This window comes from Podarcis muralis, chromosome W (assembly GCF_964188315.1).
Source record: "Podarcis muralis chromosome W, rPodMur119.hap1.1, whole genome shotgun sequence".
In the NCBI taxonomy this organism is placed as follows: Eukaryota; Metazoa; Chordata; class Lepidosauria; order Squamata; family Lacertidae; genus Podarcis; species Podarcis muralis.
In genome coordinates, this window is record NC_135674.1 from 16114637 (window position 1) to 16186725 (window position 72089).

The following is a 72089-nucleotide window of genomic DNA, read 5'->3' on the forward strand; positions in this document are numbered from 1 at the left end:
TTTACATTTTCACCATCTTGTTCTATAATTTCACAATATTTAGGCCAATTAGAACCCATATTCAATTTTTTCACCTCTTTTGCTTCCATTGGTGACAACCACCTGGGGGTTTTACTTTCAAACAGGTCTTTATACTTAATCCAAACATTATACAGAGCTTTCCTCACCATATGGTTCTTAAAACCTTTATGCAATTTTACCTTGTCATACCATATATATGCATGCCAACCAAATCTGTTGTCAAATCCTTCAAGGTCCAAAATGTCTGTATTCTCGAGGAGCAGCCAATCTTTCAACCAGCAAAACGCTGCTGATTCATAGTAGAGTCTTAAGTCCGGCAGGGCAAAACCCCCTCTATCTTTCGCATCTGTTAATGTCTTAAATTTTATTCTTGGCTTTTTGCCCTGCCAAACAAATTTCGATATGTCTTTCTGCCACCTCTTGAAACAGTCCATCTTGTCTATTATTTGTAATGTCTGAAACAGAAATAACATTCTAGGCAATACATTCATTTTGATAACAGCAATTCTGCCTAACAAGGAAAGTTTCAGCCTTGACCATATGTCTAAATCTTTCTTAACTTCTGTCCAACATTTATCATAATTGTCTTTAAAAAGATTCACATTTTTCGATGTCAAATTCACTCCCAGGTACTTCACTTTTTTTGCTATCTCCAAACCTGTTTCATTCTGGAATGTCTCTTTTTCTTCATTTGTTAGGTTTTTTCCCAAAACTTTAGTTTTTTGTTTGTTCAGCTTAAATCCTGCAACTTGACCAAATATCTCGATCAGTTCTAAAACTCTTTTTGTGCTAGTGATTGGCTGTTGCAAAGTCAAAACTAGGTCATCTGCAAATGCCCTTAATTTATACTCTTTCACTCCGACCTGAATTCCTTTAACCAACTGGTCCTTTCTAATCATATTTAACAAAACCTCCAGAACCAGTATAAAAAGTAGGGGGGAAATAGGACATCCCTGTCGTGTTCCTTTCTCTATGGCTATCTCTTCCGTTACCACATTGTTCACAATTAGCTTTGCCTTCTGCTCAGAATAAATTGCACCTATACCATTTTCAAAACCTTGGCCTACCCCCATCCCTTGGAGATTCTTTTTCATAAAACTCCAACAAATATTGTCAAAGGCTTTCTCCGCGTCCACAAAAATCAAAGCCGCTTTTCTGTTAATGTTCATTTCCAACAGTTCCACAATGTCTATTATGTTCCTCACATTGTCAGACATGTGTCTACCCGGGAGAAAGCCAGATTGATCCTTATGAATCTCACCTGTCAATACTTTCTTCAGTCTTTTTGCTAAAATGTCTGCAAAAATTTTGTAATCCACATTTAATAATGATATCGGGCGGTAGTTCTTAACCTGGTTCTTTTCAGTCTCGGTCTTTGGTATAAGTGAGATAAAAGCCTCTTTCCACGTTTCAGGTGCCTTTTTCCCCTCCAATATTTCATTGCAAACTTCTTTTAGTGGTTGCACTAAACCTTCTCTCAAAGCTTTATAATATCTAGCCGTCAGTCCGTCTGGTCCTGGAGACTTTCCCAGTTGTGCCTTTTGAATGGCCTCCTCTATTTCCTGTTCTGTTATTTTCTCATTCAAAATCAACTTGCCCTGTTCTGGAATTTTCGGTAGTCCATAATTTTTAAGAAATTCTTCTATTTCTTGTTCATTTACTGGCCCTTGTGTGTATAATTTCCTAAAAAAACTTTGGAAACAGTTACTTATCTCATTTGGCTTATGAACATTCTTTCCCTCTATCTCCAAACAAGTAACTGTGTTCAATTTTTGTCTCTTTTTCAATTGCCATGCAAGGAGCTTCCCACACTTATCTGCAGACTCAAAAGTCCTTTGTCTCATTTGTTTAATTTTCCATTCTATCTCTTGATTTGTCAGTTCCATATATTGCGTCTGATAATATTTTATTTCTCTCAAAATTTCTTGAGACTTTGGTTTTGACCTCAGTTTCTTTTCTCCTTCCTTCATTTTTTCTAAAATTCTTTCTTTCCTTTCATTTTGCTTTTTCCTCTTGATTGAATTCTGTTGTATCAGGAAGCCTCTCATCACGGCTTTACTTGCGTCCCAAATTGTTCTTTTTTCCACATCTGTTCTCAAATTTATCTCGAAGTAATCTTTCAATGTCTTTAGGGCCTTTATACAGAATTGTTCATCTCTAAATAGGGAGTCATTCATTCTCCATCTAAAGGATCCAGTTGTTGTCATTTTCATTTCCATCTTTACGGCATTATGGTCGGAGCAGGTTTTTGGGCAGATTTCTACTTTTTTAATCTTTGTAGCCATCACACTAGATACCCAGATTTGGTCGATTCTCGTCCATGTCATTTTAGATTCCGAGAAAAAAGTTCCCTCTCTCTCGAGAGGATTCTTTGTTCTCCAGATATCAATCAAGTCCATATTTTCCGTCATCTCGAAGAAAGTCTTTGGTAATCTTCCTTCTTTAGATATTGTCTGTCTTTGTGCCTTGTCCATATTTGTAGAAACCACTCCATTCATGTCCCCCATCATTATTATTTTGCAGTCGAGATAATCTAGTAAGGTCTCATGCAACTTCTTAAAAAATTCTGCCTTCCCATCATTTGGTGCATATACTCCAATTATCAAATATTTTTCCCCCTGGATCTGTACTTCAATTGCCAGGTATCTTCCTTCTTCATCCTTAAATTTTAGCTTTGGGTCCAATTTTTCCTTTGCATAAATCACTACTCCTCTCTTTTTTACTTTATCGGAAGATATAAATTCTTGTCCCAGTCTTTTGTTCACCAACAATTTCCTGTGTGCTCTAGTTATGTGAGTTTCCTGTAGACATATCAGATCCAGTTGTTCCCTTTTCAAAATGTGGAAAACCTGTCGTTTTTTTCTGGGATGGTTCAAACCGTTGCAATTCCAGCTTAGAAGTTGCAGAGACATTTTGTTTGTTAGATGTTTGATCCTCCGACTGCTCCAAGTTTTTCTTCCTCTTCAGTTGGCAGTTGTGGTAGTCCAAATGATAGATTTGCAATGTCCGTTAGCCCTCCTCCTTCTGGTGTTAATCCTTGTCCTTCTCTTGCCGGATCCACCGTACCTTTCTGTAGGTCCTCTAGGTTTCTCTCCAAAAAGTACTCTTTCTCCTGTACTGTTCTTATTCTTACTTTCTTCCCTTTGTAGTTAAAGGACAACCCCTGTGGGAATTCCCACCTGAAGGGTATGAAGTTCTTCCTCAGCAAATTGGCAAGATCTCTATAAAAAGTCCTCACTTCCAAGATGTATTTAGGGATGTCCTTAAAGATTTGGACTTGAATGTTTCCAATCACCAAAGCTTTTTGATAATGAAGGTTCAGTATCTTGTCTCTTTCCTCTTTGGTTCTAAAGGTGATCAGACAATCCCTTGACTTCTTGCTTTGCTTTCTACCAAGTCTGAAAGCAGTTGTTATCCCCACTTCATCTTCCTCCAGATCTCCTTGCCAATTTTCCAGAATTGCCTCTGTGAGAAATTCCGCCAGATTGTCCTCTTCTTTCTCTGGAACCTGTCTAAATTTCAGATTTCGTTCTTTCCGTTGTAATTCCAGTAAGGAGAGGGCCGCTTCATGCTCATTCACCTTTTTCTCAATCGGCACAAGTCTTTCCTGTGTCTCACCTGCGACAGATTTTGCACTCTCTGCAATTTTCCTTGTTTCTGAAGATTCCTGAATCAGTCTATTTATAGATTCTGTATTTGTTGCCACTGATGTGGTATTCAAATCCAATCTTGCTTTAAGTTCTGTCAATTTCTTTGAATTTTCTGCTGATTGCTTTGTTAAGGCCTCAAGAGATTGATTTATTTTAAGCAGTGCCTGTGTCATAGGTTCCATTGATGCTGCTGTCACACTGTCTGGTGCAGGCACTGTGTTGCCAGAGATTGAGCCTCTTTTCTTTTGTGTTAGTTTAGCTTTAGATCTGGTTCTTATCTCCTCTGCCGTGCCACTCATATCCCAAGGCCGTTCTCACAGGAAAAACTTGCAATGGAAAATCCCAGTATTAGTCAGTTACTTTACAATTTTTCCCTCTTAGCCCTCAAGAGGGAGCAGTTAAAAGTTTCCAAGTTAGAAACAACAAAGAGACAGAAAGCCGGATGTAGAAAATCTCAAGTCCGCCATTAAAGTTGTAAAACTTTTTCTCCAATTTAAATTTGGTTAGTCCAATATCAGTAACAAAGTCCCATTTAAATCTTAAATGTCTTAAAATTTTTCCACCATTTAAGGTATAGTCTATATCCACTTCAAAGTTGTTTTAAAGAACAGTTTTCCCGGTGTTAAGTCCTGGCAGGTCGTCCCGGGGATCAGAGCAGTGAAAAACTTTGTTTCCCTTTAAATTAAAAGTATCTTCACAAGACTGTCTTTTTTCCCCCTTCTCCTGCCAATCTGGAGGGGAGAGATACTTTTGACAGCTCAGGTTTGACAGTTCGCAACTAAGTTTCTAATAACTGCAGCGAGGTCTTTCGTTGCTTTAAATTCCTGCAGTCCGGGGGGGGCAGACTTCCTTATTTTTTGCCCTCCCGTTTTCAGCCAAATTTTCAATTTTTAAAGGTTCCTAATTTTTTTCCCTTCTTACTCACGGGAATCCAGTCCAGATTTTCTTTTCAGGAAGGAATCGGCGCTCTCCGCTAATGGCGACGCGGCTTCACTCCGCAGGCTGGGTAGCGACTCTCAGCACCGCGCTCACTCCCGATGCCGCTCCGGAGCCTTTAAAAAGGCTCTTTCACAGTACCGGGGGGCGCAAAGGTGCCCACCGAGTCTCCTTGCTCTCAGGCTTCCGCGCCTGAGATTTTAGGGGTCCCCCACTCGCCGTAGCGGGTAAGACCCGAACTTGCGGAGCAGTCCTTCTCCGGAGCTCGGAGGTAGGACCGCCATTAAGCGCTGGCACCGACCGGAAGTCGAAACAACAGGCACTTCTTATGAAACTTACAAGCAAGAAAATAAAAACGTTGCATAGTCTAACTAACTTTACATACTCACAAAGACACACAGTTAGGATAGTCAAAGTCCTTTCAAGCATCCGCGTATTGAAGGTGTTTGAAGATTTCCATTTCAAAAGACGAAACGACGGCTATTAGGTGGAGCATCATAGCCGGGCATCTTTGCTGGATGCAGAACGATGGCAAAGAGCAAAAAGCTAACAATTCCTTGATCTTTTATTCACAATTCTTACTTGGCGTCGTAACTTTCTAGCCAATCATAAGTCCTAATTAACCAATTTACTCTTTTGCAGCTGGGTCAATTTTAGGTTCGAACCCCAATCAAAGGATAGTCCTCCCTTTCGTGGAAATTAACCAGATCTCCATTCCCAAGCACTTCAAGGACAGATAACATCACTGAGGGGGGGAAGGTTCACACCCTGAATGCCAGGTGTCAGGCATTTCATTAAATCAAGAATTCCTATATTCCCATAAACCTCTCACACCAGGGAGCCAGAATGTCTAGAGTTTTTAAAGCAACACAACTCCCTTTCCCATGGTCTTTGTGGCTGATGAAATACCCACAAGGCCACAGTCTTTTACTTGACCAAGGAATGATTTCTAAATATTGTCTACTTTACTACATCCGTGTTTTCCAATGTTAACCATTCCTTCAACCTGACTAACCAAGGAGCCTCATAATATAAATTCAAGTCAGGCAGGGCGAAACCCCCTTTCTTTTTTGTCTACTAATATCTTCATCTTTATTCTTGGTTTCTTCCCATGCCAGACAAATTTTGATAAGATTTTCTGCCAGTCTCTCAATTGTGCTGTCCCTTTGATTACCGGTATAGTTTGAAATAAAAATAACATTCTTGGTAAAATATTCATTTTTATCACAGATATTCTACCCAGAAATGACAATTTCAGTCTAGACCATGTGTCTAAGTCCTTCTTGATTTCTTTCCATACATTCTCATAATTGTCTTTAAACAGCTTCATATTCTTCGATGTCAGCCAAATTCCCAGGTATTTCACCTTTTTAGCTACCATAATTGCTGATGTGGCTTGTAATTCTTCTATGTCTTCTTTACTCATATTTTTTACTAACATTTTTTGTTTGTCTTTATTTAACTTAAATCCTGACATCTTTCCAAAATCCTCTATTTTTTGAGGGCTTCTTTTACACTATGTTTTGGGTCTTCCAGGGTTAAAGCTAAGTCATCTACAAAGGCTCTTATTTTAAACTCCTTTACCTCCACTTTCACCCCTTTGATTTCTGGGGATTCTCTCAGATCCTTATTTAATACCTCCAGGACAGTCATAAATAATAATGGAGACAGAGGGCACCTCTGTCTGGTACCTTTGGATATCTCAAAATTATCTGATAAGTTGTTGTTAATAATGAGTTTTGCTTTTTGATTTGAGTATATTGTGTTGATCCCTCTCAAAAACATCTCTCCCATTCCTAATGCCTTTAAATTCTCTTTCATAAAATGCCAAGATACATTATCAAACGGTTTCTCAGCGTCTACGAACATTAACACTTCCTTTTTCTCATTCTTTACTTCCAGATATTCAATTATATCTACAATATTTCTTACATTGTCCTTCAATTGTCTTTTCGGTAAAAAACCGACCTGATCTTTATGGATTATTCTACTTAATACCTTTTTTACCCTGTCAGCCAAAATGTCTGCAAACAATTTATAATCATTGTTAAGTAAAGAAATTGGTCTAAAATTCTTTATATCCAAAATTTCTGCTTCTTTCTTCGGGATCAATGTAATATATGCCTCTTTCCAGGTATTTGGGATTTTACCTTCTCTCAAAACTACATTCATAACTTCACTTAAAACTGGTGCTATATATTCTGCCAATGCTTTATAGTACTTTGCTGAGATACCATCTGGGCCTGGAGCTTTTCCTAATTTCATTCTATTTATCGCCCTCTCAACTTCTTGTTCTGTTATTTTCCGATTTAACATTTATTTCTCTTCTTCTGTGATTCGTTGCATTTGGTGATCCTGTATATAGTTTTCTATTCTCTTTTCATCCTCCTTTTCCTTTCCTGTAAAGGTCCTTGTAGAATCTCTGGAAAGCTCTCCTAATTTCCTTCGGGTCCTCTATTATATTATCCCCGTTCTTTATTTTGCAAATTATATTTTGCTTTTGTCTTGCTTTTATTTTCCACGTCAGGAATCTCCCAATTTTATTGGCTGACTCGAAGTTTTTTTTGTCTCATTGCTTTTATTTTCCATTCCATCTTCTGGCCCACCACCATGGAGAACTGAGTCTGCAGTATTTTAATATTTTGTTTTATTGTTTCATCCTTTGGTTTTGTTGTTAGCAGTCTCTCATTCTCCATGAGTTGAGCCAGAATTTCTTCTTTTTTCTTCTCTCTTCCTCTTTTCTTGAATCAGAAAGCCCCTCATCACGGCTTTGCTGGCATCCCATACTATTTCCAAAGGCTTTCCTTTATCTAAATTCAACTTAAAGTATTCTGTTATGGTCTCCTTTGCTTTTTCCACTATTTTTTGATCATTAAATAAGCTCTCGTTCATTCTCCACCTAAATGCCGGGGGTCCTTTCCTTTTAATTCCAAAAACAGCGCATTATGGTCTGACAGGGTTCTTGGGAAAATATCAATTCTAGAAATTCTTGGAACCAAATCTTTGGAAGTCCAGATGTAATCTATCCTTCCTGAAGTTTGATTTGGTTCTGAATGGAATGTAAATTGTTTTGTTGTTGGGTTTTTAAGTCTCCAAACATCCGTTAGACCCCATGTATGAATCAAATCAAAGAAAACTCTGGGCAGTTTACCTTCCGCATTATCTCGTCTCTTTTTCGATCTATCTAAATCTGGTACAACCACACCATTGAAATCTCCCATTAATAACACTTTCTGATCTAAGTGTTCTAACATTATTTCATTTAGTTTGCCATAAAAAATACCACACCTCTCCTTTTACTTTGATCAGATGCCACAAATTCTTTCCCCAATTTTTTATTACTTAGAATTCTTTTGTTTCTTTGCTATGTGTGTTTCTTGGAAACAGATTATGTCTAAATTTCGTTTAATCAAGACATGATTAATTTTATCTCTTTTATTTTTATTGTTAATCCCATTCACATTTCAAGAAAGGACTTTCAGAGTCATTATTTCTTTTACCTAAAAGCTCTCAGCAACCTTCTTTTAAACTTGTGAGTTCTTGTTATTACTTTCTTCTTCTGATTCCTCTCCTTTTTCTTCTCCTTCTTCCTCTTCTTGCTCTTCCTGGTTCTCTGGTTCCTTTCTCTCCTCTGCCTCCTGGTCTTTCTTTGGTCTCACCTTTTCTGTCTTTCCTAGTTCCTTCTCGTATCTTCTGGTGAATTTTTCTAGATCCTGTAAATTTCCTAGTTTAAAACTTTTATCTTTGTAATAAAAGGAAATTCCTTCCAGAAAATCCCATCTGTGTTGGACCCCATTTTTCTTCAAGAGGCCCACCAGTTGTTTATAAATGTCCCTCCTTCGCAAAAATCTTGCAGGGACCTCTTTAAACACAATAATTATTTTACCATCAATACAAAGGTTTTTGCTGTAATTCAGTCTCAGTATTTCATTTCTTACATCCATTGAATTGAACATTACTAGAACGTCCCCTGGGAGTTTCCTCCCTTTTGCTTTCACCGATCTGACTTATATTCTAAACACATTCACAATAGTTGGTTCAATATTGCTGCTGCTGCACTGTGAGTTGGAGAAGGCCGCTCCCTCCTCAGGCTGATTCCATCTGGCCCAGGGGGTGGGGCCCAGACTGACTCACCGCTGCCACAGCTTAAGAGGCCTCATGAGGCACCGGGACACCATTGCTGCTGCTGCACTGTGAGTTGGAGAAGGCCGCTCCCTCCTCAGGCTGATTCCATCTGGCCCAGGGGGCGGGGCCCAGACTGACTCACCGCTGCCACAGCTTAAGAGGCCTCATGAGGCACCGGGACACCATTGCTGCTGCTGCACTGTGAGTTGGAGAAGGCCGCTCCCTCCTCAGGCTGATTCCATCTGGCCCAGGGGGCGGGGCCCAGACTGACTCACCGCTGCCACAGCTTAAGAGGCCTCATGAGGCACCGGGACACCATTGCTGCTGCTGCACTGTGAGTTGGAGAAGGCCGCTCCCTCCTCAGGCTGATTCCATCTGGCCCAGGGGGCGGGGCCCAGACTGACTCACCGCTGCCACAGCTTAAGAGGCCTCATGAGGCACTGGGACACCATTGCTGCTGCTGCACTGTGAGTTGGAGAAGGCCGCTCCCTCCTCAGGCTGATTCCATCTGGCCCAGGGGGCGGGGCCTAGACTGACTCACCACTGCCACAGCTTAAGAGGCCTCATGGGGCACCGGGACACCACTGCTGCGGCTGCACCGTGGGGGTTGAGGAAGGCCGCTCCCTCCTGTAGGCCCTCTCCACCAGGCCCAGAGGGCGGGGCCCACACTCGCCACCGCTACTGGTTTAAGGACACTGGTGTTGCCGCAGCAAATGTTTAAAATGTTTTTATATATTTTAAAATGTTTATAGGGGTTTTTACTTTGTACTTTGTTGTACCACCGTGAACGGTGGTTTTTATTGATGTATTTTTATTTTGTTCCGTTTTATTTTGGTTTGGGGTTCGATATTGAATGGGTTGGGGATCTGTTTTGTTGGCACAATTGTCTTTGGTTTGATTTGTTTTTCATTTTGTAAATGGAGGTTGGTTTGAGACTTGGGATTGCTACCGTAGTGGGGCGAGGGAGGTATGGCGGTGGGGGCAGATGTCATAGGCGAAGGGGACCGAGATATGGATATGCTCGTACCCCTTCCAATCTGCGCCCCATCCCGAGGGACGAAGGTAGGGTGAGCAAGGATTACTCACCTCCGTCACTGGTGTTGTGCAATGCCAGGTCTATAGGCAACAAAACCGCCACCCTGCGAGACTTCTTCACCTCGCATGGGGTTGACCTGGCTTGTGTGACGGAGACCTGGGTGCGCGAAGGGGTAACTGTTACCTTACGAGAGATGGCGCCCCCGGGTTTCTCCGTCCTCCACCAGTAGTGGACTGTGGGCCGGGGGGGAGGGGTGGCATTATTAATCCGAGAAGACTGTTCTTTCAGGGCTCTACCATCGCCATCGATCCCCGGCATTGAATGTGTTGGCCTAGTGTGGGGCTCCGAGGTGAGCTTGGCTGTCTGGCTGGTGTACCGGCCACCTAGCGCACCAGCAGCCACCCTGTCAGGCCTGCTGGAGGCGGTGGCCGGCTGGGCCTTGGAGTTCCCTAACCTATTGGTATTGGGGGACTTCAACATCCATGCTGATGCCATTCCCTCCTCACAGGCTCTGGACCTAGTGTCTTCCATGGCGACACTAGGGCTCTCCCAGTTTGTTTCGGGCCCCACACATCAAGCAGGCCACACGCTGGATTTGATCTTTGGCGCTGGTATAGATGTGATCATGTTTCCTTCGATGAAGGTGCCATGGTCTGATCACTACGCACTGAAAGCCAGGATTGATTTTCCACCCCCACCCTGCTTAGGTGGCGAGCCAATTTGGGCTCGCCCGCAGAGGCTGATGGACCCTGATAGATTCCGTCAGGCCTTGCGGGACCTTGCTCCCCCTGGCGACTCATTGACTGAGCTTGTTGAGGGTTGGAATATCCAGCTCCTAGCAGCCATCGATGAGATCGCACCTAGGCGCCCTCTGCGTCCCCGCAGAAACCGGGCCCCCTGGTTTACCGAGGAGCTTCAGAAAATGAAGCGGGACCTCAGACGGCTAGAGCGAGTATGGCGGGGTGCCCGTGACGGAGCCTCAAGAACATCTTATAGGGTTTTTATGAAAACCTACGAGATGGCAGTGAAGGCCGCTAAGAAGTCCTACTTCTCGGCCTCCATTGCCTCCGCTAGCTCTCGCCCGGCGCAATTATTTAGTATAATTAGGTCTTTAACGTCCCTCGAAGGACAGCCAAATTTAAATAACAATTCGACACACAGCTGTGAGGCATTTGCGAGCTTTTTTGCGGAGAAGGTCCTGTTGCTCCGCCATGACCTCCCTGCCAATTTGGATACAATAAAGGAACTGGAGGCCCCTCGACTGTCCTCGGGTCCAGTATTGGACCACTTTGACCGGATATCTCCAGCCGATGTGGACAGACTCCTCCAAGCTGGAAAGCCCACCACCTGTCCTCTTGACCCATGCCCGTCTTGGCTGATTAGAGCGTGTCCAGACGAGGTGCGGGCCCCCCTGGGTGATATCATCAATTTGTCCCTTGGCACCGGGACATTCCCAGGGGAACTGAAGGAGGCAGTGGTGCGTCCGCTCTTAAAGAAAACATCATTAGATCCTTTAGATCTATCCAATTACCGCCCGGTTTCGAATCTTCCATTCCTGGGTAAGGTGATTGAGAGAGCGGTTGCTGAACAGCTTGGTAGGTTTCTGGATGAAACATCGGCTCTCGGTCCATTCCAGTCTGGCTTCCGCGCTGGTCGCCCTAACAGATGATCTCCGCAGGCAGCTGGATCGAGGCGGGTTGGGGCTGCTGATTCTTCTAGACCTGTCAGCAGCCTTCGACATGGTCGATCACGAACTCCTGGACCACCGCCTTGCCGACGTGGGGATCCAGGGCACAGTCCTTCAGTGGCTGCGCTCGTTTCTCTCTGGTCGGGGACAGAGGGTGGCGCTTGGGGGGGAATTGTCATCGCGCCACTCCTTGGTGTGTGGAGTGCCTCAGGGTGCGATTCTCTCCCCGATGCTTTTTAACATCTTTATGCGCCCCCTCGCCCAGCTTGTCCGGAGTTTTGGGCTGGGCTGCCATCAGTATGCCGATGACACCCAACTCTATCTGTTGATGGACGGCCATCCTGACTTGGCCCCAGATACACTGACCAGATGTCTGGAAGCTGTGGTTGGATGGTTACGTGGGAGCCGGTTGAAGTTAAATTCGTCGAAGACAGAGGTCCTCTGGCTGGGACGGAGCGATACGGGATTGAGGGGGCAACTCCCATCTCTTGCGGGGGTGCAATTAGTGCCAGCATCATCCGTTAAGAGTTTGGGTGTAATCTTCGATACCTCCCTCTCTATGGAGGCGCAGATTACAGCTATAACAAAGGCGGCATTTTTTCATCTCCGCCAAGCTAAGCAGTTGGCTCCTTATCTCTCTTGCCCTGACCTAGCCACTGTGATCCACGCGACGGTCACCTCCAGACTGGATTATTGTAACTCGCTCTACGTGGGGCTGCCCTTGAGACTGACCCAGAAACTCCAGCGGGTGCAGAATGCCGCGGCGAGACTCCTTATGGGGTCTTCGCTGCGAGATCATATCCATCCGGTATTATACCAGCTACACTGGCTCCCGGTGGAGTACAGGATCAGGTTTAAGGTGCTGGTTTTAACCTTTAAAGCCCTATACGGCCTAGGACCCTCGTACCTACGGGACCGCCTCTCCTGGTATGTCCCACAGAGAAATTTACGGTCTGCAAATAAAAACATCCTAAAGATCCCAGGCCACAGAGAGGTCAGGCTGGCCTCAACGAGAGCCAGGGCTTTCTCGGCCGCGGCTCCAATCTGGTGGAACGCTCTGTCACAAGAGACTAGGGCCCTGCAGGACCTGACATCCTTCCGCAGGGCCTGCAAGACAGAGCTGTTCCACCAGGCCTTTGGTTAGGGCGCAGCCTGACCCCCTCCTCTGGCAATCTGCACAGAATTTTGCTTGATGGTTGCCATCAATTTGATTTTAATTTGATCTAATCAATTTTATAATGAATGCTTTTAGAATGTTGGACTATTTTGTTTGTTGTTAGCCGCCCTGAGCCCAGCTTCGGCTGGGGAGGGCGGGATATAAATAAAATTTATTATTATTATTATTATTATTATTATTATTATTATTATTATTATTATTATTATTAATATCTTCTTCTTTTAAATCAATCCAATTCGCTAATTCTCTTATGATTTCAGCTCTTATATTTTCATTCATCTGTTCAGGGATCCCCCTAAATTTCAAATTCAATTGTTTTTGCCTCATCTCTAAAAGGGCCATATTGTCCAACATCTCTTCCTGCTGTCTATTCATTTCTAACATCTCTCCTCTGATCTGCTCTGTCTCTCTCTTTGTCTCCCTTAGATCTTTCTGAGTACGCTTCACTGCATCCTTGACTGCTTTCGATCTTCCCTCCAAGTCCTTTACTTTACTTGACAGTTCACCTATCACACCCTCTAATTTCCTGTCTAGTGATTCTTGAACCTCCAGTAATTTTTTCTCTATGTATTGTTCATTCATTTTAAATTCTTTCCTTATCTCTCCCAATAAACTCTCATAATCTTTAATTTCCTTCCCCTCCTTACCATTCTCCTGCCTTGATGGGCGTCTTTCTGCTGGAGTACCAATTCCTTTTTTCCCATTCCTCCCCGCCATCATGAACATATATTATTGAAATTACACCTTTGTAATGTCCACACAGGCCTCCAGGGGTCACAATTTCCAATGTTCTGTTTTTGGACTGCAATTTTATTTTCGTCCACACGGTGGCAGTCTAAGCCCAAATATACCTCACTCCAGTTCCTTTCCATTTCTTTGTCTTCTCTTCTAACACTCTTCCCGTAAGTCCGTGAGGAGAGGGGGATGCAGGAGTCGAAGTTATTAGAGAGAAAAAGGAAAATGGGAAAGGACAAAATAAAGGTCAGTTTGTAATCCACTTATATATATTTCTCTTCTGCCTCTTGTCAGCTCAATCCAGTGTTTTTACTTTGGGAAGGCTCCATAACCCCAGCGACAATGTTGCATGTAGTTTCCGGCTTCTTCTCCCTTCCAAAATCCGGGGGGGGGGGGGAGCGAATTCCGCTCTCTCCTCCTTCAACACTGTTCTTAACCCCCACAAGATTCTGTCGTAAATCCTTTTACCAGCTTTCCACCCGATAATCTTATGTTTCCAGGAAAAACCTTAAGTCCATCATCCAAGTCTTTTGTGCCAAGCCGAAACCGGCAGCAAATAACTTCTTTGAAATGGAGGAGTATGATGAATCAGCATTTATGCCTCAGACAGTTAGAGTCCCTGACCAGTACAGACGAGAGAAACTATCAGTTCCTAGTTATTTTCGCTGATAACTTCGCCTCGACACTTTGTACGCTTTATTGACACTTTGTAGCTTTTAGTCTGTGGTCGAGGTCTTGAAAGGAAAGTACTCACTCAGCAGATACTTTCTTGCAGCTCTCATTCCTCCAGCCTTTCACCATATGCCATCTTCTCCCAGCCGCTGGGACGGACTCCCTCTTTGTGCCCCACAGCTCGTCGAATTTTAATCCATTCAAGTTTAAATCAGTGGTCAGATCCCCTCTGCCAACCTTAACTCCGAATTCAATTTAATTTTTGGAAGTGCACTGCTTTCATGAGAAGCTTGAGACTGCACAGTGTGGGTTAAGAATGCTCCCCTTCATGCCCGCAGCTCTATCCCGTCTCCGGATCTTTTTGTAAAAACCCGAAGAGTGGGAGAGCACCTCAGGGCACCGCCGGGTACCAGGACCCTCAAGATAGCCTCTTGAGGTTAAGAGGACCGCGTAGCCTTCGCGGAACCTCTCAAAATAGCCCCACGCTGCTCGAGACACCCCAGAGGGTTTTCTTGCACTTCATTTCATGTCCGCAGTTCCGTCGGAAGCTGGCAATACATTCATCTTGACCACCGATATTCGGCCCATTAATCACAATTTTAAATTTGACCAAATCTCAAGATCTCTTTTAATTTCATTCCATAATTTCTCATAGTTATCTTTAAATAAGTTCAAATTTTTCACCGACAAATTTACACCCAGATTTTTCATTTTTTTCACAAAAACTAGGCACTTTTTTCTTGAAGAGTTTTCCTCTCTTCATTATCCAACCCCCCCCCCCCAATACTTTGGTTTTGCTCTTATTTAACTTAAATCCTGCTACCTGTCCAAACTCCTGTATCAACTCCAGTGCTTTTACTGCACTGGAGTCTGGGTCTTGCAGTATTAACACCAAATCATCAGCAAAGGCTTTTAATTTATATTGTTTGGATCCTACTGTTGGTATCATCAGTATTATCAATCTGAAAACCTGTAACCATAGGTGTATCAACAGAATTAGCATAAATCAAATTGAGTTTAGTTAGTACATCATTGATTTTCTTTGTCTGGTGTACCAGAATATCACCTTCTTGGTTTCTCTCTATCTCGAGAGAGAAATAATTGGTTACTTCACCAAGATTCTTTATGTCAAAGTGCTCCTATAATTCAGCTAAGGTGGCCTTGTACATGGCTTCATCCTTCCAAAGTAAAAGGATATCATCAACGTTACAGATACAAAAGAGCCTGTGTTGCTTTCCCTCTTTGACAAATACACATGGATCAGCTTTACCTTGGTGAAAACCCAAAGAAAATAATGCTTCTGTCAATTTTGAGTGCCAACAATGGGCACTCTGCTTGAGTCCATACAGGGATTTCTTAAGTTTACACACCATTCCCTGTTTCACTTTCATACCATCAAGTGGCAGCATGTAAATATTTTCAGCCAGTTCACTGTACAGAAAAGCTGTGTTTACATTGTGATGAGAAATAGTCATTTTTTCTTCAGCAGCAATTTTAAGCATGAACCTTATGGTTTCAAACTTCACAGTTGGTGAATATATCTCATGGTAATCTTGATCTGGGATCTGTGAAAATCCATGAGCGACTAGTCTCTCCTTCTGCCGAATTACCTTTCCATGTTGGTCAGTCTTGGCCTTAAAGAACCAACGACTATCAATTAATTTCATGGAAGGTTGAATTGGAACTAATTCCCAGGTATTGTTCTTACTCAATGAATCAAGTTCAGCCTTCATGGCATTAAGCCAAGGCTTGGCATCCTCTGAGGACAAACCTTGAACCTCGGAAATTTGCAGGTTCAAAAACCTGTGTTGAATTGCTAGCGACAGCCGTGCTAGCATACTCATCAGCATACCTTTTAGGAAGTTTACCTTTAGTGGCTCTCTGAGTCCTGAGTATAATATGCAGATCCTCAGGATCAGGTCTTTCACTCTTTGGAGAGGACCGCCCCATAGTGAAGAGGGGTACCTCTAATTCAGTATCAGACTCATCAGATGTTTGTTTTTTTTTAATAAATATTTATTAAGGTTTAGAATACAAATATATATAGTACACAATGTAACATATGTCGTAACATAGTTTCACATCTTCTTTGGACTCCCTCACGTCTCCCGCTCCCACTTTCATCGTTATAAACTTTTACCAGCAATTTATCATCTTGTTTACATTCTTATGTCCCATTTATTTATTTATAACTTAATAATTCTCCGAAAAAAATTATGTTTTCTCGATCTTACTTATCATCCTAAATCATCTAGTTTAGTGGTGCTCAATTGTTTATGATCTAGCATCCTGCTTAACATTCAATCAAATTACAGTATTTTTGAAGGTATATCTTGAATTTCTTCCAATCCTCTTCCATCCTCTCCTCTCCCAGGTCACGGATTCTGCCAGTCATCTCGGCCGGTTCCATATAGTCTATCAGTTGCATCTGCCATTCTTCCAGTGTGGGTAAATCTTGAGTTTTCCAGTGCTTCGCAAGAAGTATCCTTGCTGCTGTTGTTGCGTACATAAAAAATGTTCGGTCCTTCTTTGCCACCCCTTGGCCGACAATACCCAAAAGGAAGGCCTCTGGTTTCTTGGTAAAGGTATACTTAAATACCTTTTTCAGTTCATTATAGATCATTTCCCAGAAAGCCTTCACTTTAGGGCAGGTCCACCAGAGGTGAAAGAATGTTCCTTCACTCTCTTTACATTTCCAGCACTTATTGTCAGACAGGTGGTACATTTTTGCTAGTTTGACTGGGGTCATATACCATCTATATATCATTTTCATTACATTTTCTTTCAAAGCATTACATGCAGTAAAGTTCATCCCAATACTCCACAACCTTTCCCAGTCCTCAAACATGATATTGTACCCAATGTCCTGCGCCCACCTTATCATGGCCGATTTAACCATTTCATCTTGTGTATTCCATTTTAACAGCAAGTTATACATTCTAGAAAGTACCTTAGTCTTTGGTTCTAACAGTTCTGTTTCTAGTTTCGATTTCTCCACCTGGAACCCCAGTTTCTTGTCATTTTTAAAGACTTCCTTAATCTGAGCGTAGTGTAACCAGTCTCGCACTTTATCCTTCATTTTCTCCAAACTCTGCAATTTCCAATTGTCTCCATCTTTTTCTAGTATTTCCCAATATTTTGGCCATTTGGCCTCCATATTGGGTCTTTTTCGGGCCTTAGCTTCCAAAGGTGAGAGCCACCTTGGAGTTTTATTTTCCAGCAAGTCTTTATATTTTGTCCAGACGTTAAACACTGATTTTCTGACAATATGGTTCTTAAAGGCCTTATTGATTTTAACCTTGTCATACCATAAGTATGCATGCCATCCAAAAGTATTGTTAAACCCTTCCAAATCCAACACATCGGTGTCTTCAAGAAGTAGCCAGTCTTTTAGCCAGCAGAAAGCTGCGGCCTCATAGTACAACTTTAAGTCCGGCAGGGCAAAGCCCCCTCTTTCTTTCGCATCAGTTAATATCTTAAACTTAATTCAGACTCATCAGATGTTTTGAGAGATATTTTGGTGCTTTTGTAATCGGCTGTGTCTGTATCACTATCAGAACCTGCAGCAGCACCATCATCGCCATCAGAATCTGAACCTCCATCATCAACATCAGATTCACCACTTGTATCCTTAGAAGTGGGGTGACACTGAAAAATCCCCACATTGTTCCATTTTGCATTGCATTCAACACTCCTAGTCAACCTTATTGTGTTGGTATCAGACATTAATACACGATAAGCCCCTTTCTCATAACCAAGAAATTTATCATGCAAACATCTCTTGCTCAATTTGTTGTCTTGAGGTGTATTAACCCAGACATCTGAACCAAAAATTCTGAGGTGCTTGATGAAAGGCTTTTTCTGGAACAGTTTTTCATGGAGGGTGCAGCCTTATGGCTCATGAGAACCTGTGATTGTAACAATAAACAAAACAGTTTAAAGCCTCTCCCCAAAATGGGTCTGGCAAGTAGGCATCATGAAGCAAAGTCTTCATTCCTTGTTGAAGTGTTTGATTTACTGTCTCACAGAGACCATTTTGCCATGGGGATCTGGAACATGCAACTTGATGCTCAGTGCCAAGTTCAGCCAGATATTGCTCAAATTCAGCTGAACAAAATTCACCACCCTTATCTGTGAACAAGCATTTCACTTGGGTATCATGCACATTCTTCAACCATGCACAGAAATTTTTAAACCTAGAAAATACATCACTTTTATGTTCCAGCATGTAAACATAAACATATCTGGAAAACTGATCAATTAACACACACACACAAATCGTGAATTACCTCTGGAGGGAGCTAGTGGTCCCACAAGGTCAGCATGTAAGAACTGATAAGGCTTTGAGGCCTGCCTCCCTGACATTTCCCCCTTGGGAGCCATTTTGACCTTGTTTACAGCATAAGAAATGTACTTCATGTGGTATTTGCAATCCTTCAAGAACATACCCTGCACCAAATTGGGCATTTTAGCAATGGCCTGAAAATGCAATTGCCCTAGCTTGTGATGGTAGTCATGTATACAATTATCATGCAGTTTCTCATTTTTGCTCAGTCATAATGCAACATTGCTCATCTTTTACAGCAGTAGAAAGCACATTAGTAACATCAGCACTGGTATAATAAGACAATAGAAATAATCCTTTTTCAAATTTACCAGACAGAATGACCTCATTGCCTTTGGTAATTTCACATTTAGTCTTGGTAAAGCACACTTTGAAGCCTTGTGAAGTGAGCTGTGATGCACCCAGAAGGTTATCTGCCAGGTGTGGGACATATAGTACATTCCTGATGGATGTGTTAAGGCTTTTAAGAAACACAGTCCCTTCTTTGTTGCTCTGCAACAGTCCTCCATCAGCTTGGTGGATCGTTCCCTCCTGCATTGCAAGCTGGGTGAACAGGCTTTTATCCTTACAAAGGTGACGTGTGGCACCAGAGTCTATAACAAAAGAACTCTGCAGAAGCTGAATGGAACAGCGTATGGCCAAAGCTTTGGGTTGGGAAGGTCCCTGAGGCTTTCTGCCCCCACCTTTCCCTCTGGAGCAACATTTAAAGTGGTTGGGCTTTTTACAAAATTTTTGAAAATGTCCCAATTCTCCACAATAAAAGCATCGCTGCGCTTTCAGTGCTGTGGCCACATAAATGAGCATTTCTTTCATTCGTTTTTGTTCCTTTTCTTCTCTTTTCTTCCTAAAATATGCATTCCCTTGTATGAAGAATCCCCTTACCACTGCTTTACTCACATCCCACACTACATTTTTTTTTTTTGGTCAGTCCCGTTGTTTAGGTTAAACTGGAAATATTCTCTTAATAATTGTGTACCGTTCCTGATTACCTCTTCATTTCTTAAAATATTTTCAGTTAGCCTTCATCTAGTTAGTATCTTCCATCTATCTCTTAATATCATTTTTATTGGGTTATGGTCCGATAGAGTCCTGGGGTGGATCTCTAGATTTCTTATTCTTGTTGTATGTTCTTTAGATAGCCAGACCATGTCTATTTTGGAGTTGGCTCCCGTCGAGTGTGAATAGTATATGAATTCATGTTTTGTGGAGTTTTTAAATCTCCACCCATCTGTTAGTTCCATTGAATTGACCATTTCAAAAAAAAAGTCTGGTAATTTTCCTTCTCTAGCTGGTCCCTGTTTGCCCCCTTTGTCATATTCTAGTGAAATTCTTCCACTAAAGTCTCCCATTATTATTATTTTGCCATTATATATTTCAAAAAGCTTTTCCTCTAACCTTCTAAAGAATTCCATTTTGTTTTCATTTGGTGCATAGATTCCCATTATAAGTATTTTCTCCCCTTCTGCATTAATCTCAACTACCAATATTCTGCCTTCATTGTCTTTGGAAATTAATTTAGGATTTACATAGATCACTACTCCTCTTTTCTTAACTTTATCCAATGCAATAAATTCCGTTCCCAGCACTTTGTTTTTTAATAATTGTCTATCTCTCATTTTGATGTGTGTTTCTTGCAGAAAAATAGCATGTGATTTCTGTTTTAAAAGGTAATCTGTTGCTTTATTCCTTTTAATTTTTGCATTCAAACCATTTACATTCCACGACAGGAACTTCATTTCATTTCTTATCTCTATGCTTTGCCTGTTCCTGTTCCTGTTCCTGTACATCCTCTACCTCTCCCAATGCTTTCTTATACCTCCTCCATAATTCTTGTGCCTTTATCACCACATAAAAGTTGTCATCCTTCTCTTTACACTTCCAACATAATTTATTACTCATCCTATACATTTTTGCCAATTTCACAGGTGTTAAGTACCATCGGTACATCATTTTCATTATGTTTTCCTTTAAGGTGGCGCATGCTGTAAATTTTATTTTTTATTTTTTTAAAATATTTTTTATTGCTTTGTTTTCCAGGGTCAAAATACAACATTGATACATCATCAATAACACAACAAAAGCTTTTTTTTTTTTTTTTTTTACAAAGTAAAGAGCACTTTTTCAGATCCTTTTTCAACATCAACTGGACTTCCCCACATCCTCCATCCCTGCTTTCTTTACAATAAAAATCAACAGCAAATTAAAACCTTGTTTCATGTGTATTTGTATTTTCATCTAATTATTTACTCTAAAAGTTAAACTTTTCTCAAACATAACTTAGTTTCAATCATTTCCGAATCTCAATACTGAAGCTTGTTTTTCTCAAAACTTAGCAAATTCTCAACATTCATATAACTTAAAATGTTTTTGTAAATAGTCCTTAAATTTTTTCCAGTCCTCTTCCACTGCTTCTTCTCCCTGGTCTCGGATTCTGCCGGTCATTTCAGCCAATTCCATGTAGTCCATCAGTTGCGTGTGCCATTCTTCCAGTGTGGGTAACTCCTGTTAAGTACCATCGGTACATCATTTTCATTATGCTTTCCTTTAAGGTGGCGCATGCTGTAAATTTTAGATTCTCGTTCCACAATCTCACCCACGCATCATACTCAATATTGTACCCAAAATCTATCGCCCATTTTATCATCACCTCCTTTGTCTGTTCATCTTTTGCATACTATTCTAATAAGAAATTATACATTTTAGATAATAATTTAGTTCTGCCTTCCAGCACTTCAATTTGAAATCTAGATTTTTTTTATCATTAAATCCTACTTTCTTGTCACACCTAAACACATCATCCACTTGGTGGTATTGTAGCCATCCTGTTAAGGCATCCTCAATACAATTATAGGGCTTTAGTTTCCAACCTCTATCTGTTTTCATTAAGATCTCTTCATAGGTAGCTCACCTCCCTTCCATGTTTAATTTCTTTACAGTTAGCACCTCCACCGGTGATATCCACCACGGTGTTTTCCTTTCCAGCAAATTTTTGTTTCTGTTCCAAACCTCATATAAATACCTTTTTGGTAGTGGGCTTGGAGAACTCTGTCTTTAACTATTCTTGAATTGAATAGCATCATGTAATCCCCTGGGATTTTTTTGTTTCCATATAAAATGACTTTATTCTATATATTCATCAGCGGGTCATTAGAACGACGCTAGATCAGCTGTGGGGCGGGCTTCCAGACTTTCGCGCCAATGCTTCGACTTGAAAGCAGCTGCCGTCGTTGCTAGGTTACTGGTTGTGGCGGCCGCCATCTTAGCTGACCACGTGGCCGAGTACAGCGGCCATCTTAGGAGAGGCAACACCCCCTGTGGGAAGGGTTTTTAGTGGCAGCTTTTAATCGTGAAGCGGCTGTGTTTGCAAGGGTCTTAATCATCGCTCATTGGTCAAGGGCTTATAGAATTTTTTTACGTGGGCAGTGGCCGGGTCTCCCGTGTCCTAGTACACCAATAGACCCCTCGCTTTAGTCCACAGTGCAATAAGTTCATCCTTTGATTAATTGCCACTTATTTGGGTCGGCTTCCATTGTGGTTGTTTTATGATTGAGTTTAAAGTGCATTGTGCTGCGTCAAGGCTTTGGCTCAGGCAATTCTGCTGTTAGCGGCTCTACGTGGTACCCCTGCGCTGGGGCACCATTGCTGCAGTGTGACTGCCTTTGAATCCTAGCTAATTAATTTCAGTGTCAAGGATGCATATCTCTTGATTTGTACAGTCTTGGAAGTCGGGATACCTACCTCTTTATTACCTACCTCTTATTAAGTTACCTCTTAGTTAATACCTACTTCTTTATAAATAGCTACTTCTTAATTTATTCACCTCTTAATTAATTCTATTTGAGGGCATTTAATTTAAAGGGGCTTTCAACTGGAAGTGCCTTCGGGGTTCTCTACCTATTAATCAATGCAGATTTGGGGTTTCTAAAAGAAACTGTGATTATCCTTGTTTTAGTTAAAGTTTATTCACGGGGGTAGGCAGCCTTCTGGGTTTGCTGTGCCTATCTTCGCCTGATTGGTGGCTGGCATTGGCAGTTATAAATTAAGCGTATTATATCTCAGGCTTGGAATTAGGCGCAGCTTATTGCATTTAATAAGTTTCTTACTGCTGGCACTCAATCTTATACCTTATACAGTATACCTTCTACAGTATATACCTTTACATTATACCTTATATCTTATACTGGTGGCATTCAATCTGACACCTTATCGGTGTAGCATTGTGTTGTTGTGTTACCTCTCTGCTGTACTACATTCACCAATTACCGCTTGGCAGGACTGCATTAGCCATTTGCCTCTTGGCAGTGCGCCATTAGCAACTTACCTCTGACATTACGCAATAGCCATTTGTGGTAGTGGGCCTTGGGCTGCCTATAACTTTCCTCTGTCATATCATACTTGTGTAGTCTTTAGTGCAGCCTTGGTGGAGGCTGTGCTGATCGTAGGTGCATAACTGTGTTGTGTGATTTCCCGATTAACCCGCCAGTGTAGACAATTCTGAACTAGTGGGTGCAACTCAATACACTTAACCCAGTCAGGGTAGATTTTACTAAGCTAGGCCATTAGGTTATAGCCTTTTATGCAACTAGGATATTTAGGCTTAGGGCAAGGCCTGTGTAACTCATTCAGGGTAGACTGTACTGAACTTGGTCTTCAGGTTTATTGAGCTTTGCTATGGCGGCTAGGGGAAATCAGCAGGGTCCTTCTGGAGCTGGGGGTGCACCAGGGAGTCAGGGCGGCTCCCAGGCTTTGGTCATGCCATGTAACCTGCAGGCGTTTGCCCAGTTCTTTTCTGCTTTTGAGACCTTTTATAGGCAATGCAGGCCTGCAGGCCAAGGGGCTGTGGTACCATTAGCGGCCTCCCAAGACTGCATCCCAGACACCCCCCCCCCTTGCGATCAGGATTGCCCCAGCACATCTGCTGCTAGTTCGGCTGCATTGAATTCGGAGAGCAATTCGGCAAACCGCCCCCTTACGCGATCTCAGTCTTCCTGCGCTGGCAAGTCAAAATTGGGTCCTAAGGGTGGCAGGGTAGGGGCTGGTGGATCTAATAGTTCTAACTCTCAGCAGGATGCAGGTCTCCCTAGTATTGTTCAGGACCCCCCGTCGCAACCCGCGGCAGCTGAGGGCGCCTCAGGTTCCTCTTCTGAGGAGGAAGCCCAGGAGCACCAGGGCGCATACTCGGCCAGTGTTCCAGCATCAACCTTGAGTGATGGCCACGGGGGAAAGAGGAAAGAAAAAAGGAAGCATACGTCGAAGAAGAACAAGAGAAGTAGGCGGTTGGACTCGGAAGATGAATCAGGTACCTCTTCATCAGACTCAGATAGTGATGCCCCTATGGAAGAATACTGGGGCTTGGGTGAGGATAGCTCTGGGCTTCCTTTGTGGGTGCATGAAAGAAGGGCTAATTCGTACCGCAAATCCTTTAACAGTTCCTTAGAATGGAAGGACGGTGCATTAGTTGAGGGTGTAAAGTCGTCCACTAATTTGTCCACTGACTTTATCCTCGGTAATCACTTATCTCAAAGAAAGAGGACAAAGATACTTAACGGTGATTTCGTTGACATTTTTACCTTGTTACCACCAGCTAAGATGACTGGGAAAGGGGAAAAGAAGCGTACCTATGGCAAGCAGAGGTTTAGGACACCCCGAGCCGATCGTACTTTCGAGAATTGGTTGGACGGGTTCCATGTTTTCATGAGGGTGGTCAGCCGAAGGGTGGTTTTTATGTCAGGCAAGTTCCCCCTTCTCCTATTTGATTTATGAAAGTAGGTCAACTCGTTGCTGTCCCATTCCTTTCTTATCTCTCCACTCTGAACTGCTCCACTTCCCCTCTCCCCTCTGACTTTCCCTCATTTGCTTCTTTTGTCCTTCTGTTCCTTCCTTGTTAAATTGGGTTCTATATAAGTTGATGTTTTCCACAAGGGAGAGCCCAGCTTTTCCCTTGCTAAGTATAGTGGGTTAAAATAATGGTTTTAAAGCTTTTTGGTTCCAGTATTCTGTTGCTCTTCATCCTTATCTGTTATTGTTGGGTCTAGTAAAGTAGGCCATTCTATTCAGTTTCCCTCCCTCCCCCTCCCTTGATGCTTCCCCCACCATTTCCCCTTCTTAGTTCTCTATTTTCTATGCAGTTCTCTATGCACTTTTACAATAGCTATGCAAGCACAAGTTCAAATAGAAATTAACTGAAAGAAGAAATATTAGGGAGAATGCTAAAATGAAAACCAAAGTCTCGTCCAGTTAGAGCCACTGTCCAGTCTTTCTCTTTTTCTTCTTTCTTTTTTCTTCTACCTTCCTTCTCTGGAGTCTGGCATCTCTTTCCTCAACCTCCTTCTAGTTCCCTCCTGGTTCCCCCCAATCATCTTCACATTCACTCTTGTTAGTCTCCCCCAAGATCCAGTCAGGTTGTCACCCAGATTCCGTTCTCCAATTGTCCTTTCTCCGTCATTTTTCCTCTCTTTTCCACTCCCATTCCCCCCCTTCACTCTTTTGTTGATTTTGATTTTTCTTTCCTGTGTGTCTTCCCCGCTTCTTGGTTAGAAGTTTTTGAAAGTCAGCAGTGTACCATATATTAGCGAGTGGTGCTTGTCAGAACGGGGATAGAAAGCCAGCTGGCTTGGCCCCAGCCGGAGCGTCTCCCTTCTCAGCCTTGCTGCTGCAGAGATCCATTAGTCATCCTCCTCCGACGTGCATCTGTGACTCAAGCTGCTGTGCATGCAAGAGCACACATTTCTCAGCAGAGTAAACACACAACATATCAGACTCGAGGCGTGGATACTGTACTAAACTACACATTTATTCTACATAAATCAGGACAAAGAAAAACATGGCCTCTCTCCTTGTAGTTCTTCTTGGAGAGAGAAAACAAAAGCAATACAGAGCGGATGTTCCACTCAAGGGACTCCAGCAATCTGTGCTGGAATATAAACAGACATGTGACATGTAACAATCCCACATATGTGAAGCAAAGGGTGGAATGGAATTCCCAACATCCTCCCCCATTACATGTAATCCATGGCTGCAGTATTTCAGCCTAACTGCAACCACTGTACATAAATCTGAAGTTGTTCCCTGTTAACAACTTTTGACAACAGATCTGCAGGAATTTTGTTTCCTGGCATGTAGGACACTCAAATGAGTCCTTTCTGGATACATTCCCTTGCACGATGTAATTTTATCTGCAAGTACTTGGTTCTTTGCTTGCAACCCTCTGAAGCTAGCAAGGCCAAACATGACCTGTTGTCTTGATAAATCTGTATAGGACATTTCACATTAACCCTCACGTCCTCAAACAGTTGCACCAACCATTCACCATCCAAATGTGAATATGACAGTGCATTGAGTTCAGCTTCACAAGAACTTAGGCTCACTGTTGTCTGCTTCTTGCACAACCAGTCAAACAGACAATGGTTGTACGTGTAGCACACTCCAGAAGTGCTTTTGCTATCTGTGATGTCACTTCCAAAACTTGCATCTGCAAATATCTCAAGACCTACAGACTTCTGATTAGTGAATCTCAGCCTGTAGTGCATAGCACATTTCAGGTAGCGTGCTATGTGCTTCAGAGCTTTCCAATTCTGAACAGTAGGATTGTTAGCGTGTCTGGTAAGTAGATTAGTGATGACAGCTATATCAGGTCTTGAACATCTGGCAATGAAATTTAGCTTGCCTATAATACATCTGTACAGTGTAACATCAAAAAATGCTTCATCAGTATCATCTGATACTGCAGAGGCTTGACAACCATATGTCAGGAGTGCTCTGATGGTGTTTCCTGCTTGGCAGGGGGTTGGACTCGATGGCCCTTGTGGTCTCTTCCAACTCTATGATTCTATGATCTAACTGGAAACCTGTTACCATTGGTGTATCCACAGGCTTTGCATCAACCAAGTTCAGTCTGGTTAATATATCAGCAATTTTCTGAGATTGATGTACCAAAATATCACCTGCCTGGTTTCTTTCTACCTCCAGAGAAAGATAGTTGGTTACCTCATCAAGATCCTTCATGTCAAAGTGCTCCTTCAGTTGAGCTAGGGTGCTTTGATATAAGGCCTGATGCTTCCAAAAGAAAAATCATCAACAAAGCATACACAATACAGTTTGTTTTGCCCCTCCTCTTTGACAAACACACATGGATCTGCTTTGTCTTGGAGAGAAAACAATGCCTCTGTTAGTTTTGTATTCCAACACCCGGCACTCTGTTTGAGACCATATAGGGATTTCTGTAGCTTACAGACCATTCCCTTCTGTACCTGCACTCCATCAGACTCCCCCAGTTCCCCGAACAAAAATGCTGTGTTCACATCATAATGAGAAATGTGCAGTTTCTCCTCTGAAGCAATCTTGAGCATAAGCCTAATGATCTCATACTTGATGGTGGATGAGTAGGTCTCGTGGTAGTCTTGACCTGAAAAACCTCTTGTGACCAATCTGGCTTTGTGTCTCACTACCTTGCCATTCTGGTCTGTCTTGGCCTTAAAGACCCATTTGCTGTCAACCACCTTCATTCCTGGTACTATTGGAACTAACTCCAAGGTCTTGTTCCTTTCTAAGGAATCAAGTTCAGCCTTCATGGCTTTTAACCATGGCTTTGCATCCTTTGAGGTTAAATCTTGGACCTCTTGGAAGCTTGAAGGTTCCCAAACCTTCTCTGAGTTACTAACAACAGATGTTTTAGCAAACTCATCAGCATACCTCTTTGGAGGTTTGGACTTTGTGGCTCTATATTATCTGCATACTATACGCCAGTCTTCAGGACTCATCTCCTCTTTCTTAGGAGAATGGTGGCCGATAGTGAACAGTGGTTCTTCCAATTCAGTGTCAGGCCCTTCAGATGGTCTGAGTGGGGCTTTTGCACTCTTGTAGTCTGCCATGTCATCACTGTCACTGTCAACAGCACTGCCACCTCCTGCTGAACTGGAAACCGAACTCTGATCATCCTCATCAGATTCCTCAGCATCATCAGCATCAGGGTGACATTGGAAGATCCCCACATTGTGTTAGTTTCTGTTTTGCAACTGAGCAGCTGCTTGGAGTCACAGGACTCTGTTTACATTCCTGGGATTCCATACTATTGGAAGTCTCTTTTTTATAAAAAAAATAATTTTTATTAACAGGCCAATCACATCACATTATCCAAATCACATTAGTTCCAAATTATACAGCCAAATTTTAAATTTTGTTGAGGGTACCCATACATCAAGCTCCGCACGAGTCCAAAACTCCGGAAAAGTCCAGGCATCACTTATATCACTGCTTTAATTAGACAGTTCTATCCAGTTCGATCCGGATAGTCCTTTGTTACTTTCTTTCTCTTCTTGATGTTATCGTATATTCCTTTTTTTGCAATCTCTGATGATTTTCACAAGCAGATTGAAAACTGGCGTCTCTGTGTGGGTTTTATACTCTATCGCTCAGGGACAGCCTCTGTTCAACGCTTCCATAAACAAAATTAATCTTCGGTCTGTCCTTTATTTTTCTCAGGCTTACCAAATAAATCAAATGAATCAGGGGGCTCTGTCAGGTCAAACTTGCGTTCCAACATTCCTTCTCATTCGAACGATCCTGCTTCTCCTCCCCCTGTCCTTCTTTCTCCGGCAAGCCTGTCTTGGCGAGACGCCATTTTTTAACTGCGTCATAAAACTTTTCCTCTTTCTCACCGTTCACCAGTTTTCTCTCCTGCTGTAATCCATCCCACACAGTTCTTAAAATCCTGCTTATGATTAATAAAAACGCGATGATCTTGTTTCTATCTGGGGTGAAGGGTTATTAATATCACATCATGCAAAGAAAAAAAGAGTTTTTTCCTCCACCCCCCCCCCTTCGTTCCAAACATACAGTCTCCTAGTGGTGATTCATCAGAAGATTTACTTATCCATCCGTCACTCCTGGTCACAGAGATCCATTAATCAGCAGTCTTATCTGTCGAGCCTTACTTGATGTATGTCCTTCAGCTTCATTTCCAATCATGTGTTTCCAATTATAATTCCGAGCTGAAGCAACCAGCGCGCGCTAATTGGAATCGGCGTCAGGAAGATCTGACTTCACCGAGGGCTTGTGCCAAGTGTTCGACACCCCCATCTCTCGGATCAGGGGGTGCATTGTGAACACCGCTGGCAGGGCAGTGCCCCCCCATATCCAGGGGGGTGGGAAGGCTGCATACTTCCCATAGCAGCCCCTTAATTACCTCGTATGGGTCAGAGAGATGTTATTGTCGGCCATCTTCCAACGCGCCACCTGGTGGCCCCCCATACTATTGGAAGTCTCACGGGAGAGGAGACGGGATGTGACGTTAGTGGTCTCCTGTTTCCTTTGTTCCTTTGTTCGGTTGCTCTCTGCTCTCATAGAGGGAGGATGTCTATTTCTCAGCTGTCTGCGTAGCTTAGAAATAAAACTCTTTACAATGTAGCCCAAACCTCTCATCTCTTTCCTGTGCTGGAAACTCTGCTGAAGAACGTGCCTTGAAGCCTTATCAAAGGCTCAGGTCGTTAAACACGTCGGGAGGCGATTCCAAAGGCTCGGCTCAGAGGAAGATGAGGCTTTATCAGCTTGGTCGAGTGGAGATTCCGACATTTTTGCTTATGGGCCCAGACGAACAGCAGAAGAACGGAATGCAGCTTATCTTCTCTGCGTGTCAAGAAGATTGATGAGAGGTATGTGCTTTTGCGCCGGGAAGCCTGCCAGTACCTAATTAATGGCAATAAGGGGTGGACTTTGAACTTCTAGCCAAAGCACTTACCGGCAGCGGCAGGAGAAAGTGAAAGGCCTCAAGTAGTGTGCTTTTGGAATGCAGCTGGTAAATAGGCGCAGCTTGCTTTAAAAGACACATAGATGGCCAGTCCAAGAGTAACAGAGGCTCTTGAAAACGCATTTGGATTTGCAAAGCTCCCAAAAAATAATTATGAAAACTGGGTGCAGTGTGCAGAAGCTCTACTACGAATAGAGGGTCTGTTCAATGTGATATCAGATGCCCCCCCCCAGCTCCAGTAACTGAAGAATGGAAGGCCAAGGATTCCAAAGCAAGGGGAACTCTGATGCTGATTGTGTCCCCTGAAGAGTTATGTCTTTTGCGTGACAAGGCCTCAGTCAGACAGATGTGTGACAGTCTCCAAGAGTCACATTTGAGAACAGAGACGGGTTCTCTGCATAGTTTGGTAATAAAGCATAGCAATGTAGCCCATACTATATCTCATCCTTCCATTGTGGACTTTGTTGTTTTAATGCTCTGCTGGGCTCAAAGGAAGATGAGCCATATCAGCTCGGACGACCGGAGCTGAAATTCTAATATTTTTGGTGATGGGCCCAGAAGGACGGAATCCAGAATGACGGACGGCAGAGGAACACAGCTTATCTTCTCTGCGTGTCAAGAAGATTGATGAGAGATATGTGCTCTTGCCCCGGGAAGGCTGCCAGTCCCTAATTAATGGCATTAAGGCTGGACTTTGAACTCTTTGCCAAAGCACTAACCGGCAGCAGCAGGAGAAAGTGAAAGTGTGTCTTTGGAATGCAGCTGGTGGTTGAGAGACGCAGCTTGCTTTAAATGACACAGAAGGCTAATGCCAGAATAATGGAGGCCCTTCAAAATGCCATGAGTTTTCCAAAACTTGGAAAAGGGAATTATTTGGAATGGGTGCAATATGCAGAGGCTCTGCTAAGAAAAGAAGGTCTGTTTAATGTGATAACAGACACCCCCCCAGCTCCAGTAACTGATGAATGGAAAGCCAAGGATTTGAAAGCAAGGGGAACTCTGACGCTTATTGTGTCCCCTGAAGAGCTATGTCTTTTGCGTGACAAGGCCTCAGCCAAAGAAATGTGGGACAGTTTGCAACAGTCACATTTGAGAACAGAGGCAGGCGCTTCTTTGTTCTTTTATGCCAAGTTGCATGATATGGCACTTATTGAAGGAGCAGATGTATGTGCTCACTTAATGGAAATGCAGAATCTCAGGCATGAGTTGCAAGAGTGGGGAATCACCTTTCCAGAGGCTGTGTATTCCTTCATGATTCTACATTCTTTGGGTTCAAGTTGGGAAGCAATTGCCAGCCAGCTTGCTGTTTTGCCTACTGCTCAGCTAACGTTAGCACATATTACTGCTGTGGTATTGAATGAAGCGGATCGCTGTAGTGCTAGCTGCATCACTAAGGGGGAGTCCTCACAGACGTCATCCCAGAATGCAGTGGAACCACTAGATGGCGCTAAAGCTTTGAAGACAGTGAAATGCTACTCGTGTGGACGTCTAGGCCACGTGAAAAGGGAGTGTAAATATCCCAAGGCCAAGGCAAGAGAGCAGCACAGCGAAAGCTCAAAGCATGGAAAAGGGAAAGGCAAAGGTCCGAAGTCTAGGACAACGCAACACAGGGCAATGGTCTCACGCTTCGCTCCAAAGGTCCAGAAGACGTCTAGATCTTTCTTCGTTGTCGACTCGGGAGCGACCAGACACATTTGTCGGGACAAACATCTCTTCGTGTCCTTTACTCCGCAGGAAGGTGCGATTCACCAAGCGGATGACCACACGATCTCCAGTCAAGGCTATGGCACGGTTGTTCTTCACAGCTTGGGTACATCGATACGCAATGTTTTCAGCAAGGTAAAGCTGATCCATGTGTATTTGTCAAAGAGGAAGGGCAAAAGAAGCTGTATTGCTTGTTTTATGTTGATGATATACTTTTCTTTTGGAAGGATGTCAAGATGTACAACAGCACCCTAGCTCAGCTGAAGGAGCACTTTGACATGAAAGATCTTGGTGAGCTAACCTATCTCTGGAAATAGAGAGAGACCAAGATGGTAATATTCTAGTACACCAGTCACAGAAAATTGCTGATGTGTTAAGCAAACTAAACATGATGGATGCTAACCCTGTAGACACAAATGACAACAGGTTATCAGGTAGATGGTACTGAAGAAGCATTTTCTGACACTACACTGTACAGAAGTGTGCTAGGCAAACTAAACTTCATTGCCAGATGTTCAAGACCGGACATTGCAGTTAGCTGTAAATTGCTAAGCAGACAAGTCAACAATCCTACTGTTAAGGATTGGAAAGCTCTGAAACGCATAACACGCTATTTGAAAGGCACTATGCATTACAGACTAAGATTTAACAATCAGAAGTCTGAAGGTCTTGAGGTATTTGCTGGTGCGAGTTTTGGAAGTGACACTACAGACAGGAAAAGCATGTCTGGTTAATTCCAGAACAGCGCGTTCAGCGTCGGGTCAGAGTTTGAGCTCTGAGCTGCTCGAGACAGACTTGGCACCTGGAGAGGTGAAGCAGGAGCAACAGGAGGCGTAAGTTGCCCCTACTCGGGTGGATTTCCCGGGAGCAGAGGCTCAGCAGCGCAAAAAAAGGGGTTTCCCCACACTAGAACTGGACTTTAAGATACTTTTAAAAAGAAGAAATTTAGGGGAGAACCTCTGCGCAAAGGAGCGACACCGCCCTCCAGTGCCTTCGCCTCCAGACCCCATGAGCTAGCGCTGGACTCTCCAGTAAGATATTGACACAAATTCAAGGAGCACCCCCCCCTAATTTATACAGTGAGAAAAGGGTTATCTAAGCCCCAACAATACAAAAAACAAAAAAGGGGGGAACTAACAAACAGATAAAATTAAGAAGTTGCAAGTGGAATGCTAAAAAGGGGTCATCCCTCACAACAGAAATTAACGCTGCAGAACCGGCAGTGCGGTAGAGATCTTGAGGGGCTTCTCTGCGCTCCCAAAACAACACAGTTAACCCAAGAAGTGTCACTGGAGTTTGGCGTGGGGGAACAGTTTAGACCAGCTAAACAGACAACAGAAATAAGGAGAGCTCTTTACCAGAGACTTGCGGAGATCTGGAGAGGCGGGGAGAAGGCTGGAGGAGTGAGTCAGCAGATTGAGTGAAGTGGGTGGCGGCCATTACTGAAAGACTACACTGGAAAAGACTTTAAAGAGCCGCTTTAACACCAGAGAAAGATAGAGTGAGGAACGGCAGGAAGAGTGACATAGCGGCCACTAGTGGAAGTAAAAGACATAACAGCTAAGAGACATAATAGTCAAGAACCATAGGAAGAGCTACACAGCGGCCACTAGTGGAAGAAGAGGACATAACAGCCAAGAGGCATAATAATTAAAAATAGCAGGAAGAGCGACACAGCGGCCACTAGTGCAAGGAAAAGATACAACAGCCAAGAGGAAAAGTAATAGCCATATCCGCAATGCCAATACTTGCTTAGAGGAACTGTAAAGCATAAACATCCGATATAAATAAAGGGGAAAATTAAAATTCCAAATATATCCAGCATAAAGATAAAATTAATTACCCATGAAAATTAGATCCAATTAAACTTCCCACAGGGGAACTCCCAATAGCTTTAATCTTTGGAGACTATATAGAATCCGAGGCGGAGAAGCGGAATCGAAAGACAAGTGAACTCAATCTCAAAACAACCAGCCATCCAAAAATATCCAAACACCCAAATGGGTTCAAAGAAAATGCAATCAACAGTTGGCCAAACTTTAATTGCCAGCCAAGCAAGGAGAACTTCGGTGGCGGAAGATGAAGCAAGTATGGATGTAAAGGATTTGATTATTGCCATGCAGAAAGACTTAGGGGACAGAATAAACTCAGTAGGCGGAAATATAAAATCACTGGAAGAGAAAGTAGTAACTATGGGCAATAAAATTGAAAAAAATTCAGCTCTTATAATGGACCTTACACATCAAATGAACCAATTGACAACGAAGAATAAAGAAATTGATAAGACAGTGCAAGAAGTGAAGGCAAAGACATTGAAGCAAGAGGAAATAACCAAAAAGATGGGGGCTGAGAAAAAGAACTGAAGAAAACCCAAGACAAAAACAAGGGAGAAATAGAGGACCTAAGGAAGATGCAGGAGGAGATTTGGGATGAATTGGCAGTGTTGAGACAAAAGGAAATGATTCTCCACTTGAGAGGAATACCAGAGAGCCAGGATGAGGACATTTCGACAAAATTATTAAAAGTCCTGGCGGACTGGTTGGGGGTTCAGGAGGAGGACTTATCACTTGATATTGATAAAATCTTCAGGATAAAACTGCATAAACCTGAAACCAAAAAAGGACCAGGAGACTGCCTGGTCTTCTTGAACTCAAGACTTCTTAAAGAAAAAATATTACTGAAAAGTAGAAGTAATGCCTTATGTATAGATGACAAAGTCATAGAAATAATGAAAGAGGTCCCAACTCGCCTCCTGAAGAAAAGGGAAAACTACAAACCCCTGACAACTGCTCTAAAGAAAAACAAAATTTTATTTAGATGGGAATTCCCCGAAGGGTTAACTTTTACCTATAAAGGAAGATGCAAGACCTTCAGATCGGCAGAAGAAGCAGACTCTTTCGTAAAAAAAACCTGGAAGGACTTGGGGGGGGGGGGGAGGAGAAACCACAAGAAGCCGAAGAAGCAAGATTGTAACAGAACTGGAAAATAGGACTTTATTTCTAAATTTTAATTTTGAAAAGGTGACGTATGATCATTAAGACTCTATGGCACTAAAGTGCATTTCTTGGAACGTAAATGGGTTAAACAGTAAACTTAAAAGGAATAAAATAAATCATGTATTAAAGAGGGAAAAAATGGGATATCATATGCCTACAAGAGACCCATATCTCTAAAAGTCATACAAGGGTCTTACAGAATAGAAACCTGGGTCTAGAGTTTATTGCATCAGGAACAGAGAGAAAGAGGGGTGTTGTGATTTATGTTAAAGCAAGCCTAGACCCCCAATTACTTTTTGTGGATGAAGAAGGTAGAACTGTAGGAGTGCGGATTACTATAGAAGGGGGGGAAATAATCATAGTGAGCATTTATGCTCTGAACAATAATAAATCAGAGTTTTACCACCGGTATGAAATTTACGGCATGTAATGCCTTAAGAGAAAATATTATGAAAATGATATACAGGTGGTACATGACCCCAGTCAAGCTTGCAAAAATTTACCATTTGCCCGATAATAAATGTTGGAAATGCAAAGAAAATGAAGGTACATTCTTTCACCTTTGGTGGACGTGCCCTAGGATTAAGGCTTTCTGGGAAATGATCTATAATGAATTGAAAAAGGTATTTAAATATACCTTTCTGAAGGAACCAGAGGCCTTTCTCCTGGCATGGTCGGCCAATTGGTGCCAAAGAAGGATAGAACTTTTTTTATGTATGCTACAACAGCAGCAAGAATACTCATCGCAAAGTATTGGAAGACGCAAGATTTACCCACTCTGGAATAATGGCAGATGAAGATGATTGACTGTATGGGATTGGCAGAAATGACTGGCAGAATCCATGACTAGGGAGAAGAGTCGGCGGAAGAAGATTGGAAGAAATTTAAGGACTATTTACAGAAATATTGTAAAATTAATGAATGTTGAATGATGTCGGATAGAAATTAAGAGGTTTTTAGCTGCAATGTTGTGAGTGATACGGGGGGAAAAAGGGTATAGAAATAGGTTAAAAATTACTGATAAGGATTTACTGAACTAACAATTTGAATTGGAATACAAGAAGGGGGAGGTATGAGGAGGTCAGGGAAGAAGGTTATTGAAAAATAAGCATTGCGAACTTTATGTGTTTTTAAACTTTTTTGCTTTTTTCTTTTTGATTCTTTTTATTGTATTAAATTGGAAACCTTAATAAATATATTTAAATAATAATAATAATAATAAATCAGAGTTTTTTAAGGAGCTGGAAAAGAAGTTATGGAATTATATTGGGGAGAATGTTTTTCTTATGGGAGATTGGAATGGAGTGGTCTCGGTCGAATGGGATAGAACTTCTAGAGGGAAACTTACCAATGAAGGTAAATTACCGCTCTCCTTTTTCCAGATGGTGGACAATTTTGACCTCTATGACTCATGGAGAATTAAACACCCTAATGGGAAAGATATTACACACTTCTCGGAAGCTAAAAAATCAGGGGGGAGGTTAGATGCTATTTGGATTTCTAAAGGGCTGACCCTCTTCTTAGAAAAAGCAGAAATTCTGGGAAGGACTATATCAGACCATAATCCAGTAACAATATATATGGAAATTAAAAAGCAAACAAAGGGAAGGTGGAGGATGAACGATGAAATATGGAGAGACGACCAATGGGTGACGCAAGCAAAAATCAAGTTAGCGGAATTTTTTGAGATAAATGGGAAACAAAATACAGATATAAATGTAGTTTGGGACGCAAGTAAAGCGTACATGAGGGGTCTTGGAATACAACAAATGGCTAGGCTGAAGAAGATAAAAGACAAAAATATCCAAGAGCTAACTAAACAGATAAGAATTAATGAAAAAGAGTTGATCAAAAATCCAAAAAGTCATGAAATATTACAAAAAATAAAGATATTACAATCCCATATCTCTAGTATATTAAATAAGGAAGTAGAAAATAAAATTAAATGGGCAAAACAAAGGTATTTTGAGTCCGCCAATAAGCCCGGTAAGTTGTTAGCATGGATGATAAAGGAAAAGCAAACAAAAAAAGTTATAAATAAAATTTTGGACCAAGGGGAGGAAATAACAGACCCAGTAAAAATAAAAATAAAATTCTTAAACTTTTATAAAGATTTGTATAAAAAAGAACAATTAGAGGTTAATAAAATGGAAGAGTATTTACAACAAAATAAATTACCAAGAATTGAAAAAGAAATTGAGGCCCTAAATTCTAGTATAGAAATAGATGAAATAGCACAAGTGATAAAGAAAATGAAGAGTGGCAAATCGCCAGGCCTAGACGGAATCATATTAATATACTATAAGAACCTGGAAGAAGTAATCCACCCTATATTACATAGAATAATGAATATTGGGGGGGAAAGGATATACCACAATCATGGAAAGAAGCACTGATCACTCTAATCCCGAAACAGGGAGTGGAGTTGACAGACATGAAAAATTATAGACCAATCTCCCTGTTGAATACAGACTATAAAATCTATGCTGGGGTGATGGCTAACAGATTAAAAAAGACTCTAAACAAAATAATCAGCAGAGACCAGGCGGGCTTCTTACTGGATAGACATATAAAAGACAATACAAGAATAATAATTGACCTGTTGGAGTATGTGGAAATGAAACCAAGTAAAAAGATGGCCATGTTATTGGTTGATGCAGAAAAAGCTTTTGATAGAGTATCATGGAATTTCCTATTGGGAACTTTCAAAGGTCTGGACATAGGGGAGAAAATAATTAATGGAATTAGGGTGATATATGATAACCAAAAAGCAAAATTGCTAATAAATAACAAAATCACCGAAGAGTTCAGCATTGAAAGGGAGACAAGACAGGGGTGCCCTCTCTCCCCACTTCTTTTTATTGCCACCTTGGAACCACTTTTAATAGCAATAAGAAAGGATAAAAACATAAGAGAAATTAACCTAGGATCTCGATACTACAAAATTAAAGCCTTTGCCGATGATGTAATCGTAACCACTGAAAACCCAGTGGAAAGTATCCAAAAAACGCTTGCACAACTGGAAGAATTTGGGAAGGTCTCTGGGTTCAAACTGAATAAAGGAAAATCCAAATTATTAACGAAAAATTTACGTAAGTTGGAACAAGAGGAACTGGAAAATACAACAGGTTTAAAGGTAGCCAATAAGGTAACTTATTTGGGGGTTTGGATCACCAATAAGAATATAAACTTATATAAGGACAATTATGAGAAGAAGTGGAAGGAAATAAAAAAAGAATTAGAGACTTGGAGGAAATTGAATTTGTCCCTGTGGGGGAGAATATCCACAGTTAAAATGATGGTATTGCCAAAGATGATTTTTATGTTCCAAACAATACCTATAATTAGAGGCATAAACTGTTTTAAGGAATGGCAGAAAGACCTTGCCAGGTTTGGCAAGGGAAAAAACCACGCATAAAATTTAAGCTACTAACAGAGTTGAAGGAAAAATGAGGCTTTGCGGTCCCTGACCTTAAACTGTACTTTGAGGCAGTGTGCTGGACATGGATTAAGGACTGGATATTAATTAAAAACACAGAAGTCCTAGATCTGGAGGGATGGGATATTGTGTATGGGTGGCATGGCTACATAGGCTATGACAAGGTTAAATCCCACAAAGGATTTTTAAATCATATTGTTAGAAGGGCATTATATGAAGTATGGGAGAGGAGTAAAAAATCAGTAGTAACCAAAACACCATGGTGGTTGTCACCAATGGAATCTATGTCAGTTCACAGGATAAATATGAACAGCGATTGGCTAACATATAAAGATTTAGTAGAGGAAACAAGTAGTGATCCGAAAATAAAGGACCTAAGTGAATTGAAACAGAAGGGAATAACCTGGCTGGAGTATTATCAACTAAAAGCCGCCCTTGAAAAGGATAAAAGAATCAAAGGATTCGACAAAAAAATATCCTATCTGGAGAAGGATATTTTATATAATAATCAAAAGACACTTTCAAAAATGTATAAACTACTTTTGAATTAGCAAAGAAAGGGGGAAGATATCAAAGAAATTACAGTAAAATGGGAGAGGGACCTGGGACTTACGATCAAACCCAATATTTGGAATGAATTATGGACTAAAAATATAAATTTCATGGCTTGTTTCCTTATAAGGGAAAAATCTTATGAAAATGTACTATAGGTGGCACCTGACCCCTGTAAAACTTGCAAAAATAAATAAATCAAACAATAACAAGTGCTGGCGATGTAAGGAACAGATAGGAACATACTATCTGCCCAGGAGGTCTCCCCTGTGTGAGTGCCTGAGGGCCCTGCTCTTGCCACTTACCATGTGGCCTGGGGCGGGGCCTGAAGCCTCATAAGGACTGCTTGCTGCTTGCTGCCTGCTGCCCAGGAAGACTCCCCTGTGGTGAGTGCCTGAGGGCCCTGCTCTTGCCACTTACCATCTGGCCTGGGGCGGGGCCTGAAGCCTCACAAGGACTGCTTGCTGCTTGCTGCCTGCTGTCCAGGAGGAGTCCCCTGAGTGAGTGCTTGAGGGCCCTGCTCTTGCCACTTACCACCTGGCCCAGGGCGGGGCCTGACAGGCCTCACTAGGGCAGTTGCTGTTACTGCTGGAGGGGCACAGAGTGTTTTTAAAATGTTTTTTAAAAATTTCTTTTGAATTTTTTGTATGTGGGGGGTGGGGGTGGGGTGGATGTTTGGTTGGGTTTGGGGAATTTTTTTGATTTTGTTGCTTTTGTAATTTTTACAGTTTTTTTGTTTGTATTGTTTTATTGGTTTTGTTTGTTTGTTTGTTTGTTTAAGGTGTTATTTTGTTCTTAAGGGGAGGGGTCAGGGCTGCCGGGGAGTGGGCCCCAGCCCACAAAATGGCTGGGGCATGTTCCACAGGGGGGGATGCACTGGGACAACCGATCTCAGTGATCACGGGTAGGAGGAGGAGTTACGCTAAGATTAGACCATGTCATTACAGAGGGGGCAGGTTTAGTCGTTGTCTGAGGACTATCCCTGCCTCCGGGTCTGGTCCTGACCGGATGGATACTAGAATCAGCAAGGGATACCCACATGACCTGAAGGTGCTGCTGTGCAATGCCAGGTCAATGATTCATAAGACCACTGCCATCCATCACTTGATCATGGATGGAGGATTTGACCTGGCATGTGTAACAGAGACTTGGTTGGATGAAGCAGATGGGCCTGTCCTTGCCCCTGCTTGTCCACCAGGTTTCTCTTACGCACAGCAACCCAGGTCATGTGGGCGGGGAGGGGGGGTTGCAGTGATTTTTAGGAAGTCATTACTTTGCACCAGGTGTCCTATTGGGAAGACCCAGTTTTCCGAGTGCATGTTCTGGAAGTTGGGCAATAGGGGCAGTACAGGATTCCTTTTGGTGTACCGACCTCCCCGCTGCACCAAGGATTCCCTGCCCGAGCTGCTTCAGGTCGTGGCGGATGTTCTCCTGGAGACACCTAGTTTGGTCGTCCTAGGGGATTTTAACATCCATGCCGACACGACCATACAAGGGGCCGCTCGGGACTTCGTGGAAAGCATGGCCTCCATGGGGCTGTCCCTGAATAAGTCTGGCCCAACCCATAGCCGCGGACATGCCTTGGACCTGGTGTTTACTTCTATGGATGTTGGTGATCTGACACTAAGTAAAAGCGAAACGAAAGAAGTGCCATGGTCAGATCACTTCCTGGTGCAACTGGACTTCTCTGCGACCCATCGCCTCAGCAGGGAGGTGGGACCAATTCGGATGGTCTGCCCCCGCCACTTAATGGATCCAAATGGTTTCCAGAGAGTGGTAGGGGATGCTTTATCCCATGTTGATGGCCTTTCAGCTGATTCCCTGGTGGCCCGCTGGAATGTGGAGTTAACCAGGGCTATTGACTGTTTGGCTCCGAAGCGCCCTCTCCGATTGCATGGAGCCTGGACAGCCCCATGGTTTTCCACAGATCTGAGGGCAATGAAACAATAGTTGAGACGGCTAGAGCGCCGGTGGCGGATAACTCATTCCGAATCTTACCGGACACAGGTTAGAGCTCAACGTCGAGCCTACCAAGTGGTGATAGCGACAGCGAAGAGGTACGGGCCACATGTTCTCCTGCAATGATTTTGCAAAGTTTTTTTGCAGATAAAATCGCTCAGATTCGGGAAGAAGTAGACTCCACCATGGGAGCAGGGCCGGGGTGGGAGAGTGCTAGAGACCTGTCTAGTCAAGTTGCGTGGGATCAATTCCAATCTGTTACCTCCGAGGATGTGGACAGGCTGCTTGGACGAGTGAAGCCAACCACCTGTCTCCTGGATCCTTGCCCATCCTGGCTTATAAAAGCTAGCCGGGAAGGACTGGGCGATGGGCTTCATGGGGTGGTGAATGCTTCCCTCCGTGAGGGAGCCTTCCCAGACCCGCTGAAAGAGGCAGTTATTAAACCGCTTCTTAAAAAACCATCTTTAGATGCGGCCACGATGGCCAACTATCGCCCAGTCTCAAATCTTCCATTCTTGGGCAAGGTGATTGAGCGAGTGGTTGCTGAACAACTCCAGGCACGCCTGGAAGAAGCGGAACATTTGGATCCCTTCCAGTCGGGATTCAGGCCTCATCATGGGACTGAAACTGCCTTGGTCGCACTGGTTGATGATCTCCGGCGGGCTAGGGACAAAGGTGAGAGCTGTTTCCTAGTTCTCCTGGATCTCTCAGCGGCGTTTGATACCATCGACCATAACATCCTTCTGGACCGTCTTGAGGGGCTGGGAGCTGGGGGCACTGTCATACAGTGGTTCCGCTCCTTCCTCCTGGGTCGTGTTCAGAAAGTGGTGGTGGGGGGTGAGTGTTCAGACCCCTGGGCTCTCACTTGTGGGGTGCCTCAGGGTTCTGTCCTCTCCCCCATGCTTTTCAACATTTACATGCAGCCGCTGGGAGAGATCATCAGGAGGTTTGGGCTGGGTGTTCATCAGTATGCAGATGATACCCGGCTCTACCTCTCTTTTAAATCAGAACCAGAGAAGGCAGTGAAGGTCCTGTGTGAGTGTCTGGAGGCTGTTGGAGGATACCTGAAGGAGCGTCTCCACCCCCATCGTTCTGCCCGGACACTGAGGTCCAGCGCCGAGGGCCTTCTGGCGGTTCCCTCATTGCGAGAAGCAAAGCTACAGGGAACCAGGCAGAGGGCCTTCTCGGTAGTGGGGCCTGCCCTGTGGAACGCCCTCCCATGAGATGTCAAAGCGATAAACAACTACCTGACATTCAGAAGACATCTTAAGGCAGCCCTGTTCAGGGAAGTTTTTAACGTGTGATATTTTAGTGTATTTTTGGTTTCTATGGAAGCCGCCCAGAGTGGCTGGGGAGGCCCAGCCAGATGGGCGGGGTATAAAAAAATTATTATTATTATTATTATTATTATTATTATTATTATTATTATTATTATTATTATTATTATTATTATTATTATTACCATATGTGGTGGTCCTGTCTAGAGATACCAAAATTTTGGAACATGATTTATGAAGAGATAAAGAGATTGATAAAAACTACATTTAGCAAGAAACCGGAAGAATTTTTTACTAGGAATGGTTTCAGATAATATTCCCAAAAACAAAACTAGGCTATTTATGTATACAACGTCAGCAGCAAGGGTTATAGTGGCAAAACACTGGAAAGATAAAAATACACCCACTAAAGAGGAATGGGTAGTGAAATTGTGCGAGTACTGGGAGCTCGCAAAGCTGACAGATGCAATAAGAGACAAACCTAAAAAATTGGCGAAAGAAGAATGGGAATGTTTAAATAATTATTTAGGGGACAAGGGCTCAACAAGAAAGATCTGGCTATGTTTAGAATGATACCGCATAGAGAAATGTTCCCTGATACCAAGATGAGGGATTCCTTTGGAATGCAGATAGAGATAATTGATAAGAATAATGATCTGTTGTGAGCTTGACGGAAGTGTACAATAGATGAGCTTTCCTGCTTTGGCTCATCTTCCTTTTTCTTTTTCTTTTCTTTTTCTCTTTTTTCTTTTCTTTTATCTTTCCCATAGTTGCTTATGTTCTGTGTCATGTACTTCGATATTTTTTTTAGTTTTTTTTAGTTTTTTTTCATTACTATTAAGGAATTTTCCTTTGTAATTTTGGTTGTCTATATTTATATGTATCTGTTTAAAGCAAAACAAGTTTAAAAAAAGGAAAAAAGAAAAGCACGTCTGGAGTTTGCTACATATGCAATCAGGGTCTATTTGATTGGTCGTACAAGAAGCAAACAACAGTAAGTTTAAGTTCTTGTGAAGCTAAACTGAATGCACTGTCTTATTGTGGATTGTGAATGGTTGTTACAATTGTGTAAAGACATGAGAATTCCTGTAAAGTGTCCAATCCAGGTTTATCAGGACAACAAAGCATGTTTGGCTTTGCTGACTTCTGAAGGTTGTAAGCAAAGCACGAAGCACTTGCAACTGAAGCTGCAACGTGCTATGGAATGTGTTCAGAAAGGACTCGTAACGGTGTCCTACATGCCAGGTAATGAAATTTCTGCTGATTTATTGTCCAAGGTTGTTCCGAAGGATCAACACTGTACCTATATACAGAAACTGGGTTTGTACTGAGATTGTACTGACATGCTGCCCAGTGGTGTTCACAGAAAGGGGGAGAATGTTAGTTTCTGTTTTGCCACTGAGCAGCTGCATGGAGTCACAGGACTCTGTTTACATTCCTGGGATTCCATACTATTGGAAGTCTCACGGGAGAGGAGACGGGATGTGACGTTAGTGGTTTCCTGTTTCCTTTGTTCCTTTGTTCGGTTGCTCTCTGCTCTCATAGAGGGAGGATGTCTATTTCTCAGCTGTCTGCGTAGCTTAGAAATAAAACTCTTTACAATGTAGCCCAAACCTCTCGTCTCTTTCCTGTGCTGGAAACTCTGCTGAAGAATGTGCCTTGGAGCCTTATCAAAGGCTCAGGTCATTAAACACGTCGGGAGGCGATTCCAAAGGCTCGGCTCGGAGGAAGATGAGGCTTTATCAGCTTGGTCAAACGGAGATTCCAACACATTGTCTCCCCACTTAGCATTGTACTTGACACTCCTGGTAAGCGGTACCATCTTTGTTTCAGTCATTAGCACTCTGTATGCATCCTTGTCGTATCCCACAAATATGCCATGCACACCATGTTTTCTGAGCTTGCTGCCCTGTGGAGTATGGACCCACATGTCAGAACCAAAGATTCTCATGTGCTTGACGTATGGCTTTTTACCAAACATCTTTTCATAGTGAGTACAACCTGTTGGTGAAGAATATCTCCTATTGTATGAATAAACTAAACAATTCAGAGATTCAGCCCAATATTCATCAGGAAGATTAGCATCATGCAACAAAGATATTAAGCCTTGCGGCAAAGTCTGATTTGCCCTTTCACAAAGTCCATTCTGCCATGGAGCCCTTGGATTGGCAAGATCATGGACTTCCGGTTTGCTGTGGCCATCGGGAAGAAGCGCGGAATAACCCCTTGGGGAATTCTGAGCAGCGCAGGGTGTTTTAGAGGTCTTGGAAGGACTCTGCGGACCTCGGCACCCAGCGGCACCCTTGCGTGCTCTCCTATTCTTCGGGTTTGCTTAATAATCCAAAGACAGGATTGAGCTGCGGGAGCAAAGGGAAAGCACCACTAACCCCACGTTGCGCAGTCTCTGGCTTCTGGTGAAAGTGGCAAGCTTCCAGGACAAAAGAACGGATTTTAGACTATATGGGATATATTTATCCATTGGAATACTGAGGGAAAAAATTGGAAAAATTCGGACAGCCAAGGGGCGTAAAAAGGGAGTCCGTCCCAGCAGCGGTGAGAAAAATGGTGCAGGAAACAAAGTTGCAAGAATGAAGATGGAAGGGAAAGACCCTGCTGAGTGAGTGTAAAACTGAAAGTCCTCAGATTCATTGTAGAAAGGACTGAGGCAAAGACTTAATTTGTAACAAACTTATCAGTGTGTGGGAGTAAGAGTTAAAGAGGGATTTTGTTCTTCTATCCCGGCAAGGACTTTGTGGTTCGGTGGGAGAGATATTAACGTGCTGAGCTCCAGCCCAATAATCGCGGAGTGAAGCATGGATGGAGCCACAAGGGGTTTGAAGAGTCATTGTTGCGGTGTGTGTGTGTGTGTGTGTGTGTGTTTGTGTCTGTGTGTGGAGATTTTAACTATCCCCCCTCAAGAAGAATTTGGAGCAAATGATACAGCAGAGGAAACAAAGCCCAGAATAACTAAGGAGATAGTACAAGAATACTTGGCTAGTTTAGATGTATTCAAGTCTCCAGGGCCAGATGAACTGCATCCAAGAGTATTAAAAGAACTGGCAGATGTGATCTCAGAACCACTGGCAGTCATCTTTGAGAATTCCTGGAGAACAGGCGAAGTCCCGGCAGACTGGAGGAGGGCAAATGTTGTCCCTATTTTCAAAAAGGGGAAAAGAGAGGACCCAAATAATTATCGCCCAGTCAGTCTGACATCAATACCAGGGAAGATTCTGGAGCAGATCATTAAGCAAACAGTCTGTGAGCACATAGAAAGGAATGCTGTGATCACCAATAGTCAGCATGGATTTCTGAAAAATAAGTCATGTCAGACTAACCTGATCTTGTTTTTTGACAGAATTACAAGCCTGGTAGATGAAGGGAATGCAGTGGATGTAGCCTACCTTGATTTCAGCAAGGCATTCGACAAGGTGCCCCATGATATTCTTGTAAAGAAGCTGGTAAAATGCGGTCTGGACTATGCTACCACTCAGTGGATTTGTAACTGGCTGACTTACCGAACCCAAAGGATGCTCATCAATGGTTCCTCTTCATCCTGGAGAAGAGTGACTAGTGGGGTGTCACAGGGTTCTGTCTTGGGCCTGGTCTTATTCAACATCTTTATCAACGACTTGGATGATGGACTCAAGGGCATCCTGATCAAATTTGCAGATGACACCAAACTGGGAGGGGTGGCTAACACCCCAGAGGACAGGATCACACTTCAAAACGACCTTGACAGATTAGAGAACTGGGCCAAAACAAACAAGATGAACTTTAACAGGGAGAAATGTAAAGTATTGCACTTGGGCAAAAAAAATGAGAGGCACAAATACAAGATGGGGGACACCTGGCTTGAGAGGAGTACATGTGAAAAGGATCTAGGAGTCTTGGTTGACCACAAACTTGACATGAGCCAACAGTGTGACGCGGCAGTTAAAAAAGCCAATGCAATTCTGGGCTGCATCAATAGGAGTATAGCATCTAGATCAAGGGAAGAAATAGTGCCACTGTATTCTGCTCTGGTCAGACCTCACCTGGAGTACTGTGTCCAGTTCTGGGCACCACAGTTCAAGAAGGACACTGACAAACTGGAACGTGTCCAGAGGAGGGCAACCAAAATGGTCAAAGGCCTGGAAACGATGCCTTATGAGGAACGGCTAAGGGAGCTGGGCATGTTTAGCCTGGAGAAGAGGTGGTTAAGGGGTGATATGATAGCCATGTTCAAATATATAAAAGGATGTCATATAGAGGAGGGAGAAAGGTTGTTTTCTGCTGCTCCAGAGAAGCGGACACGGAGCAATGGATCCAAACTACAAGAAAGAAGATTCCACCTAAACATTAGGAAGAACTTCCTGACAGTAAGAGCTGTTCGACAGTGGAATTTGCTGCCAAGGAGTGTGGTGGAGTCTCCTTCTTTGGAGGTCTTTAAGCAGAGGCTTGACAACCATATGTCAGGAGTGCTCTGATGGTGTTTCCTGCTTGGCAGGGGGTTGGACTCGATGGCCCTTGTGGTCTATTCCAACTCTATGATTCTATGATTCTAAGACTTCCAAGCCTTGACTTCCAAATCCTTTTTTAGACTTTTCCCTAAGGGAACTGGAGCGTGACTGCACCCCCTCTTTATTACGTTTTTTTCTGATTTGGTGTTTGACTCTTCGGCGAAGGAGGTGGACTCTAAACTCCCTATAAAGAGGAAAGTGTTACCCCTCTCTGATTTCCTCTTTGGATTAAGCCAGCAAGCGGCTGAAAAACAAAGAGGACCCTTTCTTTGATCCTTTCTGTTGGATTACAGTTTTACTGGGGTTTCCCAGGTGGATTAAGCCTCCAAGTGGCTGAAGAACAGAAGAGGACAGTTTGTGGAGGTTGGACTAACAGTTGCACTTACAATATTAAACTATACTGTTTGAATTGTGGACTATAAGCCAATTGGATATAAACTGGTTATTTCCGGTCTCCCTTGAGTCACACTTTGTCTGATAGACAAAGGAATTGAAAGTCACTGTGGGGGGGAAGGGAGATGTACCAGATGACATCTAGGGGCAAACACCCGAATTGCAATTATAGAATAATCTTCTTCCCCCCCCTTTCTTTTGAGTACTTACCCCCTCTAGTGGAGAAAAGAAATATAAGCTTTAAAAATGTCAGGGGGAAATGGGGGGGGGGGGGGGATTATAGGAACTCCAGGAGATAGGAGACCATCTAAACAAGAAGAAATTGAAGAATTCACACAAAATGAACAACACTTGGAGAAAAAAATTGGTAGAAGTACAAGAAACCCTGGATAGGAAGATAGAGGGGGTGGTAGGAGAACTCTCAAATAAAATCAAATATTTGACAGTACGGTCCAAGACAATGGAGGAAGCAGTGAAGAGGACTCAGAAAGAAGTGAAGGAGGCCAGGAAAGAGACAGATCAGGTTAAGGATGAAGTAACAGAACTGAGCAAAGTACAAGAGCAAATCTGGAACAATATGGCTTTGATGGAGATGCGTCAAAAGCAGATGAATTTAAAATTTAGAGGTGTAGCAGAAGAAGTGAATGAAGATATAAAGTCAAAAATGATTAAAGAACTGGCAAGATGGATGTATCTTAAAGAAGAAGAAATTGAGTATTCAGTTGAGAATGCATTTAGAATAAAAGTGAGATCGGCGAAAGCCAAATAAAAAAAAATTGCCTGGAGATTGCCTCATAATCTTTAATTCACTAGAGATGAGAAATGCAATTCTGAGAATGAGTTATAATAACAAATTACTCATAGATGGAAGACCAATTATAATTTTTAAAGAGGTGCCTACCAGACTTTTACAAAAGAGAGATGGCTATAAACAATTGGTGACATTATTGAAGAAAAACAGAATTCAACATAGATGGGAATTCCCTGAAGGGATCTTCTTCTATTACAAAGAAAAAAGGTTTAAATTAACTGATGCCCAGGAGGTCAAGAAGTTTACAAGAAGATATGAGAAGGAATTACGAAAGATGAACACATACCCTGCAGGGCCTGTTAGATTTGCTGGACTGGACTTGGACCTAGAGAAGGAGAAGGAGGAGGAGAAGAAGGTGGAGGAGGAGGAAAGGAAGAGGGAGGAGAAGAAGAGGGAGAAGGAGAAGGAAAAGAGGAAGAAGAAGAAGAAGAGGAGGAAGAGGTGGAGGAAGAAGAGGATACTGATAATAAAGTTACTGATCCCTAGGTTAAAATTACCGGTTTTGTTAAAATAGAGAAATGGCGTTGAAAATGATAACCTGGAACGTGAATGGGCTTAATGACAAACCTAAAAGATATAAAATTGAGCAAGCTAACATTAAAACCTGAAAACGAGCAAATAAAACAAACTATTAAAATGTTACTGTCAGAGCTGCCCGAGGTCCCAGCTCACAAAGGACCAACGCCGGTTCGTTGTTATATACAAAAGTCTTTATTGAAGTTCAGTTTCGCTTTCACAGCCGCGGCGCGCAGCTCTACGTCTCAAACTCTAGACCGCTGAAGCTCCGTCTGAATCTCCTCCCCCCCCGACACCAGTTTAAGACTCTAGCCTTGCTCCACCTCTTCCTTTGCTCTTTCCTTCTCTGGTTCCGCCTGTCCGCTGGGGTCTTGCCCTTCCTAGACTCTTCTGACGCTGAGTCCCCTGAGTCTTCCCCCTCCCTCCGGCGGGCTTTAGGACCTGGTTCCCAATCCGGGTTTTCTGCTGTCCCGCGCGCCTGTACATTCGAACTTGGTGCGCGCACCCAGCCGGCAACCTTCCTCCTGACCGTTACACTGCTCCTGTCACTGCTTCCCCCTTCGGGGAGGCTAGCTGGACCTGACCTCCCCTCCGTTCCCCCACTCTCCGATAGAGGCGTGGTCAGTCCTGACTCATCTTCTCTCCCCGCTGGAGGAGACGCTGGCCCTGACACATGGGACTCTTCCCCCCCACTACGCTCTGGTGGGGAAGCTGGTCCTGATCTCCCGCTGCTGCTTTGGGAGTCCCCGCTGGCCCCTTGTTTCTGGTGCGTCCCCCCTGGGACCCCCCTTGCCCTGACCATCGGCGCCCCCTTCTGGGAATCTTCTGATTCGCTAGAGAAGCTCATGGAATCTCTCGGGTCACTGTCATACTCCCCTACGCTGCCCTCAGATTCTTCCCCTTCGCTCTCCATTTCCTCTCTCCCCTGTGCCTCTGCTCCCGAGCCCCTGACATCCATCCCCCCCTCGAAGCCCCCCCTTCCCCCTCCCCCTCTTCGGGTGCGGGTTCCGGGTGCTCCAGTGCTGTGGGGGTGAGTGCGGGATACCGTTCTTTCCCCCTGGTGTGCAGCCGGCCAGCGGGATCCGGCCAGCCCGTAATGGGCTCGGCGACGTCGATCTCCTCTGCTTCCCTCTCTCTGCAGTTGTGCTCGAACCCAGGATCCTCCCCCAACACGTCCATGTCCTTCCCTTCCCCTGTTACCTCGGGTGATGCTGCGTGTAAGGGCCCCCTCAGCAGTTCCCTGCTCCACCCCACCTCCGGTTGATTGTCCCACCAATAAGAGCGGTCTGTGACAAACCCCGAGAGTGATCCCTCCGGGGAGCTTGTTTCTGGCGCCGTTTCCTCAGCTGATGAGAACCCCTGGAACGTACTGGCTGAAAGTGTGGGTGTGAAAAGCCAGTCGTCGAAATAATCTGCCGGCATAGGTCTGTGTGGGAAGAGTGCATGGAACTCGTCTTTAAGGTAGTGCTCCTCCACGGCATAGTACGGTACCCACCTGTTGGCGCTGGCCGGGGTACCTTCCCTGGCGAGGAGATATTCAACTCCCTCTTCCCCCCCATCTCGAGTCTAAAATCTCCGTGACCTCGTTGAGTGGCGCCGCCCTCGGTGACCCCTCCCCTGTTGGCGATTTGCTGAGTGGGTCTGGTGCGTTCCCTGGCGCCTGAAACCTGTGGGGTTCCTTGTAGGGTGTGAGCACTGACCTATGAAAGACCGGGTGCATTCTGGAGCCCTCCGGGAGTGTCAACCGGAAGGCCACTGGATTGATTTGTGCCTCGACTTGGTAAGGCCCTAGCTGCTTGTGTCTGAGCTTCTTCTTAGCTAACGTTCTGGCCGGCACTGCCTGGGCTGCTAACCAGACCCAGTCCCCCACCTGGATGTCTTCCCCGATTCTCCTGTGCCTGTCTGCCTGCATTTTGTAGGCGTGTTTTGCTAGTTCCAAGTGCCTTCGGAGTTGCTCGTGGACCTCCTGTAACTCTGCTGCCAAGTGCTCTGCTCCCCGTGGCTCCCCCTCCCTCTTCGTCTCTAACCCCGGGAAGGTTCTGGGATGCCGCCCATTGTTGGCGAAGAACGGTGTCACCCCTGTAGACCCGTGCTTCGTGTTGTTGTAGGCAAACTCGGCCAGCGGTAGGTAGTCCACCCAGGTCGAGGGCTGTTGATTCGCGTAGCATCGCAGGTACTGCTGTATGATGGCGTTGACCCTCTCCGCTTGTCCGTTGGTCTGCGGGTGTCGTGCCGACGCTAAGTTGATCTTGATGTTCAGGATGCCCAGCAGCTTCTCCCAGAAGCTCGAGATGAATTGGCGACCCCGGTCGGACAGGATGGACCGCGGTAAGCCGTGAACTTTGAACACGTGGTCTATGAACAGCTTGGCGGTCTGTTCCGCTGTGGCCACCTTCGCGCAAGGAATGAAGTGCGCCATCTTGGTGAACAGGTCTACGACCACGAGCACCGCTGTTTTGCCTCACGAGCTGGGCAGATCTGTGACAAAGTCCAGGGCCACTTTCTCCCACGGTTCGAGCGGCGTCTGTAGCGGTTCCAGCAGTCCCGCCGGCTTCCTGTGTACTGGTTTGGCCCTTTGGCATGTGTCACACCTAGAGACGTAATCCGCGACTTCTCCCCTCATCTTGGGCCACCAAAAGTCTCTGGCAACTAATTCCGCCGTCTTGTCCTTGCCAAAATGCCCAGCGCTGGGCGCGTCGTGTAACTGCTGCAGGACTTTCGCGCGGAGGTCGTCTCCCGGCACGTAGAGAGCCCCTTTGCGGATGAGCAGTCCGTCGCGTATCTGGAACTCGTCGTCCTTCGCTGTGCCTCTTCGCACCTCCTCCATCTTGGATTGTGCGAACGAATCCGTCTGCAGCGCACGACGCACCGCGTCCAGGTCCACGGTGGCTGAAGCGCACGCCCACGCTTTCGGTGCGAAAATGTGTTTGGCCGCCACCGGTGCCGCTTCCTCGAGATACTGCGGCTTCCTGGATAGTGCATCCGCCATGACGTTGTTGTCTCCCGGGATGTATTCTATCCGGAAGTCGAAATCCACAAAGAACTCCTGTGTCTGGCTCCGATGAGGAAGTGCCGCCACGCCTTGAAGGCTGCATGAATGGCCAGCAACTCCCTGTCCCAGATGGTGTAGTTCTGTTCCGACTTGCTGAGTTTCCTGGAGTAGAATGCGCATGGCCTCCAGTCCCCTTGCGGATCTTGCTGCAACAGGACCGCCCCCACAGCTCTGTCCGAGGCGTCCGTTTCAACCCTCATTGGTTTGCTGGGGTTTACGTGTAGCAGCTGTTCTTCGGACGCGAAGAGACGCTTGAGTCTCCGAAAGGACTGCTCCGCCTGGTCCGTCCAGGTGAACTTCTTCTTCTTGGAGCTGAGGGTGTCCGTGATGGCCGCCGTCTCCATCGCGAACCCCTTGATGAACTTGCGATAAAAGTTGGCGAAGCCGACGAACTTCTGGACCTCCTTCCTATTGCGCGGGCTCTTCCAGTCCAACACCGAGCGGACCTTGGTGCTGTCCATGGCGAGTCCCTTGTCGGACAGCTTGTAGCCCAGGAAATCCACCTCCGTCATGTCGAACTGGCACTTCTCCAGTTTGGCGTAAAGTCTGTGCTCCCGTAGTCTCTGCAGTACCTCCTTGACGTCTCCCTCGTGAGCCTCCTGCGATTCCGAGAAGATCAGGATGTCGTCTAGGAAGCAGACGCACTTCTTGTAGAGGAGTCCCGCTAACACGTGGTGCATGAAGGCTTGGAAACAATGGGAGCCATTTTGTAGATCAAACGGCATAACTCGATATTCATAGGTGCCTAAGGGCGTAAAGATGGCCGTCTTCCACTCATCGCCCTCCCGCATGCGTATAAGGTTGTACGCCCCTCGTAGATCCAACTTGGTGAAGATTCGTCCCTTCCTCACCGTCGCGAGCAGGTCGTCGATCTTGGGCATGGGGAATGCTGTGGGCTTTGTCCTGGAATTGATGATTCTGTAATCAACTACCAGCCTCCGTTGGGGCGTGTCTTTCTTCTTCACGAAAAACACGGGACTGCCCCCCACTGCTTTGGATTCTTGGATGAATCCCCGCTTCAAGTTGTGATCTATGAACTCCCTGAGTTCTTGCAGTTCGTCTTCAGACATGGAATACAGTTTTCCAGTCGGCAGCGTCACCCCCGGCAGGAGGTCAATCTTGCAGTCGTAGGGCCTGTGGGGAGGCAGCTTGTCCGCTTCCTTCTCGCAGAAGACCTCCAAAAACGCCTTGTACTTGTTGGGTACCGCTTGCACCATGCCTAGGTGTAGCTGAGGTGTAGCTCTTGCCCCTCCTCTTCCTGGCTGGTCCGGATGCAGTGTTCTGCGCAGTAGGAGGAGCAGAAGGTCAATTGCCGCTGGTACCATGCTAATGCCGGGCTGTGCCTATCCAGCCAACTCATGCCCAACACTATGGGCGTGTCCGACAGGTGGGTGACGTTGAAGCTGATGACTTCGCGGTGATTTCCAATTTGCATTACCATAGGTGGTGTTTGCTGTACCACCTGTCCTCCCAGTAGCTCTCTGCCATCGACCGTGATGACGTTTAGGGGCATCGTGGCTGGTAGGAGCGCTATGCGATGTTGCCTGATGAAGTCCACTCCTACAAAGTCTGCATTACTACCAGAGTCAATGGTAATAGGGACTTCCAGGGTGAGTCCATTGGGTAGCTGGCGCGATGCGGTGAGTTGCACCACTGGTTTGGGTGGGAGGGGGTCTGTGGGCTGTAAAATCTCTGGGGACTGCTTCACTGACTCGCCTGGCTGGGCCCCAGTGCCTCTGCCTCCAACCAGGCTTCGTCGTTTCCCTGTAGCTGTTCCCCCTGCTGAACTGCTCCCCTTACTGTTGCTGAGGCTGCAGTGTGCCTCTGGATCCTCTGGGGACACTCTTTGGCCATGTGCTGTGCACTGTCGCAGATATAACACTTCCTGCTCCCTCTAGGAGCCTTCGCCTTGACTGCTCCTGGTGTTTGGGCTCTGGTCGCTGTCTGAGCCCTGGCACCACCTATCTCCATCGGCTCTTCTTCCCCCCCCAGTGGAGGCGTGGATTGCGCGCACCCTGTCTCCCTGGGTAGGAAGGGAGTTGTTCTGGCTGGTGTGCGTGCCATACGTCCCTCATCCCTGCTCCAAGGGCGTTCTTCCAGGCGCACTCCTATCGCCAGCGCTCTCTGGACGACTTCTGTGGTGCTGTTGGGTCTCTCTCCCCTCGCCAGCTCATCTTTCACGGCCCCATTTAGTCCCTCCCAGAACAGATCCCTTACGGCAGCGGAGTCCTTCTCCCAGCCCAGCACATTTACTAACGCAAAAAAGCGGGAGTGATATTGTCTCACAGTGGCTTTGCCCTGCTTCAGCCCATGCATTTCCCTCCTGGCCACATCCACATCTACCGTTGATTTAAAACAATCGTCCATAGCCTTGATAAATGCTTTTGAATCTTGGAGGGCGGGATCATTTTCGCGCCATAAATTGCGCAGCCACGATTTAGCTTCCCCATGCAGATGAGTTATTATGAAGCCTACTTTCTCCTCCTCATCTCTAAAGTCTTTCCGAAGCAAATTGAGCGCGAAAACTATGTCTGCTCTGAAGTTAGGATACTGCTGCAGGTTCCCGTCGAAGTGGGCTACGATGCTGCCCCCCCTCTTCCCGAGGCCAACTCCCTCCGGCTTGGGTCCTGGCAGCCCCTCTTTGCCCAAACGTTCCCACCTGGTTTGCAGATCCCGGCAGAGCGCTACTGCTTCTTCCTCTCTCTTTCTGGATGCTGCTACTTCTGCGTAAAGCGTCGTGACTGCTTCTTGCAGTTCTGTCACCCTTTCCTCTGTAGTCATCTTTGCCTATCTTCGTGAGCTCGCAAAACACCAAGTTTTGCCCCTCGCTGCGCCAACTCACGCTGTGAGGGTTCAATTCTATAATGGAGACGGAGCTTACTGTCAGAGCTGCCCGAGGTCCCAGCTCACAAAGGACCAACGCCGGTTCGTTGTTATATACAAAAGTCTTTATTGAAGTTCAGTTTCGCTTTCACAGCCGCGGCGCGCAGCTCTACGTCTCAAACTCTAGACCGCTGAAGCTCCGTCTGAATCTCCTCCCCCAGACACCAGTTTAAGACTCTAGCCTTGCTCCACCTCTTCCTTTGCTCTTTCCTTCTCTGGTTCCGCCTGTCCGCTGGGGTCTTGCCCTTCCTAGACTCTTCTGACGCTGAGTCCCCTGAGTCTTCCCCCTGCCTCCGACGGGCTTTAGGACCTGGTTCCCAATCCGGGTTTTCTGCTGTCCCGCGCGCCTGTACATTCGAACTTGGCGCGCGCGCCCAGCCGGCAACCTTCCTCCTGACCGTTACACTGCTCCTGTCACTGCTTCCCCCTTCGGGGAGGCTAGCTGGACCTGACCTCCCCTCCGTTCCCCCACTCTCCGATAGAGGCGTGGTCAGTCCTGACTCATCTTCTCTCCCCGCTGGAGGAGACGCTGGCCCTGACACATGGGACTCTTCCCCCCCACTACGCTCTGGTGGGGAAGCTGGTCCTGATCTCCCGCTGCTGCTTTGGGAGTCCCCGCTGGCCCCTTGTTTCTGGTGCGTCCCCCCTGGGACCCCCCTTGCCCTGACCATCGGCGCCCCCTTCTGGGAATCTTCTGATTCGCTGGAGAAGCTCATGGAATCTCTCGGGTCACTGTCATACTCCCCTACGCTGCCCTCAGATTCTTCCCCTTCGCTCTCCATTTCCTCTCTCCCCTGTGCTTCTGCTCCCAAGCCCCTGACAGTTACAAACCCAGTTCTCCATGTTGGTGAGTCAAGAAGTGGAATGAAAGATAAAACTAATGAGACAAAAGAATTTCGAATCAGCAAATAAGACTGGGAAGCTGTTAGCTTGGCAATTAAGGAAATGTCAAAGTCAAAACACAATTAATAAAATAAATATAGGAGACCAATTGACAGAAGATCCAAAAGAAATAAGGAAAACCTTTCAGAGATTTTATAAGGACTTATATAGAAAAGAAAAGGAGGCCATTAAAAAATAGAGAGGTACTTGGAAATTCAAAAAGGGAAACAAATCCCATTAGAAAAAAAGGAACAACTGAATACACAAATAACTATACAGGAAATACAAATGGCAATAAAGCGGATGAAACAAGGTAAAGCTTCAGGACTGGATGGTCTCACAGCAAAATATAATACAACTCTCAGTGGACATTTGGTACTCTGGGAGGTGGTGAATAATATTTTGAAAGGAGGGAAGATTCCGAACACATGGAAAGAGGCGTATATAATGCTAATCCCTAAGCAAGATTCAGATTGTTTGAATGTCAAGAATTTTAGACCAATATCATTGTTAAATAATGATTACAAACTGTTTGCAGACATCATGGCAAATAGACTAAAAGTAATTTTAAATGCGTTGATTCATAAAGACCAAGCAGGTTTGTTACATGGCCGACAATTAAGAGATAATGTAAGGCACATTGTAGATATATTAGACTATTTGGAGGTCAGAAATGATAAGCCAGCTGTGTTAATGTTTATAGATGCAGAAAAAACATTTAACAATGTTTCTTGGGAATTCATGAAGAAAAGTATGGAGATGATGAGAGTGGAAGGATCTTTCCTGAGGGGAATAGAGGCAATATGCTCAGAACAGAAAGCAAAATTGATTGTGAACAACGTTTTGACAGAATATTTTGATATCACAAAGGGGACCAGACAAAGTTGTCCACTGTCCCCATTACTGCTCATCATTGTACTGGAGATATTAACAAATAGACTGAGAGAAACATCAGAAGTAAAAGGTATAAAGATTGGTGCAAAGGAGTTTAAACTTAAGGCCTTTGCAGACGATTTGGTGTTAACATTAGAAGAACCCCATTCTAGTGTTAAAGAAGTAATGGAAGAAATTGAGTAATTTGGGCGTCTGACGGGATTTAAATTGAATAAAACTAAGACGAAAATGGTGGCTAAAAACATGGGAAAGAATGAAATAGAAAGGTTGGAGCAAGAATGTGGAATTAAGGTGGTAAAGAAAGTAAAATATTTGGGAATTTGGCTGACTGCAAAGAACATAAATTTGTTTAATGATAATTATCATCTGGTTTGGAAGGAGATCAAAAGAGACCTGGAAATATGGAATAGACTAAAATTGTCAATGTGTGGTAGAATATCAGCGGTCAAAATGAATGTATTACCCAAGATGTTATTTTTATTTCAAACGATTCCTATAATTAAAGGTGTGGGGAAATTTAAAGAATGGCGGAAGGTACTTTCACGATTTATATGGCAGTTGTGACGAGTTGCTACGAGGTAGGCGAAAAACCAAGTGGCTGAAATTTGCCAATTGGGAAAAATTCCTACCAGGCCCCTTGCAGCGACCAACCGAAGTCCACAGCAAAGTCAGGAGCCTGCCTAAAAGGAGGGAGGGTGGGAAATTGGATCAGCTGGCACAGCGAAAAGAGGGCGAGCCCTGGCCGCGCCGGCCCTAAATAGGGCAGGCCATGCCTCCCCAGCCACCCGATTGGCTGGCTGTGTAGACGACGTGGCCAGGATTCCCCCGGTCAGAAGTGGCTTTGCGTGGCGAGTCCCCCCCCCCCCCCCGCCCCGGAGAAATGAAGACACAGGACACCAAGTATTAGGTTAATGGGCAAAATAGGCCACAACTTTATTGATTACAGGAATGAGCGGTATTGGCTTAGGCATTGGTCCTATCGACTAGCCGGCTTCAGCCCGATTGTGTGAAGACCGGCAAGGGTTAACCACCAGTAGAGGGAGTCCTGCTGAGGCACGTCAACTAGGAGCTCCCACGGGTTACTGCTTGGGGGCGTGCCTTAGGCCCACACCTCCATAGGTTTCGGACAGGGCAACCCCCCCCCCCGAGTCCTTTATCGGACTACCCTTAGCTTTGGGGGGAGGTGATGGCGTTTCCTCCCCCCTCACATACTCTTAACCCCTCCCTACCAATGCCTAACCGCCACTTGAGCAACAGCTCGACGCCAATACCCTCATACCTGCAACCAATCCCTAATCCCCCCTGCTATGTCACTCAGCCAGATGTCATTTCCAGCATCAGAAAGATGCACGCCATCATACCGGTAGAGGGCCTCCTTGTTGAAACGTATGCCGGGGTGGTCAATGACCCACCCACCCAGAGCCGCCACTCTATGCACCACAGCCTGCTCCAAGGCTTTCCTAGCTCTATTTATAGCGATCGGGCACTGGCTATCTCTCCAAACCCGCCTCTCCAGCAATGAGGACCACAGAATGATGATGTCCGGGTGAGAGGCCTTCAATTGCTCAAAATCCCCCAAAATATGCCACATCAAGTTAACTGCCCTTCGGTATGCTAGGTCGTTTTCGCCTAGCTGGATTACTAATGCATCTAGTGGGCCTTCCACTGCCGCTCTGGCTCTCACTGTGGGCAACATCTCAGCCCAGCGCATTCCCCTCCGCGATATCCAGGACACCTTGGTGTTTGAAGGTAAGTTAAGATGCGGCCCGAGACCGGTATTGATGGCACGAGCCCTGGCCCAATGCACGATGCTGTGTCCCAGTATCCAAATGTGCGCCCTCAAGTTTCCTGCAAAAGAATTGAAACGACAGGCTAAGGTAAGATGGGGAGCTTCACGTGGGGTAAGCAGTCATAATTTTTTTCTGACATAGCTTTTGTAAGCATCTGATTTCCAGCGGCCTAAGTCTTTTATCCTCTCGGCCGATAGGCCCAGGTGCACTGCCGTAGTGGCTGCCCCTATACGAAATGAATGGGCCACGAACTCCCCGGGGGTGCAGGCCACATGCTGCGATCGCCAAACGCATGACACGGGTAAACTGGTGCCGAGCCAGGAGTGAGCCATCGGCATGGATTAAGAGTGGTCCTGCAATATTAGATCTCATGAACAAGAAGCGTCTAGTGTCTTTAACTGGGCATGGGCCTGATTTTTTGGTTGCCAAGAGTCGAATTAGGGCCCCTTTATCATACTGGTCAGTTTTGGAACTGCGAATCCGCAAGATCAAATCTTCCCATGATAGCGCAACATCGCTCAGAAGTAATCCCCGGGTAATAGTGTCTGGGCCACCCTTGCACACCACCTCCCCAATGCGGAGTGCACCAAAAAAGGTGATGGAATATGCCGCTGAGAAAAAGCGGGCTTCATACTTTGACCAACATATTGTTCTTAACTTTTAATGGATTTGGTAAAGGATGTCAAACGTTATGGGTTTCCGTTTTTCACTGCTGGGAGGCTGTAGCCTACGCCAGCCCTCCAAGGCCTTGCGCACTACAAACTCCGCACAGGGGTCGGAGGAATAAGCTGCCTTGCAGAAGAATAATATTGCCGCCGCCTGCATATTAAGGGTCTTAGCTGCGCGGCCCAAACCTCTCAGGTGCAATAAATAGTGAAGGACCTTGGACTTGGGGGGGGGGGGGGATAAATTCTGGTGGTACTGGAATTATTACGGAATCGTAGGAAATCCGACCACGCTTTCTTGTAAGATCTTAATGTGGAAGGCGCCACTGAGGCTAATACTCCCTGCATCACTTCAAGTTCCCAAGGCTCCAAAGGTGCTCTGGGAATGGCTGTGGCAGCTGTTGAGCATCCGGTGCTAACGAGCGAAAGTGGTCCATCTGAAAATGAAATAGGGCATCTGCGATGTCATTGTTAACACCAGGCACAAATTTGGCCGAAAAGTGGATGTTAAGCTCTAAGCACAAGAGGACAAAAGAACAAAGAAGGACCCCCACCCTCTGTGAGTGAGAAGCCTGCTTAGTTAGAACCAATACTACCGCCTGGTTGTCAGTGTGAAAGCATACCCTATGGTTACTGAACTCTTTTGACCACAAATGCACTGCTACCATGATCGGGGAAAATTCCAGGAAGGTTAGGTCTCGGGTAATGGGTCCACCCTGCCAAGCGGTGGGCCAGCGCTGAGCGCACCATTGTCCCCTAAAATAAACCCCAAACCCTAAAGAACCTGCTGCATCTGAATGTACCTGGAAGTCTACTTGTAGTAACATGCTATCCTGCCACAAGGAAATTCCATTATATCTTTCCAAAAACTTAAGCCAAACTTCCAGATTGGATTTAACCTCTTTGGATAGGCGAACCCTATGGTGGGGTGATCGCAAGCCCGCTGACAACCTCGCAAGGCGACCGCAAAATGGGCGACCAGGGGAAACCACCCGGCAAGCAAAGTTCAAATGGCCTAAAAGTGAATGAATTTCTCAGAGGGAGAAGTTGCCAAATAAGGTCCCTAAGCGCAACTAATTTTTCTTTAGGTAGTCTAGAAGTCTGGGCGATTGTATCCAATTCAATGCCCAGGTACACCATAGTTGTGGCGGGGCCCTCCGTTTTGTCTGCTGCCAAAGGAACTCCCAACTCCCCTGCCAGAGATGTGAAAGCCTCGAGAAGGGCAGAGCACTTCTGTGTACTATCGGCTATGAGAATAAAGTCGTCCAAATAGTACGACACACCCCCAGAGCCTGTTCTAAAGCGAAGTGCCCAGTCCAAAAAGCTACTAAATGCCTCAAAGGCTGCACACGCCACCGAGCAGCCCATAGGCATAGCCTTGTCTACAAAGTATGCCCCCTCGAATTTAAACCCCAGCCACCGGAAATCCTCCAGGTGTACTGGCAAGAGTCGGAAAGCGGACTCTATATCACATTTTGCTAGCAAAGCACCTTTTCCAAATTTGCGAATAAGCTTGACCGCCTGATCAAAGGAGGCACACCTCACAGAGCAAAGTTCCTGAGGTATTGCATCATTGACAGACCCTCCTTTTGGGTAGGAAAAGTTGTGAATCATGCGAAACTCACCAGGTGCCTTTTTGGGGACGATACCTAACGGGGATATATGCAAACCGTCTATGGGAGGGACAGAGAATGGGCCGGCTACCCTCCCTGCCTTAATTTCCTTTAGAATTTTCTTACGCGCCCCTTCAGGCATCTCTCTTACTGACTTTTGATTTGGTGGGTCACCTGAATTGGGGGGGGGGGGGAGAGACTGGGATCCTGAAACCTAAGCTAAAACCCTCCCAGAGATATAACGCCGCTGTTCTGTTTGGATAAAGATCAAGAAGGGATTTTAAAGGACTCAGCTTGATAGGGGAGAAGGCCAAGCCGAGGCCAAGGTTACTGACGATTTCCCTGTGGTCCAAATGAAGGTCCGTGGCCTCCCCTAGCACCCTGGTGGGAGAACCCTCTACCACCTCGAAAGGGCTGCTTCCCCTTAAAGCAGGCCGTGGCTGGGAGGCTCCCGAGGCATTTTTCGCACTCGTGGATGTGCTTACAGGTTGGCCTCGTACAAACCCCCTTGTTGTATTCTCAGCACAGTCGCCTCCGCTTCGAATCGGCCTTTCCGAATTGGGACGGTTCTTGAGGCTTCTTCTCTACGTAGGGACCTACATGCTCCATCCAATAATTTTGGTCCCTCAAGTCCCAACGTGTGGATGGTAGGAGGGAAGCATTTCTACGGAAATCTTCATCATATGTTAGTGCCGCGGACTTCCCAGCCAATTCTTGTGCCCTTCTGATGTGGGCCATGTAAGCTATTAAATGCATAGTGAGTTTGGGATAAGCCGCGCTGACCACCCTCATGAAAACATGGAACCCGTCCAACCAATTCTCGAAAGTACGATCGGCTCGGGGTGCCCTAAACCTCTGCTTGCAATAGGTACGTGTCAGGGAACTGCCATCGGAAGGACAGGAGGTGGAAGGGCTCACTGAGGTTGAGAGAGACTTAGCAGCTGAAGAGGGAATCAGCAGGGGGAGAGAAGGAACTCCAAGGGAAAGTGAGTCGGAGGGATGGCTCAGAGACACTTCCAGCGAAAACAGTGGGGAGGTTTCAAGACCTTCTATAGGGACACCCATTCCTCGCCGGAAACTGTCGCGCCGAGAGTCCAGAAGACGTGTTTCCGTTAAGGAGCTTTTATGCTGGAAGAGATTCCGTAAGCGCCCACTTTCGGATTCTGCTAGCGACTGACGGAGCCATGCTTGAGGGGCTCCGTCGTAGGCAGAGGTTTGCGGATTTGATCAAACTCTGAGGGACTAGGATTTTACGCACGAGCAGCTCATCATCCCATCACAGTACGCTTCTTTTCCCCTTTCCCAGTCATCTTAGCTGGTGGTAACAAGGTAAAAATGTCAACGAAATCACCGTTAAGTATCTTTGTCCTCTTTCTTTGAGATAAGTGATTACCGAGGATAAAGTCAGTGGACAAATTAGTGGACGACTTTACACCCTCAACTAATGCACCGTCCTTCCATTCTAAGGAACTGTTAAAGGATTTGTGGTACGAATTAGCCCTTCTTTCATGCACCCACAAAGGAAGCCCAGAGCTATCCTCACCCAAGCCCCAGTATTCTTCCATAGGGGCATCACTATCTGAGTCTGATGAAGAGGTACCTGATTCATCTTCCGAGTCCAACCGCCTACTTCTCTTGTTCTTCTTCGACGTATGCTTCCTTTTTTCTTTCCTCTTTCCCCCGTGGCCATCACTCAAGGTTGATGCTGGAACACTGGCCGAGTATGCGCCCTGGTGCTCCTGGGCTTCCTCCTCAGAAGAGGAACCTGAGGCGCCCTCAGCTGCCGCGGGTTGCGACGGGGGGTCCTGAACAATACTAGGGAGACCTGCATCCTGCTGAGAGTTAGAACTATTAGATCCACCAGCCCCTACCCTGCCACCCTTAGGACCCAATTTTGACTTGCCAGCGCAGGAAGACTGAGATCGCGTAAGGGGGCGGTTTGCCGAATTGCTCTCCGAATTCAATACAGCCGAACTAGCAGCAGATGTGCTGGGGCAATCCTGATCGCAAGGGGGGGGTGTCTGGGATGCAGTCTTGGGAGGCCGCTAATGGTACCACAGCCCCTTGGCCTGCAGGCCTGCATTGCCTATAAAAGGTCTCAAAAGCAGAAAAGAACTGGGCAAACGCCTGCAGGTTACATGGCATGACCAAAGCCTGGGAGCCGCCCTGACTCCCTGGTGCACCCCCAGCTCCAGAAGGACCCTGCTGATTTCCCCTAGCCGCCATAGCAAAGCTCAATAAACCTGAAGACCAAGTTCAGTACAGTCTACCCTGAATGAGTTACACAGGCCTTGCCCTAAGCCTAAATATCCTAGTTGCATAAAAGGCTATAACCTAATGGCCTAGCTTAGTAAAATCTACCCTGACTGGGTTAAGTGTATTGAGTTGCACCCACTAGTTCAGAATTGTCTACACTGGCGGGTTAATCAGGAAATCACACAACACAGTTATGCACCTACGATCAGCACAGCCTCCACCAAGGCTGCACTAAAGACTACACAAGTATGATATGACAGAGGAAAGTTATAGGCAGCCCAAGGCCCACTACCACAAATGGCTATTGCGTAATGTCAGAGGTAAGTTGCTAATGGCGCAATGCCAAGAGGCAAATGGCTAATGCAGTCCTGCCAAGCGGTAATTGGTGAATGTAGTACAGCAGAGAGGTAACACAACAACACAATGCTACACCGATAAGGTGTCAGATTGAATGCCACCAGTATAAGATATAAGGTATAATGTAAAGGTATATACTGTAGAAGGTATACTGTATAAGGTATAAGATTGAGTGCCAGCAGTAAGAAACTTATTAAATGCAATAAGCTGCGCCTAATTCCAAGCCTGAGATATAATACGCTTAATTTATAACTGCCAATGCCAGCCACCAATCAGGCGAAGATAGGCACAGCAAACCCAGAAGGCTGCCTACCCCCGTGAATAAACTTTAACTAAAACAAGGATAATCACAGTTTCTTTTAGAAACCCCAAATCTGCATTGATTAATAGGTAGAGAACCCCGAAGGCACTTCCAGTTGAAAGCCCCTTTAAATTAAATGCCCTCAAATAGAATTAATTAAGAGGTGAATAAATTAAGAAGTAGCTATTTATAAAGAAGTAGGTATTAACTAAGAGGTAACTTAATAAGAGGTAGGTAATAAAGAGGTAGGTATCCCGACTTCCAAGACTGTACAAATCAAGAGATATGCATCCTTGACACTGAAATTAATTAGCTAGGATTCAAAGGCAGTCACACTGCAGCAATGGTGCCCCAGCGCAGGGGTACCACGTAGAGCCGCTAACAGCAGAATTGCCTGAGCCAAAGCCTTGACGCAGCACAATGCACTTTAAACTCAATCATAAAACAACCACAATGGAAGCCGACCCAAATAAGTGGCAATTAATCAAAGGATGAACTTATTGCACTGTGGACTAAAGCGAGGGGTCTATTGGTGTACTAGGACACGGGAGACCCGGCCACTGCCCACGTAAAAAAATTCTATAAGCCCTTGACCAATGAGCGATGATTAAGACCCTTGCAAACACAGCCGCTTCACGATTAAAAGCTGCCACTAAAAACCCTTCCCACAGGGGGTGTTGCCTCTCCTAAGATGGCCGCTGTACTCGGCCACGTGGTCAGCTAAGATGGCGGCCGCCACAACCAGTAACCTAGCAACGACGGCAGCTGCTTTCAAGTCGAAGCATTGGCGCGAAAGTCTGGAAGCCCGCCCCACAGCTGATCTAGCGTCGTTCTAATGACCCGCTGATGAATATATAGAATAAAGTCATTTTATATGGAAACAAAAAAATCCCAGGGGATTACATGATGCTATTCAATTCAAGAATAGTTAAAGACAGAGTTCTCCAAGCCCACTACCAAAAAGGTATTTATATGAGGTTTGGAACAGAAACAAAAATTTGCTGGAAAGGAAAACACCGTGGTGGATATCACCGGTGGAGGTGCTAACTGTAAAGAAATTAAACATGGAAGGGAGGTGAGCTACCTATGAAGAGATCTTAATGAAAACAGATAGAGGTTGGAAACTAAAGCCCTATAATTGTATTGAGGATGCCTTAACAGGATGGCTACAATACCACCAAGTGGATGATGTGTTTAGGTGTGACAAGAAAGTAGGATTTAATGATAAAAAAAATCTAGATTTCAAATTGAAGTGCTGGAAGGCAGAACTAAATTATTATCTAAAATGTATAATTTCTTATTAGAATAGTATACAAAAGATGAACAGACAAAGGAGGTGATGATAAAATGGGCGATAGATTTTGGGTACAATATTGAGTATGATGCGTGGGTGAGATTGTGGAACGAGAATCTAAAATTTACAGCATGCGCCACCTTAAAGGAAAGCATAATGAAAATGATGTACCGATGGTACTTAACACCTGTGAAATTGGCAAAAATGTATAGGATGAGTAATAAATTATGTTGGAAGTGTAAAGAGAAGGATGACAACTTTTATGTGGTGATAAAGGCACAAGAATTATGGAGGAGGTATAAGAAAGCATTGGGAGAGGTAGAGGATGTACAGGAACAGGAACAGGCAAAGCATAGAGATAAGAAATGAAATGAAGTTCCTGTCGTGGAATGTAAATGGTTTGAATGCAAAAATTAAAAGGAATAAAGCAACAGATTACCTTTTAAAACAGAAATCACATGCTATTTTTCTGCAAGAAACACACATCAAAATGAGAGATAGACAATTATTAAAAAACAAAGTGCTGGGAACGGAATTTATTGCATTGGATAAAGTTAAGAAAAGAGGAGTAGTGATCTATGTAAATCCTAAATTAATTTCCAAAGACAATGAAGGCAGAATATTGGTAGTTGAGATTAATGCAGAAGGGGAGAAAATACTTATAATGGGAATCTATGCACCAAATGAAAACAAAATGGAATTCTTTAGAAGGTTAGAGGAAAAGCTTTTTGAAATATATAATGGCAAAATAATAATAATGGGAGACTTTAGTGGAAGAATTTCACTAGAATATGACAAAGGGGGCAAACAGGGACCAGCTAGAGAAGGAAAATTACCAGACTTTTTTTTGAAATGGTCAATTCAATGGAACTAACAGATGGGTGGAGATTTAAAAACTCCACAAAACATGAATTCATATACTATTCACACTCGACGGGAGCCAACTCCAAAATAGACATGGTCTGGCTATCTAAAGAACATACAACAAGAATAAGAAATCTAGAGATCCACCCCAGGACTCTATCGGACCATAACCCAATAAAAATGATATTAAGAGATAGATGGAAGATACTAACTAGATGAAGGCTAACTGAAAATATTTTAAGAAATGAAGAGGTAATCAGGAACGGTACACAATTATTAAGAGAATATTTCCAGTTTAACCTAAACAACGGGACTGACCAAAAAAAAATGTAGTGTGGGATGTGAGTAAAGCAGTGGTAAGGGGATTCTTCATACAAGGGAATGCATATTTTAGGAAGAAAAGAGAAGAAGAGGAGCAAAAACGAATGAAAGAAATGCTCATTTATGGGGATGGTCTGAAATAAAAATAACAGTTTTGGAAGCACGTTTGTTTTAATGGCTGCGATTCTGCCCATTAATGATTCATCCCCATAATATATGGAACAAAGCAATTTGAAACTTGGAGAAAGCGGATATCTAAATTTCTCTGGCTGGGAAAGAAACCCAGGATTAAATATAAAAATTTGACTGATGCAAAAGAAAGAGGTGGCTTTTCCCAGCCAGACCTAAAGATTTATTATGAAGCAGCTTGTCTGAGTTGGTTGCGGGATTGGATGACACTTGATAATGAGGAGATATTAGATCTAGAAGGTTTCAATAACAGGTTCGGATGGCATGCTTACATGTGGTATGGAAAAGTGAATGTACATAAAGGATTTCTGCACCATATTATTAGAAAATCCCTGTATGAAGTATGGAATAGACACAAAAACCTGTTAGAAAGAAAAACTCCGTGGTGGATTTCGCTATTGGAGGCATTCGCTGTAAAAAAGAAGAGTATGGGGAAGGTGTGGGCGACATATAGAGATCTAGTTGTGGAAGTTGACGGTAAATTAAAACTAAAATCTTTTGAAGAATTGAGGGGGGAATTAACGGATTGGCTACAATATCATCAATTATAAGATGTTTTCAGGAAAGATTATAAAAGTAATGGATTTAGCAATACTAAATCTTTTTTTTTTTTAATAACATATTTATTAAAATTTTCAAAAAATCCAGAAAAAAGAAAAAGAAAAGAAAAAGAAGAAAACATTCACAGTTTAAACCTTATTTTCAATGACATATTTCCAAGACTTCCCCACACCTCCCCTTCTTGTATTCCAATTCCACTTATTTGGTTCAACAAGTTCTTATCCCCAATTTTTGACCTTATTATATTTAGTTCATTAATATATTTAGTTCATTTTATATAACCACTTTTACCTTATAAACCTCAGTCTTTATACATTAGAATCTTTTTCTAAGGTCGACCCCAATTCCCTTCCACGAATTCCCCATTTTTATACTCATACCAAAACAAAATAAAAAAAGAAGAAGAAGTCAAAATATAATTGTACACCCTTTGGATTCCCAAACTCCAACCCCCCTTTCCCGGCTTCGATCCCCAATGTCCATCAGTCTATCTGCTCTCAGCCTGGAGACCTCACATCCAAGGCTCTTAATTCTCTCTCAGTTCCCCTTTGCCGGTTTTTTTGATAGTCCTTTATATCATACACCAAATCTCGGAGAAGCTCTGTCTCGATAATGTCCATTTTTCTTCCAGCCAGACCTCTATATTTAAAAGTGGAGCTCAAATCTTGTTTCTTAATCCTTTTGAATCTAAATGTCCCAGAAGCTCCATCTTCCATCTTGATCAAATTTGTAATCCATAGGTCTTCAGATCTCCACATAAGGAGATCTCTCCATTCTTCCTTCTCCAATTCAAACCAAAATTTCATCATCCAGTTCTTATTTTCCTTTGTGCCCTTCCTAACAGGCCTCTGGCCTTCCTTAATCTTCTGTGGCATTATAACTCCTCCTTCATTTCCCTCCAGATCATCATGTATCTCTTGTTCCACTTTCTCAGATTTCTCAAAATTCTTTTCCTGCTCAGCTGCAAAGACTTTTGGCTCCGCTACAAGGACTTTTTGTTCAGAAACAAAGACCTGAGTCAAGTCCCTTCCAGTTTCAGTAAAATTATTTACTGTTTCATTCAGTGTAGTCACCCTTGTAGCCAAAATATTACTTTGTTCTTGAAGCTTTCCCAGGAAATAAAAAGTCCTGTTCAGCTCAATGAGTATTTTTCCACTTGCAGCCATTCTTGCAATGTCCCAAAACCCCCTCTAGAGGGATTATGGTTACTTAGTATCCTTCCAGTTTCAACCCAAAAGTCAAAATATTTATTTATTTATTTATTTACGGCTATTAGCCCATAAAGTATGTACAAACATAAAAGCACAGAGGCATAAAGACCGATATATCCGACAACAGAAGGTGAACACCATGATGCAAGGGTGGGTCATTGAGCAGAGCCAAATAACAGCTTGGGGCCCGGAGAGCTCCAAGGGACGGTTCATAGAAAAAGGAAAACTGAAGACGAGATCCGACATGCACTCTCATCATAACTGTCCGATTAGTTTTTGATGTTGTTGTTGTTTTTTGGTGGTTTTTGTGTGTGAGATAACCGCATTCAGGAATCTCGCCACCTGCAGAGTTACAGAAGGATCTGTATCCTGCAAAAGCAGTGCGGCGTGTGACTCAACAGGCCTGCCAACCAAGCGCAGTAAAGCAGGACCCAGGAATTTAGTCCTGGCTATGCTATGTAGGGGACAGTTGAACATTATATGTGGAAGAGATTCAACAGTTTTCCCGTCACACACGCATAGCGGAGACACCAAACCCTTGGAAAATCTGTGGCTCAGCACGTTCGATGGAAGGACATTGAACCTTGCACGAATAAATGCAAGTCGGTGTGGTACAGATGAAAGAGATGACATGTATGATGGAAGGCCAAGTGGTGGGGTTATTCCGTGATACCTGGGGGAGCAGACACCCCCACCCCTGGCGAGGTTGTGTTGATTTTCAATGTCTGCTAATCTTTGCTCGATAAGGCTTTTGGCTGAGCGTAAGTTCATCTTTAAGGAGTCCGCTGGGGAAATTCCGATGCTCAGAAGTTTGGCATGGATTTTTCCTACCCACGGATTGACAAAGTCGTCCCGCCAGAGGCACTGAAAAAGGTAATGGTCGGGAAGCCTATGCCAGCTGGACAGCCAATAGCCAAAGACTCGCTTCCAGATGACAGTCTCCAATGATGCAATCCTTAGCTCCAGACGTATGGCTGCGTTGCTCACACACATAGGGAGTTTCAGGAGGCGACAGAGAAACTGATTCTGCAATGTCCCCAGCGATGTTAAATTGGACCCTGGGGCCCAGAGCGGGGCAGCATAACAGAGGGTGGAAACCACTTTTGCGTGGTATACCTTCAATGCAGAAGGGATGTGGGAGGCTCCGTCGGCCGCAAAAAATTGGAGTAGAGTATAAAGTATTGTTTTCCCTTTGTTTAGTAAATACTGTATCTGTGGCTTCCAGCTTAGGTTTTAGTGAAAAAAGACTCCCAGGTATTTAAATTTGAAAACCTGTTCTAATTGGACTCCATCTAACTTCCAGCTGTAAGTTTTCCGAGACCTGGTAAAGACCAGGACTTTAGATTTCCCATGATTAATTGTCAGATGGTTGAGTTTGCAATAAGCCGCAAAAATCTTTAGAGCTCTGCATAAACCGACTCTAGAGTAGGAAAGGATCGCTGCATCGTCGGCATATAGGAGCAGAGGGCAGCGAAAATCAGCTAGGCGGGGGGCATGAATGTTGGCTTGAGACTCATTCAGAAAGAGCTTCATATCGCTAATAAACAAGTTGAAGAGGAGTGGGGCCAAAATGCAGCCTTGGCGCACACCTCTATTTATTGGGACCTCGTTGGATAGGTTTCCCGCCGGTGTGAGTCTCACTCTAGCCGATGACCCGTGGTGTAATTGGGTTATAAGCCATAACAGCCTTCTATCTATGCCCCATCTCTCTAATTTCTTCCATAGACAGTTTCTTGGGATAGACCTTTAGGTCTATGAACGCGACACATAGGCGCCCCCGACTCGGGGCAGAATATTTTCTGGCAAGATGATACATAATTACCATATGGTCAGTGGTCGGATAATTGTTCCTAAAGCCCGCTTGCTCATGGCCAATCAAATTTGAGTCGTTTGCCCAATGGGACAGCTTAGACAGCAAAAATTTTGCATAGATTTTCCCGATGATAGACAAAAGGCTGATGTTCCGATAGTTCTCCAGGTCAGCAGGGGGACCCTTTTTATGGACTGGCACGATCACGGCCTCCTTCCATGACCTGGGGATAAGCCCCGTAGAATTAATTGCATCAAAGACTTTGGCCAGAATTTCAGCCCACCACCTCGGTTGCGCAACAATAGCCTCAGCAGGGACTAGATCCGGCCCGGGGGCTTTGCCCGTTTTCAGATCTAATATCAAGTCCATTATCAGGTCTGGGTCGGTAGAGGGCCACAAAGGTAGATGGTCGGCTCGGAATTCCGTGGATGAGTTGGATTCCTCTGCCAAGGAGAAATATTTACTCAAGAATTGTTCCCATGTGGGCGCAGGGATAATCGTCAGTGGGTACTTCCTTCCTCTTTTGTTTATCAGAGCCCAAAATTCCTGTGGTCTGCGGGATCTAGAGGCCGTAATCAAGGCTCGCCAACGCTTTTGATACCACTCGCGTTTGGCCAGCTTTAAAGTCTGTTTGTATGCTCTTTTGGCTTGTAAATAGGAGGATGGTAGAGCCTGGGCATTAGAGTTTTTGTATTCATTATAGATGGAACGAAGAAGGGATCTTGCTTGTTTGCAAGAGGTGTTAAACCAAGGGGCCCCAGCACTGCAATGCGCCACTTTCGCCTTTTGAGGAGGTGATGTAAAAAAAGTGGTAAGGTTTGTTATAAGAAGGTTAAAAAGTTTCAAAACCGAATTGGAATCTTGTAAATCAGTAGTTATTTGAGGTAGATAGGCAGTGATTTCCCTATGGAAAAAATCCTGGTATTTTGGGGCCACAGCCTCCGACCATTTGATCCCTCTTATTTTAATCGATGATGAAGTTTCCAGAAGGACTGAGTGTTTATAGTCCTTCTGGCACCGGAACAATGACAAAGTGGTCACTATTGGGAGGTGATCACTGAAATGTTGGTTTTCAACTTGGAAGGAAAGTACATTAACGGCCAAATTTGCGGAGATCAAGAAGTAATCGATAACACTGTTAGATGCTAGTCCCAGGTGAGTGAACTCCCCCGGTATATCGGGGGGGAAGGTGCCATTCAAGAATACTAGATTCATGCGAATGGCCATTTGGTAAAGGGTCACTCCTGCTTTGTTTACTCTGTTGTCCTTTGAAGTTCTAATTCTGGTATGCTCCAAGTCAAAGTTGTCCAAACATGGGGGAGTCCACCATTTGGACTTGGTTAGTAAGTCCCAATTTGTGGCAATACGAGCATTAAAGTCTCCCCCAATTAAGGAGTACGAGTTAGGGCATTTGGTATGACATGACAATAGGTGATTTTCAAATGATTCCCATCTCCAATCAAGATCAGGTGCTGAGCCTTCGGGGGGGAGATAAACATTAGTAATTAGTAATGAGGACTTCCCTTCTGCGATCAGTCCAGATAGAGCAAAAGGCGGGGAAGCCCGTACCAGAGTGAATTTGGCGCGAAGTTGGAGTGAGATCCCAATCAAAAGACCCCCTTTGGGGCGACCACCTTTTAAGGAAGGGGAGGCCGGAAGTGTTAGAAGATCGAAGCCGTCTATGGTAATCTCTTCCTCATCCCATGTTTCTTAATAGAATGATATTAAATGAATTTATGTACTTCCTGAATTCGGGGTCTGATTTTTTGGTTCTCCAACCAGCAATGTTCCAGCTAAGTATTGATAATGTCGGGTCCTTGTGCTGTCCCGGTAATTGTCACTTTGAGTTGTTTAATGGGTTCTTGGAGGTAGAACGAGGACCCATAAGGAAATCAGTAATTTTAGTTTGTGCGGATAAGGTCTTCTTCTGTGTTGATTGAATCCATGATTTGGTAACATTAACAGGCAGGAAGGGCTTTGCCGGGGAGGAAGAATTAGGCAAAGTTGGTGAGGTCGGATGCTGTTCATTGAGGTGAGTAGTAGCAAGTCTTTGATGGGCTATACTAGTAGATCCGTCAGAGTTGTCAGTCTTAACCAGGGTAGCGCTAAGAGGTGTTCCAGCCATCACTTGTAGTTGCTGCGCAGATGGAGAAGAATTATCACGCAGATGTATAGAAGGACGTGGACGTGGGGATGGTGCATGCATAGTCATTTCCTGGTGATCTTCAGACAGGGTAGATTCTAGCTCAGGCATTGAGGCAAAGGAATCATCAACTTCCATATTTTGATTGGACATAAGGTCTGAGACGGGAGTATTGAGTTTATCGACTTCCTCCACGGTAGAATGGTGCTGTTGGTCAACAGGTGACTGCTGATTCAGATCAGTAGGGGGTAACAAAGTAGCAGGTTGAGAGATTATCAAGGCATTTGATGGAGACGCCTTGTGGGACGTGGAGCGCCTGCTCTCCTCTCTCATCGGCATAGAGGGGTCCCCTTGCGATAAGAGTCTTTGTTTGGTTACTTAGTATCCTTCCAGTTTCAACCCAAAAGTCAAAATAACTTGTTTCTCTTTGTTTTCAACAATTATATCCAAATTGTAACAAATCTAACCAGCAAAGGCACCAGAAGCAAAGTTCTCTTTTTATTCCCCAACTTTGACAGCTAATTTGACAGCTGTCAAAATCTTCTGTATCTTTTCAACAGGCTCTCTCGCGGATCACTCCCGGGTCCCGGGGGGTTACACTTCAGCTCTCAAAATCAAGTCTTATCCTCCAGCAAAGTTACTTGTACTGTCCAATCGTGAAATTAATAACTTTTATCCAATAAAGAAGAAGATATTCTCTCAACCTTAGTTATCTAGTCCTTGCTTTAAGCTGTTTACAAGGCGGGGAGACGGACTTCCTTTATGCGCCTTCCCCGATCGTGCCAAATCCAAGAAAAAAAATTTGCCTTTTAAGTCCAATTTCCGTATTACTCACGGGTTGTTACTTTTGATCCAAATGTTCAAAGGAAGAAGTCAGCGCTCTCTGTCCATGGCATGCGGCTTCACTCAGCAGGGGAAGCAGAGGACTCTCAGCACCACGCCGCTCCCCGTCCCCCGTTCCGTAGCCTTTAAAAAGGCTCCTTCGCGAGTCGGGGGGGGGCGCAAATGGTGCCCGCCGAGTCACCAAGTCCACAGGCTTCAGCGCCTGTGGTTTTTAAGGGTCCCCGCGTTGCCGCCGCGGCAGGACCTGACCCCTGCTGAGCTGATTCCCTCCGGAGCTCGGAGGGAATCCGCCATTAGGCGATGGCGCTAACCCAGAAGTCCAGCAATACTAAATCTAAAATCGAAACAGAATTGTTGGGCAGTAAAAAGAAAGTGGTGTCAAAAATGTATAAAGTATTACTAGAATGGAACACGAAGGACGAGGAGGTAAAAAGTACAATGATAAGATGGGCACAAGATTTGGGACACAATATTGACTTGGAAAAATGGGAAGTAATGTGTCTGGTGCAGCTTAAATATACCTTCCCTAAGAAACCAGAGGCCTTTCTTTTGGGCATTGTTGGCCAATTGGTGTCGAAGAAAGACAGAACTTTTTTCATGTATGCTACTACAGCAGCAAGAATACTCATCGCAAAGTACTGGAAGATCCAAGATTTACCTACTCTGGAAGAATGGCAGATGAAGGTGATAGACTATATGACATTGGCAGAAATGACTGACAGAATCCGTGAACAGGGGAAAGAGACGGCGGAGGAGGATTGGAAGAAATTTAAAGCTTATTTAAAGAAATATTATAAAATTAATGAATGTTAAAATGTTGAGGTTCAAGTAAGAAAAGGAGATTACAGTGACAAAAGATTAAGTTAAAGAAAAGAACAATAAGGGA

General features: G+C 44.5%; 1 pseudogene; it reads left to right on the forward strand.

The window, feature by feature from the left end:
* The first annotated feature begins 32922 nt into the window (after positions 1-32922).
* Positions 32923-57102, forward strand: LOC144326311 (uncharacterized; annotated as a pseudogene).
* Positions 57103-72089: the final 14987 nt, after the last annotated feature.